This window comes from Diospyros lotus, chromosome 15, assembly GCF_014633365.1.
Source record: "Diospyros lotus cultivar Yz01 chromosome 15, ASM1463336v1, whole genome shotgun sequence".
Classification (NCBI taxonomy): domain Eukaryota; kingdom Viridiplantae; phylum Streptophyta; class Magnoliopsida; order Ericales; family Ebenaceae; genus Diospyros; species Diospyros lotus.
This window is the reverse complement of record NC_068352.1, coordinates 18,412,244-18,484,332: the sequence shown is the minus strand read 5'-3', so window position 1 is coordinate 18,484,332 and position 72,089 is coordinate 18,412,244. Positions and strand designations below refer to the sequence as shown.

Below are 72,089 nucleotides of genomic sequence, written 5' to 3'. Positions count from 1 at the left end.
GCATTTATTTACTCATACTTATAGAAATGCCCAACCAATATTTATAGTATATTTTCACCCCAATAAAAACCATAAGGAACCAAAATTTATACATGCAAGAAACACCAAATCTTGCATGACACTAGACCCTAATCGAGAAATGTCATTTCTAAAGAAATGTAGGGTGACACCAAACCCTATTTAGATTTTAGCAATGTTCAGCAAGAAAACCAATTAATATTGCAAGATTTATCGAAATAAGGAGAATAAAACCCTTTTATCCAAAAATGAGGGTTATCAATAATAATTCAAAAAATGGAAGAAACTAGACAAAAATTATAATTTTAAACATAGGAAGGATAGACTACATAGGAAGAATTGAATAACAACATTTTTTCAGAAATTTCCATATTTCAAGCATATTTTCAAAAAAATCCAATCCGGGCTCAATATCTGGTCAAATACCACAAACGATATACAAAATCAAAGCTTAATGAGTTTAGTTTCTGGAACAACAACTGGATTTGAAATTGGAAATAACCACAAGGAGATACTCCACAAAAACCGAAACAAGGCAGAATTCGTAACAATAATTTACAGAGTTCTAGATAGAATTCAACAATGTTGTTATGGGTCCAAATCATAACCAAAAATTTCAAATCTTATACCAAATCGAAGCCTATGATGTCTAGTTTATATAAAAATAATCGGATCACAATTTGGATATAACCACAGAACGTTATACCCCAAAAACCTAAGCAATAACAGATTATTCAAAAACAGAGTAGAAATTTCCAGATTCTGGGCAAGAATTAACAAAGCTACTGTAGGCTCAAAACTCAGCCAAAAATTCTAAAAAATTTACCAAACAAATACTATTGAGTTTATTTTACATAGAAATAAACGGATCATGAATCGGATATAACCAGAGAGAGTTATGCCCTAAAGAGTGAAACAAGTCAGTTTACTCGAAAGCAGTAAAATTTCCAAATCTTAGTAGGGATTTACAAGGCTATCACGGGCTCAAATTTTAGTCAAAAAATTCTATTCTTGAGTCTAAAATGAATCTTAAAATGTCTTATTTACAACCCAATAAACAGATCTCAATTTGGATATAACCACAAGGAGTTATGGGTCAAAGAACATAGCATGGTCAGTGAATCCGAAAATAAGAATTTAAGAGCAACAACTTAAAATTGAAGGAACCAAGCCTTCTAAGACGGAAATGAGGTTGAAAACTTGCATTAAAAGATAAACAAGAGAAGAAAATCTTACACAATCATAAGGAGGAGAAAAAGAAGAAGAAGATCTTGCATATGAAACGAGAAGGAAGAGAACTTGCCTTAGATGGTTGCAAATCCAAAGAGATGAAGACACCCCTCCAAATTGGAAATTCTCCACTTGAAGCTCCAATGAAGAAGAACAATGGAGGAAGAAGAGACAACCAGGAGAGGGAGAAGGGAGCAATAAAGTAAGAAGGAAAAAAATGAGGGGGAAATGGGGGAGAATTGTCTCCCAACTCCCTCCAATCCATCTCCTTTTTGGTTTTCCCTAATTTACCCCTCATACTAACACACACAATTCAAATATCTCTTACCCCTTTTGATCATTTTTCCATTTTCTTAATCTTTTTTCTTTTTAATTAAGATACCATTCTCTATGCCCATGGCCCAAGCCCAAGTCAAAATATATGGCCCAATCCAACTAAGGCCCAATGGACTTTTCTTGAGATTTGGATTCAACCCAATTCATTTACACTTAAAATTTAATTATTTATTAATGGCCTAATTCAAATAAGGCCCAAACCCATTTAGCCCACAACTTTGAGGCTTTTTCACACACTTTATTTATACTCACAAAGACATTGATCCACCTACATTTATCTTCTCACAAAAATATTATTTTCATTAATTTGCCCCATTACCAATGCATATAATATTTTCAACAATTAATTAATAAAGGCAACAACTCTAATGTGCAAACTAAAATACCCATAACACCTAGACCCACTAATGGGTCGTTACACATTATTGGGTCTATGCCATTATTGATATTTATTTCATTTTGTGTATATATATATAATGCATTATTTTAAAATTAAATAAAATGGATGAGGGTTTAATGAAACTAGATTTGGGCCAATGTGAGAAAGCCCATGGCAAATGGTAGTTAGAATTTAAATGAAACAATTTTTAATGGATTGGACCTAACTATGTATAGATTGAGTCCATAGTTGATTTTAAATGAAGTGGGTTGGACCAAGTGAAAAATAGAACTTTGGGGCCTTAAGTGTTGGGACAAGTTGAAAATAAGCTTTTTGGGCTTTATGAGATATTGGACATAATTAAATGAGTTGGGCTTGAGCTTGAGCCCATTTACAAAAGGATGATTTAAATTTAAAAGGAAAATTAAATGAGTGGCAAATGCCATAAAAGGGCATGAAAATATGTGTGTGTGTGTGTGCAAGTGGGAGGGGCAAAATTGAGAAAGCACAAATGGGGGTGGGGTGGCAGACATTGTGGTTATTTCCAATTCTAATTCTAGAGATTTGAGGCTTCGATTTGATATATGATTCATGATATTTAACTGAGATATGAGCCAAAATAGGTCCTTGAAGTTAGACTTCAAAATCTGGAAATTTTCTAAAATTTTGCCTAATTAAATCCTTTTATGTTGGCTATTCTTTATATAATTGAGTGATGTTTACCCTTGATCATTCTTCTTAAATACTTGAACTATTTTATTCAAAAGCCTCGATAGGGTTTTGTATCACCCTATATTTCTTAAGGAATGACACATTTATTGATTAAGGTCTAGAGTCATGCAAGATTTGGTGTTCCTTGCATGTATAAATTTTGGTTTCTTGTGGCTGTTGTTGGGGTAAAAACATATGTCGTAAATATTGGTTGGGCATTTCTATAAGTATGAGTAAATAAATTTATTGAAATTTACCATGTGATCATGAGATAGTGCACACTTTAATTTATGTAATTGCGCATGATAAGCATGATAAGCATGATTTGAGATTTTCTTAATCATCAAGGATTGATATGAAATTGGGATATGCATATGTGATGCATGATTATTATCTTTACGCACCTATTATTTTGCTTGGCGGCCTCGTCTGTGGTGAGAAAATGATATCCTATGAGCGCTTGACGCAGGTGAGATGGCCATCAACCCGATAGACGAGACTCAAATTGTTATTGCTTGTTGATGTATTTTCATGATACATGGATATATTGGTTGTGGGAGCCTTGGGAATTATGTGGACAATTCCTTACTATTGGTGCATGTGCATAAGCATGAAAATGACTACATGATATGTATAATAATCATAGCATGGGAAATTGATGTAAATGAAAAACTTATGAGTTGTGTTATACTGATATCTTCTCATAGAGTTGTTGTTTACTCTATCTTGATTATCCATGCCTTTGATTCTATATCTCTATGCTTTATAAATATACTTGTTGAGCCTTGTGGCTCACCTTGTTGTACTCTCGTGTCATTCCAAGTAAAGGTAAAGTAGTGGTTCAAGGCGAGTCTAATGGGACTAGAGCCCAGGGTTAGAGGTGTACAAAGATCTCCCAGATTAGATCGTCCATGTTAGTGTGTGTGAAGAGGGCATGTGTGAGGAAATTTTATGTTGTAAAATTTGTTAATGCCCTTATATTTCATTTTGTGTAGGCCATGGCGCCAAGATGTTGTAAACCTTTATGTTAGTTTCCACTGAATTTATCCAAGGATTGTAATGTGGTGTTATATATTATTGTTCTATATCATCCTTATGATGACCTCCTTTTGGATATCCTATGCTAGCGAGACTATCCGGGAGTAGGCTGTTGAGTGTAGATTTTGATGATTGATGATTGGCATGTGTGAATGTGAATGTTCATTTATATTTTATGTACTAACAAAGCATGAAGCCTTCATAAGGCTTACAAAGCTATTCTCTAGTGATTTCTTGACACAGGTTATATATGGAAACTTCTTATATTGATATAGAGATTTCATTATATATGGAAACAAGTTTTTAGAAAGCTTTCTAGAAATTTGAGTATTTGAGCCATGTATGGAAAGTTCTTCTTGGAATGGAAAGTCTAGAATATATATATATGGAATCCTTGTTGGGAAGTTCAAAAGATCTATATGGAAGTTTTTGAGGAAATTGGAGTAGTCCACTATATGGAGTTGCCATATATGTAACTTGGCGACATGGCATTGTTAACATGGCATTTTGATGACATGGCAACCACATGGAGCACACTCATCAAGGCTACATCATCTCGTTGGTCTAGATATGGTAAGAGAATCATGGAGTAAATTTAAAGGTTCCTAAAAGCTCCTCTACCCAGTTAAATATGGAAGATTTCTTTTTGAATTGCATTTAAATGGAGAAGTTAAAGATTCAGCATTATTATTCAACATTAATGGAGGAAATTAAGGTTTGAAAATTAAACCTTGATTGATATTACTTTCCTTTATTGCTGATTCTCTCTCATTAAAGGGATATGGAGGCTCAAATCATGGAATCAAGTATCCTACTAATTATGGCTAATTGATATCTTCATTATGGGAGAATATTCAAATGATATCTTGCATATATTCAGCTACACAAATTGATTCTCTACTTGTCAACATTTTTTAGTATGGAAACTTGATCAATTAAGGGCTTTTGAAGTTATAATTGATATATTCATTGTTGGACAAATTTGCTTCATTATTTGGTTGGATTTTACACCATTTGGAGGTTTAAATTCAAATTTCAAATTAGCTATGCTTGTTATGGGAGCTAAGGGGCCAATTGCACAATCAAAGGAGTTTGAAGATCAACTAGAAGTCAGAATTGATCATTTGTTATTTAATTTCGATTTTGCAAGAATTATGAAGGGTTTGGATGATATTTTTAATCCTTGAAATCAGCCATGCATTATTGGAATTGATTTGCTCATTCAAGGCTGATTGGAGATCTATAAAAGTCAAAGGTCTTGAAGATCAATCAAGTTAGCTGATTATGGAAGGTAAATCAAAAATTCAAAACGAAGGGCTAAGATTGGCTTGAAGACTTGACACATGGAGGGCTGAGATTGATTAAGGAAAGCCTACTCTAACACTATATAAAAGGATCTCTTGAAGGCTTTGGAACAACTTTTGGAAGCCCTATTATTTTCTACATCATTAACTAAGATTTTCATTCTCTCTAAGTCTTTCTTTTCCTCTATCTTCTTGAGAGAAAACTAAGAGAGTTCTCTACACTTCATTGTATTATTTTTGAGAGAACCCTATTTCTCAATCTCTACTATTCTTGTATCTTGTAAAGAGAGTACAAAATCAAAACTAGTGAGTGTGAGACTCCAGAAATAGTTTGGTGGTGGTGAAGCCAAGTGAAGGCTTCGGTGGTTGTATCAAAAGTTTCATATAGTGGATTTGGTTGAAAATCCTAAGGAAGGAAATCCTTAGGTAGTGGATGTAAGCCATAAGGGCCGAACCACTATACATTGCTGTGTTCTTCTTCTCTTCACTCTTTACTTATTCTTGCTTGATTATACTTGTTTGTTTTTGGTATTATATTCTGTTTTGCTTTAACTGATCATTCTTTATTTAAAGTCTTGTTATTGTGTGTATTCAAATCACATGTTTTCACCAAGTTGTAATTTGAAGAGTATATTGGATCTAAGCACATACTAACACAACTGGCGGATATCATATTATCCATCTAGTATTTAAGTGCTCCCGTACTCTCAACTACAATTTTGGTTTGTATTAAATTTGTTTTCTCATATATATACGTGCATAAGTTTTGCATTAGAATTTTTAAAAGGTGTCAATTCACCCCCCCTCTTGACTAGGTTAGAACTCAACATAGGCCATTACACGTAACTTTCGCATACAATGTCCGTTTTGGGCCCACAAACCCATTCGCTTCGCCGTGACGTATGATGGATTTTGGCCATTTGAGATCGTTTACAGTGTTAAAAATGCATTTTTGTGTTTTTAGTTCATTATTTTAAATATTTCTTTATTTTGTTTTGAAAAGCCCAGCCCGTTAGGGGATTGTTGACCCAATAGGTTTTCAGTTTTCACCTATTTAAGACATTTAGTCGCATTGTAGGGTTTTTTGGTTGCTTATGAAATAAGAACAATATTTATTTTCTTAGTGCAATCCGTACTCGAACGTGTACGTTGTAGGTGAGCCTACATCAATTTGTCAATATGCTTCTTAGTAAGTTGCTCTAAGATTTCAAGGGATATCTTAAGTATCCTAATGCATTAGTGTCATGGATAAAAGTCATTTATCCTTTTGACACTTAGAGTAAACTTAAGAATGGAAAATATCTTAAGTACTCAAATTATGTGAAAACATTTCTCAAGTGTAAAGGTAACAAGCTTTAATTAATGCCTTAATATCAATCATCTTTGCTCTCGTGTTAATGCATATATATATATATATATATATATACTCTTAGGCAAGTGGTCCTAAGTTCTATTTTTCGAAACCTAAGTTTTATTTAAGGCTGTCAATGTTCTTTAATTTAATAGAAGAACATTTGAGTAGTTGAATGCTTTGATTCAAGTATTTATAACATTATTGATTTCATACAGCATCTGGTAAAGTTGTTGAAATTTCATCTTTTCAAGCTTATAGTCGAGTGATGTATTAATCACTCGGATAAGAATGAATATGTAATTAAGTGATTTTATTTTAAAGCATCTAGTTCTTGAAAGAATTTATATGTTGAAGGTGTTCCAAGCAATACTCTCTAGTGTTGCTTATGTTTAGGATAAATGCATTTGAGCGGAGTTCTAACGCTTATATTCTTCAAGAATTACTCATAGTATGCATTATTAGTATATGTGTATGATGGTTTAGAGATTATAGAATAGATGCCATATATGCTTTAATAAGCTTATGTGTGTTCTCATTCTTAAGACATCATGATAAATGATGTGCCTCGTTTTGCGTTCATCTCATTTATAAGACTCTCTATGTTTCTATTCAACTTATATGTGTTCTTGTTTATTAAATATGAATGAGTTATCACAATGCTCAAGCTAGAGCATCTTTGTGATATATGTTAGGTTATTTTGTGCTCAACATATTTATTATGCTCTATGTGATTTATGTTAGTCAAGTAATAGTGAGATGCTTGACTTATGAATATTTCATGTGAGCATGATTCACAAAGTGAATGTGACTATTCATGCTATATCTTTTGCATGCTATGATTAATGAGCCTAGTAGAGTGATTCTTATTTGATTCTATATAAAAGAAGTCATTTAGTTGAGTAACATATATTGTTTTCAACTTGTTATTAAAACCATGTGCCTTAAGAATATCTCTCTTATCTTCTAAGGCTTTTTAGGTAACCAAGTGAATGTGATTGGAAAGTTAATTTTATCTAACTTTCACAAACAACACTTGTGTTTATTTGAGCTATGAAAAAACTGTGTCCTATATTTTTCAAGCTCAATGTTTATGATATCTATGAAAGTAAAGCAAGATAGCAACGGGGAAAACAGCGTAGTTCAAAAATTTTGAATCTTACCCCGATCCTGGCAATTGGATCAACGTAGAAATCAAATCATTCCAATACAAATAAAATAAATCTAACCTTTAGATTATCGAGTCGTTTGCGGATTCGAGCCTTCCAAGCGTTCAGCCTCTAACTCGTGATACGCGACACGCGTCCATTGGCAAGGAGAGTGGAATATGAGTACTAGCTCCTTCTCCTTTTCGCGGCTTATGTATGGACGAAAAAAGAATGTCCTCATTTCGTATTGATGCCAAAAGAAACGATGAAGAGTGAACAGCAATACGTTTTTCAACTCTTGAAAAACTATACCAAAAACTCTCATCTATTTTGGGCAACCCATAAAAGGATATTTACAGAGAAATATCCTAGGGTTTCTCAAACCCTAATGGATTGGGCTAGCCCATTAATTCTAATTCAATTAGAATCTTAAGTGACCTTATTCTAGTCCAACTAAAAATATAATTAAATGGCCCAAATCCTTTTATAGGTTTAAACAAAATATTTTGGCCCAAATCTAATTCAAGCCCAAATATAATATTTAATATTTGGACCAAATCTAATTTGGTCCAAATATAATATTTAATATTTGGCCCAAATCCAATTTAGTCCAAATATAATATTTAATTTAATATTTTGCCCAAATCCTATTTAGTCCAAATATTAACTTAAACCCAAAAAATAGAAAATTATTAAATTAGAAACTCCTTCCTAATTTAATTAATTGACATTTTAAGAAACTCTTTCCATTATGACGACTCCCCGTCATATCGATATCATTACGTCTATTTTTTTTTTCATGAGAACTTACGACGGCATAACTTCTTGCCGAAGTGTCCCACTTAACCATACGTCCACTCTCTTGATTTAAGCCAGGGACTGTGCCTATTGCGTATGACTCATTAGGCTTCCGAATATGTTGGTAATGTGTCAGTACAAACACATAAGACAAGATTGGCCTCTAGCAAGGCATCATGCCAACCCAATTATTCAGAAGAATTCATAATCTGCAAATAACCTTTCGCGAGCATGGTTACCATGTAATTCGATCATCTCGTCAATGTATCTTATGTGATCTCAAGTCTGGAAATGTTTTGCTTGATTATGATCACATGAGTTTTTCTTTGGTCATTCGGATATCTTCACTTAATAGAAAGTGAATCAATAACTCCTTATTGATCTCTTTCACCATGGCCATGGATTTAAAGTGAATATCCACTGAAGGCGCCCTAGATACATCATCCTCTATCAAGGGATAGACGAGTCCCATCTTGGTTGTGCACCCATCTCTATAAGCCTCACGATATACCCAACGATCGCCCATATGCAGCCTTTATCTAGGTGAAAGTAAAGCAAGATCGCTACGGGATAAACAGCGTAGTTCAAAACATTTTGAACTTACCCCGATCCCGACGATTGGTTCAACGTCGAAATTAAATCATTCACAAACAAATAAATAAATCTAACATTTAAATTATCGAGTCGTTCGCGGATTCGAGCCGTCCAACCGTCCGGCCTCTAACTCGTGATACACAGCACGCATCTGTTGGCAAGGAGAGCGGAATAGGAGTGCTAGCTCCTTCTCCTTTGCACAGCTTGTGTATGGACAGTAAAAGAACGCCCTCGTTTCGTATTGATGCCAAAAGAAACAGGAAAGAGTGAGCGGCAATATGTTTTTTCAACTCTTGAAAAATGACACCAAAAACTCCTTAATTTTAGGCAACCCATAAAGGGATATTTATAATGAAATATCCTAGGGTTTCTAAAACCCTAATGGATTGGGCTAGCCTATTAATTCTAATTTAATTAGAATATTAAGTGGGCTTATTCTAGTCTAACTAGAAATATAATTAAATGGCCCAAATCCTTTTATAGGTTTAAATAAAATATTTTGGCCCAAATCTAATTCAAGCCCAAATATAATATTTAATATTTAGCCCAAATCTAATTTGGTCCAAATATAATATTTAATATTTGGCCCAAATCTAATTTAGTCCAAATATAATATTTATTTTAATATTTGGCCCAAATCCAATTTAGTCCAAATATAATATTTAATTTAATATTTGGCCCAAATCTAATTTAGTCCAAATATTAACTTAATCCCAAAAATATTTTATTTTCTATTTGCCACTCCAACAAATAGAAAATTATTAAATTAGAAACTCCTTCCTAATTTAATCAATTGTCATTTTAGAAAGCTTTTTCCATTATGACGACTGTTCGTCATATCGACGTCATTACGTCTATTTGTTCTTTTTCCGTGAGAACCTACGACGGCAAAACTTCTTGCCGAAGTGTCCCACTTAACCATACGTCCACTCTCCTGGTTTAAGCCAAGGACCGTGCCTATTGCGTATGACTCATTAGGCTTCCAAATATGTTGGTAATGTGTCGATACAAACACATAAGACAAGATTGGCCTCTAGCAAGGCATCATGCCTACCCAATTATTCAGAATGATTCATAATCCGCAAATAACCTTTCACGAGGATGGTTATCGTGTAATTCGATCCTCTTGTCAATGTATCTTATGTGATCTCAAGTATGGCGATATGTTGCTTGATAACGATCACATGAGTTTTCTTCGGTCTTTCGGATATCTTCACTTAATTAGAAAGTAAATCAATAACTCTTTATTGATCTCTTTCACCATGGCCATGGATTTAAAGTGAATATCCACCGAAGGCGCCTTAGATACATCATCCTCTATCAAGGAATAGACGAGTCCCATCTTGGTTATACACCCATCTCCATAAGCCTCACAATATACCCAATGATTGCCCACGTGCAACCTTTATCTAGGCTCATCGAAACGATGTCAAAGCATACCGGTCTTCTTATGAGATAACCGTGACAACCTCAGGTCCAAGGATTAGTTACACCCATCTTGTATGAGAATTCCATCAACATATAACCAAAATGGATTCTCATGGCGAGTCATGTCTAGTGACATGTTCTCCAACATTGGTCACCTATGTACTTGTCTAGGCATCCCCATCCGCCCGCGCCCACCTGCTGACCTGCCTACCCGCCTGCCCGCTTGGACCACCCGTCTGTGCCGCGCGCCACGTGACGAGGCTGGAAATTAAAATTTCCAGCCTCCCCTTCCCCAGAGTTTCGATCCCGCGACCTCCACTGTGCACATGTGTGCGCGCGACCGTCTGATCTGCCAAGCCACCTTGTTATATAACCGCATATATAAATTATATACCAAAACAACCACTACTTTCCATAATTATATTTTATATTTTTTAATATAAATTAAAAAACATTAATTAATTTATTATTTTTTAAAAGAGTAAAGGAATAAATTAAAAATAAATTAATTGAATTAAATTAACTAAATTAATTAATTAAAAATAAAAATATATATATATTTTTAAAATTATTAATATTTTGTTAAATTTATTTTTATTTTGATTTTTTAAATTAAATTTTTAATTAACTAGTGGTGAACCCATGTGATATATGGGAGAGTTTAATTTAAAAATAAAAAAAATAAATTTATTATTTTAAATAATTTTAACATAATTGATAATTATAATTTTTTTTTAATCTTTAATCATGTTGAAAAAATTTAAGTTTACTTAATTATTTACTATTCATTGTACTAATGGAGAACACTTTTAATTCAATATACTGTCATTCAATTAATGTATTAAAGAATAATTAACATATTAAATAGGTCACTTGAGAAAATACTTATAAATTTTTTTTATTATATTATATTTATTTATAAATAAATATTTTCACTTAAATAAATATTTTCAATATAAGTTTTTTCAATAATAACAAAATTTTAAAAAAAATAATTTTGATTTCTTCCATAATTTTAAAAATGTGATACCTTAAATATAAATTAGCATTGAAAAACCCTAGCGTTTGACAACCTTAAATACTTTTTTATGAATTTGTTAAGACATTACATTTTCAAGACTATAATATAATTATTAAAGTAATTAATAATTAATTAATCACTACCTTTGATTTAATGCAAGTTTTTGAGGGAAAAAATTCACCATTGATTGACACTTGGCAAAATACTTTATTTGACTATCATATTTTAATATTATATAAATATACATAGAATAAAGATATAAAAATAATATTTTAAATAAATGGATAATTTTCTATAACTTAATTAATAGTTTAAGTTGTCTATTAATATTTCTCATAAAACTCATGCAAATTTAATACAAAACAATTAGCATTGAAAAACTCGTATATTTAATGTAAATTATAAAATACAAATTATTAATGTAATAAGTATTAATTGTAAATCATTAATGCAAGTTTTGGAGGAAAATTTATTTTTTTAAGACTATCCTACTTATTATATATATAAAGTTGCAAATTATAAAATCTAAATTATTAATGCAATAAGTACTAAATGCAAATCATTAATGCAAGTTTTGAGGGAAAATTTTATTACTATTTATTATTTCAAAGCAATTGAAAATTTTAAATTATTAATGCGAATTACAAAATGTAAATTATTAATACAATAAGTATTAATTACAAATCATTAATGCAAGTTTTGGGGGGAAATTTTTTTTTTCAAAACTATCATACTTTTATATATATAAATATGTAAATTACAAAATATAAATTATTAATGCAATAAGTACTAAATGCAAATCATTAATGCAAGTTTTGGGGGGAAATTTTATTACTACTTATTATTTCAAAGCAATTGAAAATTTTAAATTATTAATGCGAATTACAAAATGTAAATTATTAATACAATAAGTATTAATTACAAATCATTAATGCAAGTTTTGGGGGAAATTTTTTTTTTCAAAACTATCATACTTTTATATATATAAATATGCAAATTACAAAATGTAAATTATTAATGCAATAAGTACTAAATGCAAATCATTAATGCAAGTTTTGGGAGAAAATTTTATTACTACTTATTATTTCAAAGCAATTGAAAATTTTAAATTATTAATGCAAATTACAAAATGCAAATTATTAATGCAATAAGTATTAATTACAAATCATTAATGCAAGTTTTGGAGGAAAATTTATTTTTTCAAGACTATCCTCCTTTTATATATATAAAGATGCAAATTATAAAATCTAAATTATTAATGCAATAAGTACTAAATGCAAATCATTAATGCAAGTTTTGGGGGAAAATTTTATTACTACTTATTATTTCAAAGAAATTGAAAATTTTAAATTATTAATGCGAATTACAAAATGTAAATTATTAATACAATAAGTATTAATTACAAATCATTAATGCAAGTTTTGGGGGGAAATTTATTTTTTCAAAACTATCCTACTTTTATTATATAAATATGCAAATTACAAAATGTAAATTATTAATGCAATAAATACTAAATGCAAATCATTAATGCAAGTTTTGGGGGAAAATTTTATTACTACTTATTATTTCAAAGCAATTGAAAATTTTAAATTATTAATGCGAATTACAAAATGTAAATTATTAATACAATAAGTATTAATTACAAATCATTAATGCAAGTTTTGGGTGGAAATTTCATTTTTCAAAACTATCCTACTTTTATATATATAAATGTGCAAATTACAAAATATAAATTATTAATGCAATAAATACTAAATGTAAATCATTAATGCAAGTTTTGGGGAAAAATTTTATTGCTACTTATTATTTCAAAACAATTAAAATTTTAAATTATTAATGCAAATTACAAAATGTAAATTATTAATACAATAAGTGTTAATTGCAAATCATTAATTAATGCAAGTTTTGGGAGGAAATTTCTTTTTTCAAGAGTATCCTACTTTTATATATATAAAGATTTTGTAATTAATTTAAATTAAATTTTCAATTTCTTTTTAAGATTTTATATTTCTTTTTATTAATTTAATTCAATTTAACTTTAATTTTGAATTATTTAATTATTTTTAAATTTAGTGACGGTTAATAACCGCCGCTAAATTAAAATTTTTAATGAATTTTGCGGCGGTTTCTAAAAATCATCGCAAATGTTAATTTAAATTTAATTATAAATTATTTAATTATTTTTTTAATTTAGCGGCGATTTTTCAAAACCGCCGCTAAATTAAATTTTTTAATGAATTTTGCAGCGGTTTCTAAAAATCGCTGCAAATGTTAATTTAAATTTAATTATAAATTATTTAATTATTTTTTTAATTTAGCGGCGGTTTTTGAAAACCGTCGCTAAATGAAATCTTTCATGAATTTTGCGACGGTTTTTCAAAACCGCCGCAAAATGTATTTTAATTTTAATTTTAATTTATTTAATTATTTTTTAATTTAGCGGCGGTTTCTCAAAAACCGCTGCTAAATTCAATTTTATTTTTTAATTATTTAATTATTTTCTAAAATTAGCGACGATTTCTTGAAAACCGCCGCAAAATTTAATGTTTTAATGAATTTTGTGGCAATTAACAAACCGCCGCAAAAAAACCGCCGCTAAAAATGAATTTTTTTATAGTGAATTTTGATTCCTTGTGGTTATTATTGGGGTAAAAATATACCGTAAATATTGGTTGGGCATTTCTATAAGTATGAGTAAATAAATGCATTAAAATTTGTCGTATGATCATAAGATAGTGCACACCTTAATTTATGTAGTGCATGATAAGCATGATTTGAGATTTTTCTTAATCATTAAGGATTGATATGAAATTGGAATATGCATATGTGATGCATGATTATACTGATTTGCGCACCTATTATTTTGCGCTACGGTTATGTCCGTGGGTGAGAAAGGATATCCTATGAGCACTTGACACGAGTGAGGTGGCCATCAACCCGGTAGGCGTGGCTCAAATTATTATTACTTGGTGATGTATATATATATTCATGTATGGATATATATTGGTTGTGAGAGCCTTGGGAATTATGTGGAAAAAAATTCCTTACTGTTAGTGCATGTGCATAAACATGGAAATGACTACATCATATGTATAATAATCATAGCATGGGAAATTGATGTAAATGGAAAACTTATGAGTTGTGTTATGCGAATATCTTCTCATAGAGTTGTTGTTTACTCTATCTTGATTATCCATACATGTGATTCTATATCTCCATGCTTTATAAATATACTTGCTGAGCCTTATGGCTCACCTTGTTTACTCTCGTGTCATTCCAGGTAAATGTAAAGTAGTGGTTGAGGGAGAGCTCAACGGGGCTAAAGCCCAGGGTTAGAGGTGTACAGAGACCTTCCAAACTAGATGGTCCATGTTAGTGTTTGTGATGAGGGTAAGTGTGAGGAAATTTTATGTTATAAAATTTGTTAGTGCCCTTGTATTTCATTTTGTGTAGACCATGGTCCAAGATGTTGTAAACCTTTATGTTAGCTTCCGCTGAATTTATTTAAGGATAGTATTATGATGTTGTATGTTATTGTTCTATATCACACTTGTTATGGCCTCCTTTCGAATATCCTATGCTAGCGAGACTATCCGAGAGTGTGCCACTACAGTTTTGGTATTAGAGCAAATCGGGCCGTGTTGCGACCGTGTACTAGCCAAAAGATGGGGGTACTGGACTGGTGATCGGGTACTAGCCAAAGGCAGGTACTGGACCAAGGACCGTGTACTAGCCACAGGCTTGGGGTATTGGACCGGGGACACTGGATGGGGGATTACTGATAGGTTATAAGAGCAAAAGTTGGGATGAGAGGAGTCTCTGTACACATAAGAATGACGAGTAGAGTTAAGGGTGTGTTTAGTGGTTTAAATGAGGTTAAGCTAAGATAGCGTTCAAAAGGTAATTTGATTGTATTGAAAAATGAGGGGTTAAGTCCTTTATAGCAGTGAAGCGGTGATGAAATGGTTCGCCAAATGTTAAGACCATGTAGTGTCTCGAGATGTCCATGGAGAGTGGAACCCACAGAATGAGGAATGGCTCTAGCATGGAATAATGCTACAGGTAATGCCTATCAGTGATGGGTCTAATGATAGGGACCACTGAATGCAGGTGGGAGGTGGCCACTAGGTTAGTTCATGTTGAGGGACCGCAACCCTCTATGTGGGGTAACTAGTCTGCTGTAGAGACGATTAAATGCCGAAGACCTGGAGTGAACTATAAATTATGTCTGAACTAAGCCTGATTTTTGTGGGGATTGTAGTGTCGTGGTAGTGCCGCTAGCATGGCGCGACAGTTTGGAAGTTGTGTAGCCTGACTTAGGATGTAAATTTCAAAGCTTTGAATGAGATGACAATTAAGATTTGGTATCTTTTACCTCAACTTGATGAATTATTAAATAGTTGGAAGAGGCTGAGGTATTTTATGATCATTATACAATCGAGGGTAAGACAAGGGAATGAAATGTTAAAGTACCCAAAACATAATATTCATTCCATATGTTCAATACAATTACAAGAGATCAAGCCATATAGTCAAAAAAAAAAAAAAAAAAAGAAGTCAAACCATAAAACTGATAATGATTGCCGATGCTTAGTGGCGATGATGGTTTCCAAACACGATGGGTCCCAGCTCATTGATATCATCTGGGAGTGGCATATGACTATTTCTAGTTTCGCCAGGGTGAGATAGAAGAGTAGCCTTTTGGAAACTAAGATGATGGACGTCCTTCGGGATGATGGGAAAATCAGAGCTCCAGTTTGGGTTTTGATCAGGTTGAGGAACAGAATGTGGATGTGAATAATAGTGTTCGAATAATGAATCTTGCAATAGAGCTCGATAAGCTTGCAAATCACTAACCTGTTGCTGAAGAGCAAGGATGTGAGATACACATCCATAGACAAGATCCTGAAGTCGGGCTTAAGCTTCAAATAAGACTGTCATAGCAGCTCCAAGCCAGTCATTTACTGGAAGATGGGCTAGGAGGATGGAGGTATTTCTGTCACAAAAAATGCAATGGATGGAAGCAAAATAAGTGGATCCTTCCTCATGATAGAAATAAGGAGCAAAGGTGCAATGTGGATCACACTGTCTCCTTAAAACTCGGCAGGCACCGCATTGAAACAGGTCAAACCTTGGCATGATAGATGTGACACCTGTAACGTTACTTACATGCTTAACAATAATAATATTCATATGAACTTCGAATGAACTTTAAGGTTTAGCACAGAAAAACTGGAGAAACCAGACTTTTATAAACTTAAGTAATGTTTCGAACATAATAAAATTCAAAGCATGTTTTGTATAAATATAAAGTTTGACGTGGAAACATGGTTTCAACAGAAGAAAGGAAGACTTCGCAAAGATGCTTTATAGTAATAGCATATATAAAAATATACAGAGCTTAAAGCCAAATTCATACTTCCTTTAAATTAGATAAAAATCCAAGACATGCTTTATGGAATGCATATGGGAAAAGGTCAGGGTTCAACCCCAAGAACTTTCTTTCAAAAGGAAACTAAAACTTAAATTCTTGAAAATTCTTTATCAATAAGCCACCACGCTCTACGTCCACGTCCCGATCTCCTTATTCATGATCACCTAGGGGGGGAAACATAAAGGGTGAGATTACGTAAATCTCAGTAAGTACAAGAGAACTATCAAACATATTTAAACATGAACTTGCAAAATGAACATATAACATAAGGGGACACAATAGGTTCTACCAACTTGCAGGGGTAAGAACCTCCATGCGTAGCGCTACTAAACCCCGGTCCCATAACTTGCTTGAGAACATAAAACTTGCTTAAAACATAACATGAGGGACCACATAAACATGATTCATGAGCATGCTTAAACATCGTAGATAGTTCATAGTGTACTTACCTTAACTTGGTTGGAAAGGATCCAAATTTTTCGGCAAGGCTGTTTTGCTCTTGTTTCTACACCAAATTTGCTCCTTCTTTCTTCAGAATTTTTCCCTCGCTCTCTATCACAAAATCCTCTCTTCTGATTCTCTCAACCTTACCCAAATTCTTATAAAACTTGTGAACTACCTTAAGGCCTATTTATAGACATTTTCTGCCAATCATGTTTTGCCACATGTCCCACTATCATGGGGCCTCATTATTACCTTTCATGTGTGGCCAATAAATGCTTACCACATGTCCTTAAGATAAGGTTTGGAGACTTTTGCAAATTTGGAGGCTAAGTAAGCTTTTTCTTGGCCAATCACGCGATGCCACCTCAGGAGGGTCATTATGAGTCATCATGTGATCTTATCTTATCTTCCTAATAACCAATGGAAGTTTGCCATGTGTCCTTGATATTTTGAGCCTCACATGCTTAATTACATTTTCAACACTTCCATCATTACATCTCACATGGTTTAATTCATTTTTCTATATTTCCCATCATTACTCCCACATAGTTAATTGATTTTCTACATTTCCCATCATTACACCTTTTACTAGTTAGTTATATTTGATTACTTTAACTACTTAATTTGAGATATTTTGATGAGATATTTTAAGGTTTCAAGAACTACACATTGGCCCAAACTTTTTAGATAATTTGCGCTTAGGCCCTTGTAACTTAGTCCCCAGGCTATTTTTAATTGCACATTTTGGGCCCTAGAAAATAGATAAATTACACTAATACCCCAAGATTTTAGGTAAATTACACTTTTACACAAACTACCATATTTACAATTTTGCCCCTGGCTCAAAAACTAAATTTTTACCTCAAGACTTTCATAATCCTTTGAAATATCCTATTTCTTCAAGTATTTGAATATAAAAATCTCAAGTATTACATCATATTTGAGTCTAAAAATCTTGGGTATTACAATAGATCTAGGTTTTGGCTAAATCTAAGCAAATCAGATATGGGTCGATCTAATTGAATAGGTTAAATCATATATGGGTTAGATCTAATGGATCAAATCAGAGATGGGCCAAACATGAAGCGGGTCAGGTCAAGCCAATCGGATCGGATCGACCCAAATCTGGTAGCAGCTGCAGAGGCAACAATGGCCGCTGTGATGGCAGGGGGAAGCCAGACTGTGGTCGGTGGCTGCGTGAGGGAGTAGGCAGCGGCATGGCCGGATCTGGCCGACACGAGGGCCGATTGGGCCAGCGATAATGGTTGGGAAGAGATGGTGATTGGCGACTGGGGTGCGAGGAAGCCACGCGGTGGCTCGTGACCGATGGCAGTGCAGGTGTTGGAGGCGGTTATCGAGCGGGCGGTGGCGGTCGTTAGAGGTGGTGGCGACGTTTGCGGCCGATGGCTGTTTGCTCGGTCAGTGCATTACAGAGGAAGAAGGAAGAAAAAGATGTGAGAGAAGAAAGAGAAAGAAAGGAAAAGGAAGAAATGGGGAAAAAGAAAAAATATATATATATTTATATATTTGAAAAAAAAATCAAAAAATACCAGAAAATCCCAAAAAATATGGGAAAAATCCTAGAAAAATAGGAAATGGATATTTATTAATATTTCGGAGGTTTTGGCAAAAACAAAAATGGTTAAGGCATGTGTTTCGAGGCAGTGCACGAAAATTAAGATAATGCACGGGAATTGAGGTGATGCCTGAGAATCGAGGATTTGTATGTGTTTTGAGGTCAAGGCACACATATCGAGAAAATCTGAGAGGCTAAGTTAAGAGTGTTTTGAGGCTTAAGGTAAAGTGACTTGTGCGAATTTTGAAGTTCACACGCAAATATAGATGATGCACATATTTCAAGACAAGACACAAATATCGAGGTAGCCCGATAAGCTTGAGAATATGAAGATTGTCGCAGAAAAAAAGATGAATGAGGCTAGGTTGGTAATCTTGGCTAAAAGGTTGTTACAAGGATGTTGGTGTAACCATGAAAGCTTGAGATGGTAGGTATGGGACCAAAAACCAGAGTCGTGTTGCAGGTGTGATGTAAGTAGTGACAGACCCAAGCCATGATGTTGGGAACTAATGTTGGGACCAAATGTGTCCTTGTTAGGACAACCCAGCCATGAGATTAGGTGTCGATCCACTGGGTGCACAAGGACAACACAGTGATTGTGCAGGCAGGCAGGGACCGAAGACCTGTGGTAAGCACAGTAGGCGTGACGAGGGCTATGGTTAAAGATTCCACAACCAGATGGCGAAATGGTAGGACCACTCACTCATTATAGGGTTTGACAACCAAGAGAAAGCCAAGCGAAGTAGAAATTGAGGACCGGGTGCAACCTATTCAAGAGGGGTTACCCAATGAAAATTCTTAGGTAGGGGTAAGTGACCCTAGTTGGCAAGTGACATCGTCTAGTAAGGAAAGCCTCATTATCTTTGTTGAACATGGAAAGAATTCCTAGTTAGGAGAGTGGTGTGGTGAATGCTTCGTTAAGCTCGAGGTATGGACTAGGGTAATGCCCATGATAGGCGTGCGCCAATTTGGAGTCTTGGGGAAACTCAGCCCTCGCTATATCGGGCCGTTTAAGATTTTGGAGAGAGTGGATCCATAGCTTACAAGTTAGTGTTACTTCCTTAGTTGTTGGGGGTGCACAATGTGTTTCATGTATCTATGTTGAGGAAGTATGTGTCAAACCCCCAACATGTGATAGATTATCGAGCTTTCAAGGTTAGAGAGGATGCTTCATATGAAGAGATGCCTGTGAGCATTTTGGAGTGAAAGGAAAAAGTGTTGCGAAACTGGTCGATTCCGCTTGTTAAAGTCCAGTGGCAGTGTCATTCTCCAGACAAGGCTACTTGGGAGCTCAAGGATGAGATGATGCATCTCCTTCCCCAACTATTTGACTAACCAAGTACGAATTTGGGGGACCAAATTCCCTTAAGGGGGGAGAAACTGTAACGACCCATTAGTGGGTCTAGGTGTTATGGGTATTTTAGTTTGCACATTAGAGTTGTTGTATTTATTAATTAATTATTGAAAATATTATATGCATTGGTAATGGGACAAATTAATGAAAATAATATATTTGTGGGAAGATAAATGTAGGTGGATCAATGTCTTTGTGAGTATAAATAAAGTGTGTGGAAAAGCCTCAAAGTTGTGGGCTAAATGGGTTTGGGCCTTATTTGAATTAGACCATTGATAAATAATTAAATTTTAAGTGTAAATGAATTGGGTTGAATCCAAATCTCAAGAAAAGTTTATTGGGCCTTAGTTGGATTGGGCCATATATTTTGACTTGGGCTTGGGCCATGGGCATAGGGAATTGTATCTTAATTAAAAAGAAAAAAGATTAAGAAAATGACAAAATGACCAAAATGGGTAAGAGATATTTGAATTGTGTGTGTTAGTATAAGGGGTAAATTAGGGAAAACTAAAAGAGAGATGGATTGGAGGGAGTTGGGAGACAAGTCTCCCCCATTTCCCCCTTCTTTTCTTCCTTCTTACTTTCTTGTTCCCTTCTCTTTCTCCCTCTCCTGATTCTCTCTTCTTACTGCATTGTTCTTCTTCATTGGAGCTTCAAGTGGAGAATTTCCAATTTGAAATGGTGTCTTCATCTCTTTGGATTTGTAACCATCTACAGCAAGTTTTCTTCCTTTTTGTTTCATATACAAGATCTTCTTCTTATTCTCCTTATGATTGTGTAACCTCTTCTTCTCTTGTTTATCTTTTAATGCAAGTTCTTCAATCTTGTTGTTCAATTCTTCCTATGTAGTCTGTCCTTCCTATGTTTAAAATTATGATTTTTGTATAATTCTTCCATTTTTTTTTTTTTTGAATTATTATTGATAACCCTCATTTTTTGATAAAAGGGTTTTATTCTCCTTATTTCAATAAATCTTGCAATATTAATTGGTTTATTGATGAACATTGCTAAAACCTAAATAGGGTTTTGTGTCACCTTACATTTCTTAGAGAATGACATTTCTTGATTAGGGTCTAGTGTCATGCATGTTTCTTGCATGTATAAATTTTGATTCCTTGTAGTTATTATTGGGATAAAAATATACCGTAAATATTGGTTGGACATTTCTATAAGTATGAGTAAATAAATGCATTAAAATTTTCCATGTGATCATAAAATAGTGCATACCTTAATTTATGTAATTGTGCATGATAAGCATGATTTGAGATTTTTCTTAATCATTGAGAATTGATATGAAATTGGAATATGCATATGTGATGCATGATTATACTAATTTGCACACCTATTATTTTGCACGGTGACTATGTCCATGGGTGAGAAAGGATATCCTATGAGCGCTTGACGCGGGTAAGGTGGCCATCAACCCGGTAGGCGTGGCTCAAATTATTATTACTTGTTGATGTATTTTCATGATATATATATATATATTCATGTATGGATATAAATTGGTTATGAGAGCCTTGGGAATTATGTGGAAAAAAATTCCTTACTGTTGGTGCATGTGCATAAGCATGGAAATGACTACATGATATGTATAATAATCATAGCATGGGAAATTGATGTAAATGAAAAACTTATGAGTTGTGTTATCCCGATATCTTCTCATAGAGTTGTTATTTACTTTATCTTGATTATCCATACCTTTGATTCTATATCTCCATACTTTATAAATACACTTGGTGAGCCTTGTGGCTCACCTTATTTACTCTCGTGTCATTTTAGGTAAATGTAAAGCAGTGGTAGAGGGCGAGCCCAATGGAGTTAAAGCTCAGGGTTAGAGGTGTACAGAGACTTTCCAATCTAGATGGTCCACGTGAGTGTTTGTGATGAGGGCAGGTGTGAGGAAATTTTATGTTGTAAAATTTGTTAGTGCCCTTGTATTTCATTTTGTGTAGATTATGGTCCAAGATGTTGTAAACTTTTATGTTAGGTTTCGCTGAATTTATCTAAGAACAGTATTATGGTGTTATATGTTATTGTTCTATATCACACTTGTGATGTCCTCCTTTCGGATATTATATGTTAGCGGGACTATTCGGGAGTAGGCCACTACAACTTTACTCGATTATTTTGGACATGACAGATAATTGCATTATATACTCCATTATAAAGACTAAGTTAGGCGAGTATATTTTATCTTTACTTGATTATTATTAGATTTGTAATTGATTATTTTTAAAATAGATTGAGTATTACTCGATTACAAAAAAAGATTTACTCAATTAACTTACACTTGAAAAAATTCACTTAAACCTATTTGATCAATGAGATACTCGATTATTTTGAACTCATTACTCAATAAAAAAAAAAAAAAACTTTTGACTTTAGTGAATTACTCGATTAAAACTCGACTTTATTTAAAATTCTTTAAATATAATTTATAATTATTTTAGTTATCATCTTTATCCAAATTTACTAATTTTCTTTCTCATTAAATCAAAACACCAAATTTCTCAACAATCTCCCTTTTTTTATTTATGAGCATATTTGATGATGACAACATTTATTATTATAAGAACTATTCTTTAAACATATAGAGAGGCTCCCCCGAATAATTGAGAAGCTCCCCCTACAAATATTAACCTTCTTTTATTTTTTAACTTTTTCTCTCCATTTTTGTCATTAACAAAAGAGAATCAATAAAGAGGTTGCAGAACAATGCTCCCCCTGACATATTTTGGATATTAGCAATAGATTTTCTTTCCCACTGCTGGACAATTTTAAATTTGGAGAGGTAATCAACTCCTGGCAGATATCTTCTTTCATGCCTTCCTCATCTGATTTTTCCAGGGAATTTCTTTCCCCCGACAGACTATATTTACTGAGGGAATTTCTTCTGACCCATTAACTTTTGCAATAATCTCAAAATGGCTATTCACTGAGTTGGATGACCCTTTCCGATCTGAAGATGATAAACTTGACTTTGGAGAAAACATCTTGTGTACAGAATCTACATATAAAGTTTTCTCAATCACAGGAGTTGCTGTAAGCATTTCCCTTGTGGTGCCCCGATCAGCCAACAATTCATGAGAATCATTAGAGCTTCTTTTTTCACCTTCGTTTACCTGGGGAATACCAGAAAATCTGTTTTCTTCACAAAAGCTAGATTGAGGTAACTCATTCTGCTGTAGAGTTACGCCACTACCACGTAAACGACTGTAAAGTAATGTAGGTTGGAATTTCTGAAAGTTGCTCTGATTGGGAACTTGGTCAGACTTTTTCCTTGGTGCATACTTTTCTTCCTGGTCAACGTTTTGGGTTCCCACCTAGTGATCTTTTTGCTCATGAGAACTTCCAATAATATGCTGTGAGGATGTAAAAATCAACCAACTGGTCAATAAGAACTTTTGACACAAGATGAACGAAGACGGGGGACAAACCACAAGCCACTTAAACTACAGTCACCGCAAGAGTTTCGTTTTTTTCCCGCGGCGAAAAAATCCTCGGAAAAAGTTAAAAAACAGTTGGTAAAAATTTTACCGGCGATATTAATAACTGCCGGAAATACTTCCGTCGGAAAAGCTTGCCGGCGGTTTTAAAAAATCACTGGCAAATTAATAACTTTGTCGGCGAATTTCAAAAACCGCCGGCAAAGGTCAACCGTGGGCAAAACTCCAAAAAAACCGTCGAGAATTTGAGAAACAAGATTTTAAAAATTATATAACAACAATCAATAACCTGTATAACAACCATCAAACTACCAAGTGCAACACACTATTATCAGAAAATGGATTGCAAAGTTGCCTAAAGTAACAGTACACATAGGACATAATCAAAATACAGAAGTAAAGTTACAACTTAAAAGGTAACTTGTTCACACAAGCAAGCATGGTCAAATGTAGGTTGGCGACCAAGCAATATGATCCTTCACATTTTTGCTTATGGAATGCTTTTCCTTTTATATTTGCAGCAAAAGGCTATTTGATCCATCTTGCAATCTATAAATTGGAATGACCATTGAACCTAGTGGGATAAAAATATGATAACTAAATTTCCAACTAAAAATTTACATTCTCCAGCTTCTTTCTAGTTTTTGCTTATTCTTTTCCACTGTGTTAGCGTTAAACAGATATAAAAATTTGTATCAACTATCATAGAAAAATCTGGACAAGCATAAAGAAGGACCATAGAATCAGGGACAAAAAGATTTAACATGGTTCCATAAGATGCCTTCTTCACGGGCGAACAAAGATAAAATTCACCATGTGAAAAAAAGGTTTACAACGGAAAAAAAAATTCAACCCCAAAGCCCTAATATATATACCCAACCTCACACAACACCCTGATGATCCCATTATGCACCCAGTGCAAACCAGAGAGTATAACATGTATACATATATATATATATGTATATTACATGTATAAGCAGAGATGATACAGAAAGTCCAAATCACCTAATAATTGGATTGGGTTAATAATTGGGGTCGGTATACAAATTCAAAACAAACTCAACACATCCTGTATTAGATATCAGTCACATAAAAACATCACGAGACTCTTTAACTTTCTGCTTCTAGTCACAACATGAACCTAGTTTAGCAAATGAAAATCAAGCTGATTACTTGGTTCCATGAGCACCATTGCCAATACGTGCAGTAGATTGAGGCCTTCAGTAAGCATTCACCTGCCAAAGTACCTGCTTCACACAATCAAACGAGTGGTTTTTAGCTTTATCACCCGGGCTATTTTTCAGATCAGAATTCGGATGCTACACTTCCTCTCCATGGAAAAAATTAAAATAAAATAGTACTAATCTTTTGTCTATCAACTAAAATATTGCAGCTTTACCCGTGGGCTACACAATTTTAAAAACAAGATAAATTCATTGATAGTAGATCAGTGACATGATTGCTACAAAGATACAATATTTTTGCAGTGAGCTGCCTAACTGTGTTGTCTCTTCAGTCAATGCCATCATTTGATTTGTCAAATTTCATCGCAGAATTACATGAAAATGCAGGAAAGATAAATTAAACTAGAAGTCTAGAAATTATCTAGGCACAAAGTACAGCAAGATTTGTATTGAAACTCACCCAATAAACAATCAACAGAGACATCAAAGAGGGATAACTCAACTCGACATCAATTTCATGTAAAATTAACTAATTCAGGGCAAAAATACTGCATAAATTGCGACAGAAAATTCCCAATTGAACCTCTTTGGAGAAGGAGGTGAGAGAGAGGGCATAAATCGCGACAGAAAATTCCCAATTGAACCTCTTTGGAGAAGGAGGTGAGAGAGAGGGAGTACCTGAAAATGTCGAAAGAGAAGGAATTGCAGAAGAGATGCGAAGCCTTCCGTCTAGCCAAGCTCGCCATCACCATACTCGCTCCGATTTCGAATTCGATTCGTCCAGAACTCAAAAAAATAATCAAAAATCAAAAAACCACAGAAAACGAAGCATAATTGACATTGACGAGGAGGATCTCATTGGTGTGAGGGTCGAAGCTCTTGGAGGTGTCAAGGAGCGTGACACCGGTATCGACGTCGCGCTTAAACTTACAGTCACTATTATGGAGTAGTAGGCAGAAGCGATAAAGCGAGACGAGAGCGAGGGTGAGCGAGGGCGAGGCGAGCAAATGAGGGTGAGCGAGGGCGAGGGAGGCAGCGACTCAGCGACGAGAGCGAGGGACAGAGACACGGTGAGGCGCGAGCGAGAAAGGGTTAGGGTTTGTGCGTAAGGGGGATTTTGGAAGAGAATGAGATGAGGGGAAGATTTGGGCGGGGGCGGGGGGAATTTTGGGGGTGTTATATAAATCATATTCCCAGCGGTTTCAAAACCACCGGGGATGGGTCAACATAACCGGCGGTTTTTTAAAACCGCCGGATATGTATATGCCATAGCCGGCGATTTTTTAAAACTGTCTGGGATTGTGTTAAATCACCGACGATTTTCAAAACTGTCGGGGATTATGGTGTTTTCCCGATAGTTATTTAAACCGTTAGGAAAATTTCGCCGGCAATATTCATTTTTCTTGTAGTGAGTCTAAGAAGCATGACTCAATCCTAGAAAGTGTATCAAGCGCATCTAGGTATCCTTCCTCACTGTGCCCTGAATCAGAACTCTCTTTCTCTTCCACTGCATCTTTGGTGCTCTCAATTTTCATTGTGTTTTCCTCTATGGAACACTTTGTGAGCTAGAAGCGACTTTTCCTGCTTCACTACCAGTGACAATTGAATTTTTACTAATGTTAACATGAGCTTGTTCAACTTTCTTACTTCTTCCAGGTGGAAAAGCTTGGGGGCAATAGGAGGGCGTTCAAGACCCTTAGTTTAGTGTTCGCTTTCATTCTTAGGTCTCCCTGGAGACTGCTCCCATATAAAAGGAACGGTACCCGCGTTCCTCACCGGACCTGTCTTCAATTCTGATTTGTAATAAGGCAAGGTCGGTACACTAGGGAGGGAATTGTAAGTCGTCTTCTTGTCATCTTTCTCTAAGGCCAGTGTTGGTGAGAACAGCCTAACAGATAGAAGGGGTTGATTAAAGCCCAATTGCCTGTCCTCCATCAAGGTCCTCAACAACATTAAACCAAGTGGTCCCTGCAAAGCATAAGCATGCATCTTACTGAATTGCAAGCTACAACTTAGAAAAAACTCCAATACATAGGCCGATAAGCTACAACTTAGAAAAAACTCCAATACATAGGCCGACACGGGAAGAAAATGGAGGTGGTAGTATCCCGCTTTTGCTCTCTTATATATTACTAGCGTTCACCCGTGCATTCATTCGGGAGATATAATCACAATAAATTTAAAAGTTAAATTTTAATTAATATTAAAAAATGTATATATTAGTCTTAAAAATATAATATCTTAAATCTTAATTAGTATTGAAAAACTCATGCATTGATTTTGCATTAAATTAAAGATAGAGATTGATTAATTATTAAAATAAAATTATTTATTATATTATATATTTATTTATAAATTATAAATATAAATACAAATTTATAAATGTGAGGAAATATGGATTTTTCAATGCTAATTAAAAATTCATTTGAAATTTTTAATTTCTATCTGATTTTGAAATTTAATTTTTGCAGTAATAACAAAACTTTGAAAATATAAATTTTGACTTATTTTTCTTTCATTATATGTTAATTTTCTTGCATAATCTTATAAATGTGATTTGTTAAATCTTAATTAACATTGAAAAACTCATACATTTTTATTTATTTTTTAATAATTGAGGAATTAATTAAAAATAATATTATAAATATTTTTTATTAATAATATTTATTTTTAATTCATTGAGAAATTATATATCTATACATGACTTAATTAATAATTTAAATTGTCTATTCAAATTTTCTATTAATAATATTTATTTAATTGATAATGAAAAGTTTCAAAATACTTTATAGGAGATCTACAATTACTTTGGAATAATAAGTACTAAATGCAAATTATTTTTATTTTATACAAATGAACAATTTTTTATGATTTAATTAATAGTTTAAGTTGTCTATTCATATTCTTCAGAAATAATATTTATTTTTGATTGATTGAGAGATTAATTGAGGAATTAATAAAAAATAATACTTATTTTTAATTAATTGATGAGAAGATTAATTGAATTTAAAATTAAGTTATAAATAAATATTATAAATAGTATTCAAAACCCATGCTTAATTTTTTAATTTAATTACTATCTTTAATTTATTGAAAAACACAAGCATTTAATTACTGTTACTTTTAGTAATTACTTTTAGCATTTAATTAGTTCTGTGACTTAATTAATACTTTAAGTGTCTATTAATATTCTTCATAAATAGTATTTGTAATACCCCATATCCGTGTGAGATTACCCCGTAATTTGGATGAATTTAAAATACCGAAAATGGGGTTTAAAAGTAAATAAATCGTCGAATCGACGGAAGGGAGTACCTCGGACCCTAGATAATTAAGAAAAACAGTATAGCATCATCAAGTAAAATAAGTTATGATTTTTGGTAATGAAAGAAAATGGATCGAGAACAGTTTTCGGTACAGTTGTCGATCGGGCTGAGAAAACTGAATCGACGTAAGAGGCATCTGAAAAGTCATCAGAGTGTGTCAATGACTAATATTTGATATATAGAACAACCCTTAAGTGATTTCAGGTTGAATCGAGTGGATTTAAGGTCAAAATGATCAGTCGGGCCTAAGTGTAATTTTCTGAATTTGCCCGAGGGAGGTCAAAACGGTAATTTTTTGAAAGTTTCAAGAGAGAAAAGAGAAGTACTAATATTGATGGTCTTAGTGATGATGTTGGGAAGATCAAGGGCTTGAGGATAAGGGCCAAAATGTAAAAGAAAGTTCAATGGGGGCCAAACTGTAATTTTTGAAAAACTACCAAAGCATGGCAGATCTGGCCGTGATTTTGGCCTGAAAATCCAGAGATTTGGGCAGCAAATCTCGTCAGGGCATGGCCAAGGACGGTCTAGGAGGCGTGTGGGAGGAGTTTTGGCTAGAAATTGGCCACGTGGGGGTCGGTTTTGGCCTATAAATAGCCAAGGGTTTTGACCAAATTTGGAGCATCAAATTGCTCGGTTTTGAGGGTGAATCGAGGGAAGCCAATAAGGGGCTTTTGATCCTTGAGGCGAGGGGAGAATTTCTAGTAAGTTTGGTGAATTTTCAAGGTGTTTTGAGGGTATTTCGAGGGCTGATCGGAAAAGTAAGACAGACCGTCGCGTCGTGCCTGTAAATGCTCAATCGGAGACTTTTCGGTTGGAGGTTGGTACCATCATGATCGACTAGAGATGGGCTTTCGATCGGTGTAGGAAAATCAGGCATCGGAGCATCGCCGGCGACCGAAAAAAGGAAGAAGATGACCGGCGTGTGATTGTCACACGCTAGCCAAATCCTCCAGCCCACTCGCCCGCGTGTGGGGGCACGTGCCACATAGGTAATTTCTAATTTTTTTTCAAAATTCTTGGAAAATTATTTTATGTATATTTATGTAAAAATATTTGAGAAAATGGTTGTGTAAATAATTATTTTGGATTATTAGTGATAAAAAAATGAGAAAAATGAGAAAATGTGAGAAAAATTGAGAAAATTATATTTTGATGGTTATTGGATGATTAGGGTACCTTGCGGTTTAAGGTGAAGTGACTCGTGCGAAGTTCGAGGTGAGCATGCAAATCGAGGCATATCACGCTTTTCGAGAAAATCAAGTTGCGTCTAAAGGTGAGTGGTTCTACCTGAAAAGACTTATAGTAGCATGTGAATGGTTTACTGTGGGTGTCCATCCCTATGGCTGGGTTTGTTGTGATGATTTGTCCAAACGGTTATTTACACATCCATTAAATTTCGTACGATAAATTGCATATATCGAAATGTTAATTTTAAGTTATGCATGTTATGATTTTTCGACATTGGCATGTTATGTGTTGTCCATGTGGGACGTGGGTGGTTAACCTGCGACGTAGCCTTGAGTGACAGCACTCGGGATGCGTACCAAGGATTAATGATAGGTGACCCATTTGGGACAGGGCTGAGACGGACTTCACCCTACGATACTCAAGTGGCAGGGCTGATAGTGGACACCACCTCGGTTGTTGGCTCAAGTGGTAGGGCTGAGAGTGGACACCACCCTAGGTTCCTTTGAGCAATAGCATTAATACCGAGATGACGTTGATTTCGAGGATAGTGCTGATGTGATACTCTTGGGGGCTAGGGTTGCGTTGGATTTTGGGAATGCTTCTGAGTAGGAGTATAATGCCTAACAATGACAATGGGGTGATTTTCGAATTCATATGCCAAGGTTGTCCCTCTTAAGTAGGATTGTGTTTGTCAATGGGTCGATGTGGTCGTGTTGTCTTTAGAGAGATTTCATTTTCCCCAGTTTGCGCTAAGTGCTTCGTGGGATTCTCTTAGGCTGGTGCATGTCGGGACTTGTTGGTTTTATATATGATTTTGCATATATTCATGAAAATGTTTTTAAACTCTCACTTAGATGATTCAACATCTAATTTGAACTATGTCGGTAGAATATTCAAACGTTCCAGGTGAAAGCAGTGGCGCTAAGGGAAAGAATGTCATCGAGATGTAGCTGCTATGTTTAGCTTTCGTAGCAATGTTCAGAGGTTATGTAATATTTTGATATTTTCATGTGAAACATCGATTCGGTTATTTTTTGTAAAACAAAAGTGTCAGTTATATGTCATTGAGGTTTCGATCTTGCTTCTGCTGATGTGATTGATAATACTTGTCTTAGTCTATTAATTTTTGATATGTTGAGAATGTATAAATGGGATTGTCGGGAAATAATTATAATGAGGGTATGTATATCGGGAGACTTACGTTATGTGTATGATGTTGAAAAAAAAAAAAATTCCGAAATCTCGAGGTAATGCGCGTTTTGGGAAAACAGAGGCGTTACAATATTTATTTTTGATTGATTGACAGATTAATTAAATATTTAATATTCACATAATAATGTATTGAAAAATCTATTATTAGTATTGAAAAACTAATATATTTAAAATTCATTATTAATTTTACAGTAATTAGTACTTATTATTTTAAAAAAAATAGAAAATTTAAATTATTAATGCAATAACTACTAAATGCAAATTATTAATGCAAGTTTTGGAGGAAATATTTTTTTTCAAACTATCATACTTTTATACATATAAAGATATTATATATTATTATATTATATAAAGATAAGATTTTATTTAATAGATAATTTTTTTTCCTTAATTAATACTTTAAGTGTCTATTCATATTCTTCATAAATAATATTTATTTTTGATTGATTGATAAATTAATTAAATATTTAATATTCACATAATAATATATTAAAAAACCCATGATTAATATTAAAAAATTCATGTATTTAAAATTTATTATTAATTTTATAGTAATTAATATTTATTATTTCAAAATAATTATAAAATTTTAATTATTAATGCAATAACTACTAAATACAAATTATTAATGTAAGTTTTGGGGAGAATTTTTTTTTTTTAAACTATTCTATTTTTATATATATATATATATAAAGATCTTTCTTATTTCCTGTTCTTTTCTCTCTTCTTATTTACTATCTACTAAAATTATGATGAACTGCCAAAACGGGGAAAAAATGATGCCAACTTAACGAGGGACCATTCCGGCGACTTTTGATTGAAGCATTAGAGGACAATTCCTATTATGGGTGCAAATTTTTAAACCACCCAAATGTTCCCCAAAGTTTTGGCTATTTTGTCATTGAGGTAGGTCAATTTACATTCGCTGTTAGTGACACATTACACCATCACTAGCATAGTTACAAGCTTTTATAGGTTAAAGAATTTAGTTAAGATGTATCCAATAGATAGTAGTTTAGTGACAAACATACGTCGCCTTGCTATCATTTATCAAATTACTTTAAGGACGCGTTTGATAGAGGTGAAAAATGAAAGTGAAATTTCAATTTTCACTCCGATCTTTAAAAATTTCAATTCCTTGATTTGAAGAAAAATTTTCACTTTTTAAATTAAAATTGATATCAAATTTTATGAAATTGAGAAATTATTTGATAAATTTTTTTAAAATTTAAATAAAATTCGAATCTCATACTCATTTGTCACACGCATGCCACCAAATTATAACAGAAGTACACAATTAGTTAAAGGCTCTCCAACTCGAAGTATAATTAATACCTTTTAGTCTCTTGAAATTTTTAAACAGCTAAAAAGGGGAAGGTGAGTACACGAAGAATAAATGAGCTGGTCAGCGAGGTCATCGCTGTAATATAATCTGTGTCTGTGACATACAGAAGTATGAATAAATGTGCTGCAGGTGGGAAGGGAAACTATTCAATGACTTCACGCTGAATGTACAACTGGCAATGCGTGTGACAGTGACCTTTCCTCGCTTTTCATTTAAAGTCGCCACATGATACAAAATGAGTGATGTACGTACAAATAAAGTCCATTTATCACTAAGTAAACTAACGGGTCTCTTTCTTTATCCTTATCTCTATAATATAATATAATATAATGCTGCCCGGATAATAATCTTGTACCAATGGATTGTTTATACGGAATTGTATCAATTATTGCCATTTATAGGTTGGTAAATGAATACGTTTTATTAGGTTGATTCTTACTCGTCAGTGGTTGTGTCATTCAAATGAGAAAATTAATCACTATTAATAAAAATCAAATCCTGTGGAGTTGGTCCACTGCCCCCGAAACCACTGATTTTTGTTAACAAAGAAATCTCCCCTTACTTTATAAAACAATATTATTAGGATGATCGCTTATACACGATATTTTTATTTTTGATTATGTTAAGAAAAATAAATTATAAATTAAATTTTTAATCCTTTAAATAAGATGAGAATCAAATTTATAACTTACTGAATTAACATTAACGTATTATTTATCTAATTGCTCGATCTATATTTTAAAGATAAAAAAAATAATATTACTAATCTTTAATAAATATGATAGTTCATTTAAACTATATAATTGGTATTATATATTTATTTAAATTATAAAAAATAAAATTTATGAAGTACACTTTTATCCTTTTCAACAACTATACACTTCACATGAATTTCTACGCCCTTCATCTCAATTAAGAATTAATAATATTATTTTTTTAATAAAAAATAATAGATATAAACATTATTTAAAAAAGAAAATCAGTAAGAAATCGAGTTTCCATTGACGGAACGGAAGTCGATGGGAAAGTTCGAATCCAGCCAAAACATCCATGCACAATCTTTCAGAGTGCTTTATTCTAAAAGTCTCTCTCTCTCTCTCTCTCTCTTCATTATTCTGGTGATTTACAGCTCTAGATGCTTGTTTATTCAAGAAAACCAGATCGGTGCAGTTCGAGATCCTCCGTTTCTCAGAGTTTCCCTCTGTGTCGTCGACACGCACCGACACCTTACTCAACTCCATTATACTACTAGTAAGCTACTCTTTGCTTGTTATATCTGTATCGGCGGTTTCTTTGACCGTCTTGATGGTATTTTCGGAAACACCCTTTCTTTGCCCACTGTTTGATCCTTTTGGAGTGCTAATTTAGCGGAAATAATTTGAGTTCATTTCTTTGTTTGGTACTCTTTCGGATTTTAAGTTGAATTGGAAGTGATGGCTCCAGATCAATCTTGAAGTGTTCTTGGTGCAAAGCGTAATCGTAGTTTCAGCCTTGAATAATAGGATTCGGATTTAGGGCATTTGTATGTGCGTGTATGTGTACATGCATATATGTATTGGGTGAGGTTTTGATTTGGGATGCAAATATAAATTTTACTGGAGTTAAATTCAGTAGAAATTGATGGATTCAGATTGATGCTGGATTGGGTTTGTTCAATTTGATAATTGTTTGTTCCCCCCCTTCCCAATTTATACGCATGTATTATTTGGATAAATCAGTCACAGGATGTGCTAGCACACATATTAAAAGCATTTAATTGGGGAAACCTGAAACAGAGACTTGGAAAGATGAATTTTCTTTGCAGTTAGAGGGGACGTCTTTGATTTCTTGAACATATTAAGCTAATAAAATCTGTTAAATAAAATAAATTGGGTCTGTTAAGGAATTCGTGAAATGCCATTTGTTTTTGGATGCATCAATGCATAAAGAAGGAAACGTACAAAGACAGAAATTTTCTATTTCCATGGCATGCTTTCGGAAATCCCAGTTTCAAGTTCAAGCAAATTTTAAGAATAGTGTACAGTATATGTCAAAGCCCTACCAACCCCATGCCTTGGCATGGGTCTTTTTCTCCTATATTTCACTGGGATGGCCCCTCATGAAATTGGAAATCAAGATTTATTAATCCATCATATGTTCTTTGCTTTTTTATTTGCTCTTGGAGAAAAGTTGGCATAATTTTTCTGCTTTTTTTTTTTTCCTTTTTGGAGTTCATCATAAGCAAAGAGGAATGATATATATATATATATATTCCAAAAAACAGAACACAAGAAAGAGAATATATAAGAGAGCAAAAGTGGGATACTACCTTCTCCATTTTCTTCCTGTATTGGCCTAATGTATTGGAGTTTTTTTCTAAGTTGTAGCTTGCATTCAGTCAGATGCTTATGCTTTGCAGGGACCACTTGGTTTAATGTTGTTGAGGACTTTGATGGAGGACAAGCAATTGGACTTTAATCAACCCCTTCTATCTGTTAGGCGGTTCTCACCAACCGTGGCCTTAGAGAAAGATAACAAGAAGAAGACTGATAATTCCCTCCCTAGTGTACCGCCCTTGCCTTATTACAAATCAGAACTGAAGTCAGGTCCAGTGAGGAACGCGGGTACCGTTCCTTTTATATGGGAGCAGTCTCCAGGGAGACCTAAGAATGAAAGCAAACACCAAACTAAGGGTCTTGAACGCCCTCCTATTGCCCCCAAGCTTCCACCTGGGAGAAGTAAGAAAGTTGAACAAGCTCATGCCAACATTAGTGAAAATTCAATTGTCACTGGTAGTGAAGCAGGAAAAGTCGATTCTAGCTCACTAAGTCTTCCATCCATAGAGGAAAACACAATGAAAATTGAGAGCTCCAAAAATGCAGTGGAAGAGAAAGAGAGTTCTGATTCAGGGGACAGTGAGGAAGCATACCTAGATGCGCTTGATACACTTTCTAGGACTGAGTCATACTTCTTAAACTGTAGTTTAAGTGGCTTGAGTGGATTAGATGAACAGGTGGCCAAACCATCTGGAGCCTTCTCAGCAGATCCAGTAACTCGGGATTTCATGATGGATCGGTTTCTACCTGCAGCTAAGGCAATGGCTTATGAAACACCCCAACATACTTCAAGGAAGCAACCCACGGTTCAAGAGCAACCAAGAGAGGTGAAGAAGTTAATAGGTGGGCATACACGACCGCCCCTCCTTCGCCCTAGGCCAAATATTTTGCCAAATTATCCCGAAGATAACACTGAAGAACAAAGTGATGATTCTGAGGATGACTACAATGAACCTGGAAATTTATCAACCACAGTTTGTGGGTTGTTACCTAAGTTTTGCCTTTTGAATCCAGTACCAGCAATGAGTGTGCGAACACGGGTATCCAGGCATCCTGTTGATAAGGCACAGGCTAGATCTACATCTGATGTTTCTAGCCAAAAAACCAAGAAGGTACATAAGTTTTCTTTTATCTGTTTTCGGTTTGTCCCTTGTCTTTGTTCATCTTGTGTCAAAAGTTCTTATTGACCAGGTGGTTGATTTTTACATCCTCGCAGCATATTGGAAGTTCTCATGAGCAAAGATCACTAGGTGGAACCCAAAAGGTTGACCTGGAAGGAAAGTATGCACCAAGGAAAAAGTCTGACCAAGTCCCCAATCAGAGCAACTTTCAGAAATTCCAAGCTACGTCACTCTACAGTCGTTTACAGGGTAGTGGCATAACACTGCAGCAGAATGAGTTACCTCAATCTAGCTTTTGTGAAGAAAACAGATTTTCTGGTATTCCCCAGGTAAAAGAAGGTGAAAAAAGAAGCTCTAATGATTCTCATGAATTGTTGGCTGATCGGGGCACCATAAGGGATTTCACAGCAACTCCTGCGATTGAGAAAACTTTATATGTAGATTCTGTACACAAGTTGTTTTCTCCAAAGTCAAGTTTATCATCTTCAGATCGGAAAGGGTCATCTAACTCAGTGAATAGCCATTTTGAGATTATTGCAGAAGTTAGTGGGTCAGAAGAAATTCCCTCGGTAAATTCTTCCTGCAGAGACTTTGAGAACTCAAATGTCATGGACAAAGATGTTGTATTGCAACTGAAAAGTTTAGACCCTGTTGATTCTGTTCTACTATCCTTAACTGGAAAATCAGATGAGGAAGGCATGAATGAAGATATCTGCCAGGACTCGATTACCTCTGCAAATTTAAAATTGTCCAGCAGTGGACACACAGATATTGAAGATCAGCAACACCTCACTAAAGTGGAAAATGTTGATGACTCTCCAGAATTGAACTCGCAATTTCCTCTTCCCCCACCTTTACCGAAATCTCCATCAGAGTCATGGCTCTGGCGTACTTTGCCTTCCATGTCTTCTAGAAAATCATCTTCACATTCTTACCTAGGGACCAGAATAAAGTCTCCTCACCTGGCTTCCAAAATGCCAAGATCAATTCTTAAAACTAAGTTCCAACACCAGCCCTAGTCGTTTTCCGAGGTAAACTTACTCACTCTTTTGTCACCTTTTTGTTTTTCATCCTTGGTTTTATGCAGTTAAAAACTGAGACACGGTCAACTCATCTTCTTTCAGGAATTAATAAAGCTTGCATCAGAAGCTAAAATGTACAGGTCTAAGCTGTAAATCCATTATTTTGGTGGGTTCAAAGGCAATTATGGTGTACAGTTTTTTCTTGCACATGGTTATTCTACTGGATTTCATTCCATTTGTTGTGTTAAAAGGGTTGGCAATTGTAATCTTCGAATGCCCATTTCTACTGCAAACAGAAGTACTTGTCTATAGTGTTCTAAAACATATTAGGCACTAGTCGGACGCCAGGTTGGGGCCTAGGAAAATTGTTATTTTTTTTTTTTAACTTTATAATGTAATTTGATATTATTTTCAATTAAATCAAAATTGAAAAGCATCAATAATGCAATATAAATCAATAATGCAACAATAATGGAATGACAAGTGAAATATGAAATTAAGCATGAGAAAATAAATTATTGTAGATCAGTTCTAGATTCAATAAAAGTTCTAGATTCAATAAAACAAAAGTAACAATAATACAATATAAATCATACCTGAAAAATCTAAGTATATAACTATCTAATTGGACTTTTTCCTCTCCATATTTTTCTAAAATACAATCTTCATTAGGCTCAAAAACAAATTCATTGAGCTCTTGTTCATCTTCTTCTTCTGATTGAAAATCATCTTCACGAAGCTTTCTTATCCTAGAACTTCTTAGAGGTTAAAGCATCCCATTTGTTCTAGATGCTTCACCAACTATTTCCTAAGTGAGCCCTCGTATCAGGCTCAACTTCTTCGCCATCTCCTCTTTCAACAATCCATCCTTATGCATTAATAACAAATAGCACATCAACATTTGTTTTCTTCTCCCTTTTTTCTTGTTCATCAATTTTGCATTAAGTTGGACAAACACTAAATTGTTCAATCGATTCATATCTAGTCTATTTTTTTTCTTTGTATGTATCTACATAAATAAAATAAAAGTAATATCAATATAAATGATAGGGATAATGAAATTAAAATATTAAAAATATTTTAAAATATACACTTAACCCTTTCAAAAGTGTTCCAATTTCTTTCACAACCAAATGAACTACTAGTTAACGAGATGATCATTCTCGTCATTCATTGTAAGTTTGGAGTTTGATTTTCATAAGTCATCCATCATGTAACTTCATATATGGGTTAAACAAGTATAAAGCAAATAAATTTATACACAATAGAAACTAAGAAAATGATTAAAGAAATTTTATGTCTAGATTACAATTGTCATCATTTTTTGCACACTCTTGACTTGCCCACAATTTTTCAAAAGCTTTCTCTTTACGAGTATATTTTGTCAACTCAATATTTACAACATGACCTTGCAATTCATAATCTGCATCATAAAACATCTTCACACAGTTAAAAAATCCATCCATGACTTCATGACCAAGTTGTTTATTCATATTCTTAAAAAAGTAGTAGGGATTCAAAAGCTAAGCCGCAAAATGTAGTGGACTATTTAACCTATCTTTCTCCCTTGCTTCAATAATGTTTATAATAGGCTGATAGTTCTTCTCAAGATTATTTAGAGCCTTCTTAATAGTTTTATTTGCATGCTTAATCTCTCTATATAAAAAGCTCGTAGAAAGCTTTTTATATGCGTCAACAATTTGAAGTACCTTCACTAAAGGTGCAAAAACCTTAAAGCATAAATTCACACCATTCTTAAAGGAAATGCTCGTCACAGTAGCATATGTTGTTTTCCCTTTAATAGTCTTTGACAATTTGCACTCTTCCTATTTAGAGCTGGTAAACATTGTCTTCATTTGAGCTTTTTTTCTATCAAACTTTGCAGAGTAAGGAAAAAAGAAGCGAATCTAGTGACTCCCAGTCTCACAATATCCCTCTTCTTTGTAAATGACCTCATTAAAGACAAGATCTTATGGTATGCATAAATGAAGATATTCAAACTCTTTGGCCTGATCAATGACTTTTTTAAACCTCAGTAGTTTTCTTATACTTTTAAGCATCAAATTGATGGTGTGAGTAGCACATGATGTCCAAAAGATATTTGGCCTCTTCAACTTCAATAATTTTGTTGTTCCCATATTGTTAACAATATTGTTTGTTAATTACTATTTGGATGACATTTTATGGCCCAACTTGCTCAATGCACTTGTCCACATACTAAAAAATGAGTTCACTTGTATGTGCTTTGTCTAAAGACTCTCTGAAAGACAAAAAAATAGTACTTACATTAGAATTAACACATAGGTTCATGATACTCCTCATTTTTTCTGTCTATCCAAGCATCTGTCATAATGGAACACCTATTTTGTGCCTACTTTTCTTCATACTTCCTTCAATAATTTTTTAATTCTATCAACTTCTCCCTTTAACAACGGTTCCCTCAACTGATATTGACTGGGAGGTTTGAAACCCGGACCAAATTGACCAACCGCTTGAACAAACAATTTGAATCTATCATGATCTATAGCATTGAAAGGTATACTAGCTTCGTACACCCATCTAACATAATACTCACGAACATTTTGTCATTCCCCCAGTTAAACAAGTTTCAGGATTGATGGAGGTTGCAAACTTATCCATAGGGCCAAGAGTATGGGTTGTTTTTTTGCTACTTAACTCTTACAATTCATCTTCATCATCCCCTCTTAAAAAATATTAACAGAAGACCTCATCAAATCTTACTCTTCTTATTCTTCTTCTTACTCTTTGCCTTAGCAATAGCATTCTTGCATTTGGCTTTATCATTTGGAGAAGATTTTGGACATGCATAAACATTTTTGGAAATGTAGCCTGTGTTCTTTTACTCTGTAAACTTCGCTAAACATAACTTTACCACACAATTTACATTTAACTTTATCCATATTCTTTGGATCAATTAGCATTCCACACTCCCATTCGATATCATTGGACTTCCTTTTAAGAACTGAAGCTGCATCGGACGATGCTCTTGTACTTCGAGTCCCATCCAATATTTTTAATTTAATTCAAAAAACTTGCAATAGATACTATAAAAAAATCAAAATTTAGCGACGGTTTCTTTTTGCATTTTGCGGTGGTTTTTTTTGTATTTTGTGGCGGTTAAAGTAATTTAGCAGCGGTTTTGAAAACTGCCGCTATATCAGGCGTCGCGAATCATTTAGTGGTAGTTTTCAACAACCGCTAGAGTAACCGTCGCTAAATACTACTTTTTGCGATGGTTTAGGAATCGCCGCAAATTAAGTGATTTAGCGGCGATTTTTAAAATATTTAGCAACAGTTTCAAAACTGCCGCAAAAAAATAGCAAAATATTAAATTTGCAAAAAAAAAAAATCAAAACTTTTCAATTTTAGCTGCGGTTCAAAACCGCCACAAAGTTTTTCAATTTTAGTTGCTGTTCAAAATTTTGAATTTTAGCGATAGGTAAACCATCGCTAGCTATTTATTACTCCAGTGCACAAGTAAGTGGCTAGGCCATGTGCGCCCACACGCTCGCGCTTGGCCCCGTGCCACGTGGCCATGCTAGAAATTTGATTTTTCAGCTTCTCCCTCTTCCTTGGATTCGAACTCGCAACCTCCCATACGCGTGCGCGCACGCAAAACCATCTGATCTATGAAGTCTCCTTATTATATATTCGCTCATATAAATTATATACTAAATCAATTCTATTTTCCAGAATTACATTCTATATTTTTTTAATATAAATTAAAAATAAATTAATGGATTATTTTTTAAAAGGATAATGGAAAAATTTAAAATAAATGAATTGGATTAAATTAAATAAATAAATTAATTAAATAATAAAAGAAGATTTTATATCTTTTTTTAAAATTTCATTTTAAAATTATTAAAATTTTATATATTAAAATGTTGCTCCATATTTTTTTTAAAATTAAATTTGTTAATGAATTTTTATTTTTAATTATTTTTTTGAATTTAGAATTTAATTTTTATTTTTAATTATTTTTTAAATTTAGCAACAATTTCTAAAAATCATCGCTAAATTGATTAAAAAATTATATTTTACGATGATTTTGAAAAACGTCATAAATATTAATTTATCTATTTTTAATTATATAATTTTATTTGAATTTAGCGACGATTTTTTCAAAATTTTCATAAAATTTAATTTAATTTTTTAATTATTTTTTTATTTTTTGAATTTAGCGGCAAAATCGTCACAAAATTAAGCTTTTTAATGAATTTTGTGACGATTTTGAAAAACCGTCGCTAAATGTTAAAAAAACTGTCACAAAATCTCTTGTTTTGCAACGGTTTTAGAAATTGCCGCAAAAAAATCACCGCAAAAAATTAATATTTTTTTTAGTGAGAAACCTATATATATATATATAGAATCATGCTACATGTATATCACTTTTATACATCTTAGACTACATAGAGGGGTATTATGACCAAAATACCCCTCACTTTCATGCGCCTCTATGCACCTTATGAGGGACTTTTTTGTCATTAATACACCTTTGTGTAACCCAAGATGTACACAAAGGTGTACTAATAACATTATTCATATATATAACCAATAACCTCACTTAATATTCAAAATAACAATAACATATCATGACATAATTGTAAAATAACTGCAAAATAATCAAATTAAAACAATGAAATAGCAAAATAACTTCTATTTTATAATATAATGAAAACAGAAGTTATTTTCTACAAAATAACCAATAACCTCATATAATTTTCTATTTTCAATCTTCTACGTCATGTAAAAACACATATATTATATATAATTAATAATAGAAACTAAATATATATCTAACATATAAATAAAAAAAATAAAATAAAAAGTAAAAAAAAAACATTGAAACAGCCATACCCAATAACCAGAGAAAAAAAGAGAGAGAAGGGGGGTTACGATGAAGATGGAGCTTGATAGCGGTGGAAATGGAGCTTGAAGATGAGGATGTGACGGTGACATTGAGGCAGCGAGGAGGACGTGAGGATGAAGCTTGGAGGCGAGGATGGAGCTGGAGGCAGTGACGATGGTGAGGTATCGACATGGCGATGGTGTTAAGAAAGCGGTGGTGGCTTTGGGATGAGAAGAGTATGGGAAGGGGAGACGGTTGAGAGACAAGCGATTAAGAAAGGAAAAATCCTAAAAAATGACTGATATTTAAAGTCAAAAATTGGGCGGCCCAGGTTGCATAGGCCACCTAAGCACCACCACCAACTGATTAATCGAGCCAGCGCCTAGAAGGCCAGACTAGGGCGTATTTGCGGCGGTCGCCTAGGCCGATTTTGCGAACACTGCTTGTTTATAAATTCATTAGACTCGAGGTTTCCCATAATGCATGTTTGAATTTGTTTAATGATTCAGTTCTTGAAATTTGGTAATGTACAATCGACTTCCAAGATAATAGGAGAATAGTTGAGATTTGGGTGGTTGTGACACAATTTTGATGTGGGGAGGTGGGTTTGATTTGCAGGAAATTAGAGTGTTCCAATTTCAGATCTTGATCATTTTCTTCTTCCTTGGACCCAATAACGCCAAAGAGATCTTTGATCTTTGTGTTGTTTAACCTGGAAATCTTTTGAATAAGATGCATCATATAAGATAATTTTGTTCACATACATTGTTGCTTCATATATAATGGTCCTTGCAATTGTGACTCATGTTTTGTTTGAGAGAGAGGTGGGTAGGAGATAGAACAATACATAACAAAATGAAACTCAAATGTAAGACAAGTATTGGTATGTTTGTTACTCTTCTATTGTTTGGCAAGAATGGAATTTAAAGAGAATAATGTCACTTCATGTTGTTAAAATTAGGGTCCCAACAACAGCTCCAGTGGTTTTTCGAGGTAAACTTATTCTTTGGTTACCTTTCTATAACAACTCGTTAGGGGGTCTAGGCGTTTTTGAGTATTTTATTATAGGTTCAAAATTTTTGCTTTAATTAATTGAGGATTGAAAATATTTTTTTTATTGAATAAAGTGTAAGTGGAAATAAGAATTTAGTAGCCCATCCAAATGAGATTAAAAAATGTGGGAAAAGTCCAAATGAATTGAGCTATTGAGATGTGTTTAGAATTTTAATTATATTATGAATGGGCTTAGTTTATTTGAGATAGATTAATGGGTTGGGCTTGAGCCCATTTATAATTAATGATTGAAATTTAATATGAATTTAAAATAAAATGTAAAATGTCTAAAATGTGTTAATGAATAGTTATGCATGGTAAAATGGTAAGGGCAAGTGTGTAATTCCAATTTGGTTGAATAAAGAATATTGGAAAAGAAAAAGATAAGATGGCAAATGTCAATAGTGCCATTGGGCCTTTGTTTGATAGTTATTAGGGTGAGGGGCAGTAAAGTAATTTGTCATAGGATGCAGGGCACAAACCTGCAGCCGTCTCTTTATCCCCTCTATACGCCGATGATTTCTTCCTTGGTGTATCACTTCCGACCACCAATGTTCTTCGCCTGCCTTCTTTCCTTCTTTGTCCTTGACTTTATCTTCAACTTTTTCTTCTTCGTCTTCTTATTATTTTTCTTCTTTCCTTGCTTTTTCTTCTCGGTGCTGCGTTTTGGGTTGATAGGAGCTTTAGTGGAAGTGAGGAAACGGGTGATTCTTCTTCACCCTTCATTATCAAGAAAGTTCTCTTTCTTACACCACTCTTTATTTTCGTGCAAGTTCTCTATTCCTGCAAAATTCTTCTGGAACCATTCATTATGTTGGATTTTTTCTGTCTGTTTCCTGCATTTTTGAGTTTCTGCTTAACCTATTTATCTATATATATATATATATATCCCAATGATTTGTGAGCCTCCCTGGTAATGTCATTGATACCTTGTTCTCCTTCTCGTGGGTCTCATTTGATGTTTCGAATGGGGTTTGTTTACTCCAGATTTATTTCTACGAATGGCATATTTCTATTTCAGTATAGATACAGAAACTTTGTTTATTTCTACATCAAGGATAGCATTTATGTGTGGGTGTAAGTAGCTCCCCATTCGAATGGAAGGTTCATCCATTCGAATGGAAGCTTAACCATTCGATTGGTGAGCTCTTTTTCTCGCTGCTGTGTAAGTAAGGCCATTCAAATATGTTGGGAACCTATTCGAATGGTGCTCTTTCTCTCCCTCACTGTTCATGTGAATAACCCTTTGATTCGAATAGCCCTCTCCTGATTCGAATGGCCTTTATGCATACCCTATTTCATTCGAATATCATTCCTATATCATAATACCATGATTCGAATAGCCCCTTGTATATAACCCCCTATTTCGAATAGCCACTGTTTGATTCGGATAGCTTATATATATATATATATATGCCAGATATATCCAAAAAAGAAAGAAATCCATTTTAGCAAACTTCAAGTCCAATTTTGACCTCTATTCATCTAGAATATCTAAAAGCTTAAAACATTAAAGTTGTATATCTTTTTTTTGGATTTTCATAACATCTTGAATCACCTAAATTGGAGCTCGGACTAGAGAGTTATGCCCGGAATATCAAATGCTATTGAAACTGTATAGTCACATTTGAATGCATCACAATAGCAGCAGCTTCAAACCAGATTTCGACCTTGATGAATCCCGAATTTCTTAAAACTCAAAACATGAAAGTTGTAGATATTTTTCTTGGTTTTCCATATAATCTTGAATAACCTCAATCGGACATCGGACGAGAGAGTTATTCTTGAATTACCAAATAATGTCAAAATTGCCCAGAATAACCTATTCGGATAAATACACCCCAATTCGAATCAACCTTACCAAAATTCAAAGAAAAGATTCAAATAAGCTACTGTAGAATCCAAATGGCCTTTAAAAAAGTTGCAAATTCAACCAAATTACTCCAATCAATTCAAATGCCTTTTGATCCATCTGAATAGCACCCATATAAATACATATACCCCATGTGAATCTGACCATGCTTCATTCTTTTAGGTATATTTCCTTGTGATGATATCCGATTTAAGATATGTTTGATGCGTTGGAAACTAAACTTCAGAGGATTTGATTCGATGTGTTATTTGAATGATTTGGTTACGTTTTGAGCCTATAACAACTTGATTAATTTTTGCCAAGAAATTCGTAGCTTCTGTTTTCGTGTAGTATTACCACCTGGTGTTCTTTGGCCTTTAACTTTCTATTCCCATCTCCGAATTGAAATCCGTTTGTTGGGATGTAATCTAGATATCCTAACCTTTGTTTTTGATATATTATCCGTGTTATTTGGCTTCATATTGAGTCCATAATGGCCTCGTCAATCCTGGCTAAAAATCTGGAATTTACTATTTTAAATTTCGCATTGTGGTAGTTTTTGTGGGATAACTTTTGGTGGATAATTCTAATTGTGAATCCGTTTAATGTTCTCGAAACTAGAGTTCTTGAACTTAAATTTCAAAATTTTGTTTGAGGCAATTGATCAAATATCGAATCTAAATCAATCCTTTGAAATTACCCCAAAACAAATCTAAAATTTAAGAAATCGTTGATATAAAATTCTTTTTGGATTTCCATTCTTTCTTATGATTGAGCTATGAGCATGAATGCAAGTAATTGTATACTGGCACCAATTAAATGAATTCAAAGAAATTATAAGATGGAAAAAATAACATATTAAATCTATAATACTCCTCAAATGTTGAATCAAGTTTAACCTTAAATAGCATCTCCCAAAATTATCTCTGTGTTATAATTTACATCTTTAACGTGGTAAATGTTATAAAGTAAGATATGCTGAATTATCTGATGATGTAAAATACTCAGTATGGGTAAATGGTATTGAAAGTATGAATATTGAGGAACAAGAATTTAAATGCATGTGGTTGGCAAATGTATACACGATGCATACATTTGCATGTTACATATATATGTATATATATCTTGTGCACCTATTATTTTGCGTAGAGGAAAAGGGTACCCTAGAGCACCTGGTCCGAAACGAGGTGGCCATAGCCCGACAGGTTGGCTCCATATTTATTTGTGAAATTCTATTTACATGATGACTTTTGCATATGTTGATTGATGACTTGAGAGCCTACGAGATTTGATATTGATATTGAAATGATGCACTTTTGCATGTGTTGATTGATGACTTGCGAGCCTGTGAGATTTGATACTGACATTGAAATTTTATATACATTTGCATAGTGATACATGGTGACATGATATATTTAAATTTGAATTGATAAGTTCATAAATTATGAATTTTATACATAACTATGGAGTCCTTGATTACTCTTTTTGGTGTCACTATATTCTTGGATTATGTTCATTGGTTATTGTTTCTCGAACTTGTTGAGATTTGTGGCTCATTTGATCTTCTTTGCCATTCCAGGTAAAGGAAAAGTTGTTATTGGGGGTGAGTCTAGTGGGACTGAGGCCCAGGGATAGTGGTATACGGAGACGCGTTCTAACTTGAAGATCCTAATTAGTATTTTGATGAGGCTTGAAATGAAATGATTTTTATTTGGATAGTTAATATTAGAGCCTCTTAATTATTTTATATGACTTTCGAGCCTAAACTTATAAGATATTGAAAGTGTAACTGAATCTTAATTTAGTTTCTGTTGCTAGTAATGAAATGAGTTATTTATTTTAATTTGATTTTGTTCTATATCATATCTGTGATAACCTCATTTCAAATATCCTACACTAACGAGAATATTTGAGAATAGGCTTTACACACACTTCCGTTCTCACCCTTTATCTATTTCTTTTTCTTTTTCTGGGTTTTTAATCTTGGTTTTATACAGTTAAAAACTGAGACGCAGTCTCAACTCCTCGTCTTCTTTCAGGAACTAATAAAGCTTGCGTCAGAAGCTAAAGTGTACAGGTCTGAGGTGCAAATCCGTTATTTCGGTGGGGTTCAAAGGCAATTATCATGTTCAGTTTTTGTCTTGCACATGGTTACTCTGCTGGATTTCATCCTATTTGTTGTTGGCAATGTTATCTTTGAATGCCCATTTCTACTGTGAACAGAATCAGGTGCCTATAAATTCATTGAACTAGAGGTTTCCTCGTAGTACATGTTTGAATTTGTTTAATGATTCAGTCCATGAAATTGATGGTATACAATTTAATTCAAAGGTGTGGGGGAATAGTCGACATTTGGGTGGCTGTGACTTAATTTTGATATGGGGATGTGGGATTGCTTTATTAACGTGAAATACAGAGTTCCAATTTCATATCTTTGATCTTTTTCTTCCTTGCTAGACCCCATAACACCACAGGGATCTTGATCTTGGTATTTATGCTACAAGAACAATGTCATACCTTCAATTATTGTACCAAGAACACAAATAGTTTAACGAGGAGACCTTCTGAATGAGATGCATCATGAAAGATAATTGTTTTCACATACGCTGTTGCTTCATATATATGGTGGTCCTTGCAATTGAGGCTCATGTTTTGTTTGAGAGAGGAGTGAGGTAGGGGACAGAATAATATAATGATAAAATGGAACGGAAAGGTAAGAGAAGTAGCTATTATTTGGCTAGAATGAAAAAATTGGAGGAGAATGATGAAATTTTGCTTTGTTTGAATAGAAAATGAAAGATAATAGTAAAATAATAAAGGTGACAATTATATATATTTTTTATTTTAAAATAATATTGGATTTTTAAAAAATTGATGAAGCAAAAATATAGTAAAACTAATAAAATATATATTAATACTTTTCTTTCTCTCTTATTGCACCCTAAATTAGGGTGTTAATAATAGCGGATTTTGTTATTTTGAATTATTTTGTTATATTTTCTCTTTTTTTTTCTCTAGTTTATGCAATTTGTCCCGTCATTTATAGGTCAAAATTAAATCAAAATGAAAACAAATCATATAGTTAGTATGATTCCAATCCAAATCTTAATTAAATCCTATAAACAAATCAAAATAACAATACAATAAAATAAATCATAACCTAAATCTAATCTTTTAAATCAAAATAGGAAACATATATATCCCTATCAATAAATCTTAATCCAAATCTGATCTTTTAAATCAAAATTGGGGACACATCCCTATCACAAGACAACTAACTAGACTTCTACTGAGTTAGTACGAAAAACTAGAATAGTATCATGTTCAACCATCATAACTAGTTGTTAGTTCATATAAATAGATAATAGAATCTAGAACTCTAAATGATCAGTAAAAGAAATCAGTCGAGTTGAAATCATCAAATAGAATTCAATAGTGTAGAACTACTGCGGACTAAGGAGGAGCTGGGGGTTGGGGGGGGGGGGGGGGGGGGGCTGGTGTCACCCTACAGAGAGAGTAACTTGTGTGTAGACAACTTTAACTTCAGTAATTTTTTAAGAGTTTAAGTTTGCCCTTAACGTCCTCTAGTACTCTCCTAAACAAAGAAAAATGATTTACATTCCATTCTTTCAATTTCCAATCCAGAATAATTACCAAGTCTTCTCCGAGCTGGTCCTTAATAAATTTGTTAATAAGATTTGACACCCCAACAAAAAGTGAAGGAAGTAGAGAATATTTAGTCACGAATGTAATCAAGAAAACACAATACATGTCAATGTTCTGTATGGCCCTAAAGGCAAGTACTTACAAGATCTGACTCCAATGGTGAACTCCACAACATGGTCAGATCCCTAATAAGTACTCAGCCCCAATTTGGCCTTTACACAATTTGTCTGTAGATCCCGATATCTTGACTGGCAAATTATTTCTTTATGCTGGTCCATGGGCCTAGCTACTTGTCTTGATGAAGAAGAAGAAGAAGGTGATAGAGAAAGAGAGAGCACTGTGTCGATGTCCTTTCTGCCCTCATGATGCTGACGCCCATTTTCAAAGCTCTGGCACAGACTCAACTGTAGATTTGGCTTTGCATCCTCTTTATAATTGGCATTCTCCCCTATTTGATTCACTACTACTTCATTTACACACACCGTCTGATCTGCTTTTAGTCCTTGGAGCTGCAAGCACACCACAACTTCAGTCTAACTTTCTTCCTAGCTATATAAATATGAATAATAATAGAAATATAAGAACTGATATTATAATATCTCATATTTTCAAAAAAACATATAGTTACTATTTTGGTGATTTTTTTTGTATAAAAATTCTCTAAGAAACACTGTATTCTTCTAAGGGTAAATAATGTTTTATAGTTTAGATGAAATTAAAACACATAAAACTTAAAAGAAGATGTGGGTTTTTGGGGCTGTTCATTCGGGGGTGAAAGTCATCTGTCTAATGATAGAGGGTTAGCAGGGTATCTGTTTGATGTAGTCAATATGCTGAAATGTTTTAATTATAAAAATTAATATCTGTCATCTCTATTAAAAAAAAAAAAAGTTTGTGTTATAGTTTCATAAATTAAAACGCATAAAATCCATATAATACATTGCTCTCTTTTAAAAAATAGACTAATTTTTTACAAGTAAAAAGAGTACTGAAATTTCATCCAAAACTGTGAGTTGAAATGGGGGTCAAGTGAGCAAAATTCCAATTTGCCCCTGCTAGGGTCAATTGTATTATCTCACCCAATACCGTGGTCATTTAACCCGCTCGGCTCTCATTTCAACTCACAGTTCTAAGCGAAAAATCACTATTCCACGGTCAAAACATATCGAAGTGGTGAAATTAGAACATGTATGCATTGTGTATATATAAATGTCTGTGAGTGACAAATATTTGTGTCTATATGAGAGAGAGAGAGAGAGAGTCTCACCTTAAGCTGAAATGGGGGCTGAAACCGAGCTTCAGATCTCTCGGGCAAGAAGATTGGACCGCCCGGCTTGGACTGAAATTGACTGTAACTGTTACCTGCTTCAAGGTTCCATCTTCCGGTCGACTGAGCTGCACAAACTGGGATTGTAGTCTTGGAACATAGTTGGTTTAATGAAGCCTCAAACTTACCAGCAGCACCTTCCCAAGAAGAAAATTTCAGATTCCCATTATTTCCATTATTATGATCAGTAGTTCCACCATTTCCAGGTATAAGACTGCGTGGAGGCCACTTTCTCTCTTCCAGAAATTGGGTCGGTCTCATCGGCCCGCTTTCTGTTCTTGCTGCATCTCTTGTGATCATGCAATAATGGTTGGAGCTGATCATAGACTTGTTCTCCTCATAATTCCAGAACATCACTGGATGATCAAACAAGCCCCTTCCCAGTTCTGATTCTTTGCACCATTGCAGGTTTCTATGATACAAGAGACAGACAGTGACCATGGGGTAAGCCTTAGAATGAGGTTATAATTATATGTAACAGTTCGTTTTCTTAGGGTTTTTATCTTCCTTGCTTGGCAAGAACCCTAATTCAGGTTGTGTGCTTGGACAGGGTTATTTGATTTGGAAAGGAATTTTAAATTTTAAATTCATTGCTTAAATATATTATTGTTGAAGCTATTTGTATTTGGGCAAGAACCCTAATTCAGGTTGTGTGCTTGGACAGGGTTATTTGATTTGGAAAGGAATTTTAAATTTTAAATTCATTGCTTAAATATATTATTGTTGAAGCTATTTGTATTTGGGTAAAAATCCATAATTGACTTGGACCCAAGAAATAGAAAGATTTGATGTCTGGAAAGGAGGTATTGTTTGGTCCAAAATAGTTTTCGCAAAAACATGCCCAAAAGCCGAAGACACACACAAGAGAAGGAGAAAATTTCAAATGACACTGTTTGAAATGCTCTATCCACATGCAACCTATAAGAATCTTGTTTCTTAGAGAGAGAGAGAGAGAGAGAGAGCTGAGATTCTTAGGGTTTTTGCCTTCCAGATTTGGCTAGCTATATAGGTTAATTACCTTGAAGAGCTTGCTTTGAAATCTAATTGCTCTTTCACAACTGATGAAGACAGCAAATGGTTTCTGTTCTCCATTCTGAAGTGTCCATAAGGATTAGCTCTTTGGTACATCCCCAGCTGGATCTGTTGTCTTCCTTGCACAAGCCTGTTTGTGTGTGATAATACTGTTGATGAAATCATAGACCAACTTCTCCATGGTTAGCTCACCCTAATCGTATATTACAGAATTATGTAGTCGACTATAATAGTGATACAATTGATGAAAAGAAAAGCCTAATTAATGGGGGATTGGGTTGGTCGTAATAGACTATAATTACTTCATCTGCTACTAGGGTTTGTACCTCTTTTGAGTCAAACTTATATGTATAAATTTTTGTATATTTATCTGAAGTGCATAACCGTAAAATTTTCTCAAATAACATCTCATTCTCCATTAGCCCGTTGTGATAGACATGTATATATATATATATATAAGTATTGTTTTCCTTGTGAAAAGAAGTCAAAAACCTCTGGTATATGGGCATATATGCAATCCTAATTAAACCTCCAATTCTGTAGCTCAGAGACAATATTGTTTGAATTCAAGAGGAATAAATAATGAGAAGAATTAAGGTTAAAGTTGAAGTTCATGAACTTTACCTTGCCCATACTCGTCGAGCTTCTTACTCCGATACATCTGAATTACAAAAATGCCTTTATATTAGACCGATAAATGCAATGATTTTCACTTTATCTGACCCAGAAAAGAAATTAACTGCATTATATATATGTATATATAGTTTGTTCAAAATGATCGATCTTTCATGTCTCACCTGCAAGTGACTCTTCACATGGGCAATGCTCAGTCCTCTTACATTCATCAACTGAAGAACTAATTTAGGTGTTGCTCCTGCAAACATCAATATCCAAACAGAGAATTAGAACTTTATTAAACTATTTCCCTCTTCATCATTCAACATGACAGCTGATATGGTTAAAGTTTGATTATGTTCGACAAGTGATATTTTTCATTTTGACTATTAAAAAAAAGTCTATTTTGAAAAAAGTCATCCCAGAATTAGAGAGTACTTCTTGCTTATAAGAGTCACAGCTCATTCTAACACCCAACGTGGGTTTGTCCCTTTTCAAAGATAGTCCGATCCCCACCTTCGAATAGGGCTCATGTTGAGTGAGCAAGAATGAACTATGACTTATTAAGTAATTAAAGAACCACTACCCCAACCTCAAAAAAACTATTTTGAGGACAAAACCCATGCATCCTACACTCGTATACATCTTTGGCTAAAATAGATAATATCTCATTAGTAGCCAAACTTTGACGACATCAACAGTACAAGTTGATCGTCAGTCCCAATCTGATCATACTCTATTAATTCTACTCTCATGCAATGCCATATTTTTCGAAACGAAAGAGAAATGAACTTACTTTCCTTCCCGCCAAGTCTTTCCACAGCATGCACAAAAGCCAAATGCAGATCGGGTGTCCAACGAAGTCTAGGCATTTTAGATCGAACATATTGCCTAACTGCAGTAGTGGTAGTGGTTGTTCTTCTTTCTTTGCCTTCTGAATTAGCCGTGTTGTTACTGCTCGAGTTACCGTGAGCCGATTCCCTATCATCAATGAGCTCGGCGCCATGAACGCCATTCGAACTATTCTCTGCTTCCTCCTCGTCAATGGCTATCTCGTTCAAGTCGAAGGGTGAACGTTTCTGAGATGACATAGGAGTTTCAGAACTGCCAATGCTCTTATCTTCATTAGAGATTCGTATCATGTCAGCCATAGTTCAGCTCGTAGTTTTGACCATTAAATCCCCATATTAATGCTCTCCTTTATTTTGCAGATTGTAGAGGGAGAGTTAGAAGATGGCTTATTGTTAATTAAGTTGAATTCAAAAGATAAAATCATATACTCTAGCAACGGGGTGGGGATATAATGTTGCTAAGGAGATTCCTAACAAGGGATCTCACTCAGTGATAATGAAAGTAGGCATGTAAGTCCTCTCTTTTGAACAGTCAACATATTTATCTTCTCCTATGAAAACTGAAGGTTTTGTCATATATATTATTCATATTCTTGAGATTTTTTTTTTCTTAAAAACGAAAGATAAAATGATTTACATGAAATTAATCTTCTTGACGCAAAATCTATTCATATAAAATGCATGATGTCTTATTGAGAATCATATATTAATGAGAAGAAAATTCACTTCTAATTACAAAGCTCAAGTTATATATTTTGTTAGAATTTCTTGCATAAAAATCCTTTATTTTTCAACTTATAATTAATATGAAAATACATCCATAGCATGAGACACCAAGTACATAAAATGAGAGTCTCCACCCTTGGGAGAATTGAATTTACCACTCACAATATTAGTAGTGGAATATTTTCGCTAAAAGATTTATTAGTTTCATATGCTTTGTGTTCCTGAGTGTTGCTAGTGAATTTTTTTCTTAATTCGTTTCAAAGTTGGATAAAGGAATCGAGAAGTGTGATATATAGATGAGGAGCAAAAACTTACCAAAGAGAATCTAGCCAAATTAATAAGATATTTGGTGATTTGGAATTTATTTGCCTTTTAACTCTCCTAATGGGATTAAGGCTTAGTGTTTATATATGCATTGTGTCTTCTTATTTCCATGTCTATTCTGTCTAGCTGAACGTGGGAGCTCATGCATAAGCCCTAAAAATTATTGAAAAGATTGTTAGAAATGTGGAGAATGATCATAAGAAAAGGATCGAAATGAGTTAAGATATATATATATATATATATATCACAGATAAACTAAAGGTAACTAATCTTAAATTTACCCCTAGTTATACTCTTGAGAATGCCCATTTCCAAGAATCCGATATAAATTAAAGAACAGCTAACATTGTATAAATTTTCAATAATCCAATATAAATTTAGGGCTAGTTTAAGAACAGCTAATATTATATATAAAACAAAAATTGTTTTAGCAGGTACAATTTCTTGGCCTTGTGCATAGAATTTGTCTGTGAAATTCAGATGTATGACCGAGAAAAAAAAAATCAGATGTACAAAATCTTACCCAGGAAAAAAAAAAAAACAGATATTTGACCCTTTATAACCCGCAAATAGAATCGAAGAGAAACTTAGACAAAGCTCCTACACATTTTCTTGAAATAATTCAGCTAAAAGAATGAATATATGTGAAGTAAAAGGATCTAATTAATTATGAGAGTAAGATGAACCATTTATTGCTGATATACGTTATGTGGAGGACTGAGATTAAGTTGCTTTGATTTAGCAAAAAAAGAAAAGAAGACCTAAGATTAAGTATATCATAGAAATAGTAGATGTAGAGGAAATCGAGTACCTTAATTTTTGCCTTTTCAATAAAGTTGAGGGATGAACAAATTTCATGTTCAGTACCAGTAAATTAATGGCCAAAGGGTTCGATTAGGCTAATGAAGATGATAAAAAGAAGCCAAGAAGAGGCAGAAGTAGTAATAGATCCATTGAGAAAGCAAAAGATGAACAACTGGCACAAATCTGAAAGTAAATATTCAAAGATCAAACAAACACCAGAGAGAGAGAGAGAGAGAGAGAGAGAGATGATACAAACCATTGACGATGAAGAAGAAAACTCATGCCACTGCCGTAAGGTCTTGATCACTTGGACAATTAAACTCCAGCATTAGGAGAGAGATGATACAAACCATTGATGATGAAGAAGAAAACTCATGCCGCTGCCGTAAGGTCTTGATCACTTGGACAATTAAACTCCAGCATTAGGTTGCTCCACATACAGCTACCATTTTCTCTTTTTGGGTTAAAACAAGATAATTAGAAGATCCAGATTCTTCTTTTCAGCCCTGAAAAATGAAAAAGATTTTTGATCAGAAACCCAGTAACAACAAGAGAAGGAATTAATTCAAACCTAACCTGTAAATCACAACATGAACATACCCATCATCAATTATATTTGAAGTAGTTTAATTACTACAATCCATCATCAATGGATCCATCCAGATTGTAGCATGCACAGAAAAATAATTGTATAGACTTGTTTGGCCGAGGGAACAGAATTTCCACAATATAACCTTATTATTTGTGTGTGTAGGAAGCAGTGGAAATTAAGAATTAATAAGCCATTAGTCATCACAATTCAGATATTCTTGGACCCCAGACATATATAATAATACACGATGGAGACTATGGTCGGGCGATCCACTACTAGGTCTCTTTACAATGCAATTATATTAGTAAAAATAATACAATTACAGATTCGGACACTCCCTCGGACTGCCTGAAAATCATGTGACTTCTTGAGACTTTGGTAAGTTAATTTGATCTCGGAAATGGATATCTTTTTGAATTTTATACCAGTTGGATGATACATTTATAGCCACATCAAATTATATAAAAAAATATCTTTCCTGTCTAAAATAATCTTATAATGTCAGCTTCTTGTTTTGAGTGGTTAGGTTGTGTTTTTTGTAATTAGATTCAGTAATATGTAACTTCTTTAAGTCCATATTTATTTTATAATGTTGTTAGTAAAATTACGTCTTTTCAATGTTTTACTAAAAAAAAAAACAGACCCTAAATTTTCTATTTGTATTCCTTTACATTTCTAAACTTTCCTTCAAGAAAAATGAGATATACCCATGTAGAATGTTTACAAATAGAATTCATCGAAAAGAATATGATAAAAAATTTCTACAATTATAATATTACCGATGCTCTCTCTCCCTCTCTCTCAATCTTTGATAGTTGACCTCTGCGAGGCAGTGTGATCTCTGATACCTCATCGACAATAAATAAATTCCATTGAGGTAGAATAGTACAAGATGGTTAATATACATGATACACATATAAATATATCATATAAAAGTTTGGAGTGAGAAGGGAAGAGAGCACCTAGTCGAATGAGCAGAATTGAACCATTTCCTGAAAGCATAAGACTTTGCTCTCATTTGTTTAGCATATGTTTCTTGTCAGCTTGTCATTGTTGTTCCCTATGATTTTAATTTTTCTATGGATGCATGTTGCATATATTCTTTTGATCGATCTCGATCCCATGTCTCCATCCAACATGTTCAAATCGTTGAATTCGCAGAGATCCTTTCATTAGTGTGCAGCTGCCATTTATGACCATTTCCTAATAATATTTTATGGGTAATCCACTCGCAGTGAGTCGCTTTCTGCTAAGACTCAACAGTAGTTTGAGATAGTGAGATCAGATTAAAATATAAATTTTGAACCATGTAAATTAAGGGGAAATTTTGCATAAGCTACAAAAATCGACAAGCTAGGTTTACTCTCTCTCTCTCTCATTTTTTCTTAGCAAGTAATTAAACATTAACTTTTAAACCAGGCACAACCTCCGTTTATAAATCTTAGACCCAAAATAAAATCCCTTTTGCCCCCAGATAACACTAGAAGTGTGGCAGAATATTGTGCTCCAATTGCCCTCTTTAGGCCGTAATACCTTTCCTTAGAACTCCTTTTTGAGAAGAGTCTTGCAAAGTTTCTTTTTTTCCCGGTTAAGTCAAATACATTAAAAGAAGCAGCTTAGCCCAACAGCAATGCAGGGGAAAGAGATCTAGAAAGCTACAATCCATGGTTACCACATTCAAAGCCACACAAACAAACCAGGAACAATAACGTATCCACACAATAGAAAAAAAGAAAAAGAAAAAACAAGTGGCATGGCCCTGAACAGACAAGAGAAATACCAATGAGTAACAAAGGCTGAAATAGATATTTTATAACAACTTAATTATCCCAAAGACAATTAGCACCAGAGTATAGACCATAAACAACAAGAAATGTTGGTTCTAGCCACCTCCAGGTAAGGAACGTCAATTTCAACACTAACAAACCAAACCTTCGGGTAAATTACACTAAAGGTCACAAAACTTTAGTATCTTTTGTAATTTGATCACTAAACTTTAATTCTTTGCAAAGTGATCACAAATCTTTAAAATGTTTTGCAATATGGTCACTAAAGTGATTTTTTGACAATTTCTTACCAAAAATGCTGATGTGGCAATGGCCACATCATCGCCACGTCAACAATTTGAACTAAGAACCATCAAAAAATCACTTTAGTGATCACATTGCAAAACGTTTTAAAGTTTTGTTATCACTTTGCAAGGAATTGAAGTTTAGTGATCAAATTGAAAAGAACACCAAAGTTTTGTGACCTTTAGTGTGATTTACCCCCAAACCTTCCAATCACAATCTCCAGCAACCATGGACGCACTATAACAAATTTGTCTTTGCAGGCATATAATTAGAGGCAAAAATTGATACGTCCCTCTAAATGTAATATTGTATATCTCTAAATCATTTAATATGTGACTAAAATAATAATAAATTGCCACTAAAGATATAATTAACCACACAAGCAATCAGGAGAATTATATCTATCCTCTTTGGGATGCCCTCTCTTACGGGGGTCCCCACCGTTTGGTCTTACGATTTTTGGCAGAAAAAGTAAATTTAAATCTGATCCACAATAATTGCGCAGGAAGTAGATTCGAATCTGGAAACCCAGACTGTCCATCACTCTCTGCTGATCACTGGGGCAACCCCAAAAAACTATATATGCACCTTGTTTGTTTGCATATCTAATTGTACCTTCAGTAGCAATTATTATTTTTAGAGACACATTGAAAGATTTAAAGAGACACAATAAAACATTTAGAGACATTTATTAATATTTGCCTTTATTTAACTCTTAAACCGATAAACTTCTTTATCTTACATGATCTAGTCCAAAAATCAAGGATCAACATCCATGACTTAGGGTGAAAGCAATCCACTCAATGAATCTTTCTAAAGGCTTAAAGGCTTGGTATCAACTTAATTGTCTGCGCTTTAGTTGTCCATTCTAAGCAAGCAAGCTAGGTAAGCAATGCCCTCCTAGACTTAGAGTTACTTCTCCCCCTAAACTTTCCTACCTTTTTGCTTGACTTTTCATTGAGTGGCAGAGCAAAAAGATTTTTAGTCCGGATCAACAAAATAGATTTACTAAATTATTGAAATATTTACTTGCAAATATACTAATTTATTAAATAAAAAATTATCATGAATTTTAACATACTTACCTAAATTATTTACTAACTAATATTATGTAACAATAGAAATTTAAATGAACAATAACCAATAAAGGTACTAACCTTTTCAGTAAGCATCTCAAACAAAAGAATTCCACTTTCTACCAGTAGCCCAATAAATAATGAACCAAACATCATTCTTAAGACACTTGATATAGATAAACATAATAATTACATGTATGACAAAATTTAATGATGATAATGTCAAATAAAATAAAAGAAGAAGTGCATACTTAAAATTTTAGACGACACTCTTTTAAATTAACAAAATCTTCAAGGATAGAATCTGTAGTAAAATTTTTAGCAATCTCTCTTTTAATATACACAACCAAATTATTTGCAAGAAATTCATCCTCCATCTTGTTTCAAAGTCTTGTTTTCACAATTTTTACTATTGAGAATGCACGTTCACAACTTGCTATTGAAACTGGAAGTGTTAAGACAAGACGAATTAGCCTATCAACCAAATGATAGGAATTTGCCTTTCTTGTCTTTGCTAATCCTTGACACAATTCAGAAATTTAAGACAAATTTTGTAGCTTTGGATGCCTTGGAATGTCCTTATGAAAATGCTTCAATTGATAATTCAAATTAATTCTTTCTTGCTCAGAAAAATCAAGAAAATAGTACTTCTCAGCAAGACTACAAATATCATCAACATTAAATGCTTTGTAACCATCCTTCGAATCTAATGAACAGCTAAGTGACAAAAGTTTCATTGTTTGCTCATTAAACTTGTTATCTAACTCTTGTAATTGGAAGTCAATGGTTGAATTGAAGATATCAAAATGATAATGATGCTCAATAGTTATTTGATTATGTTGTCGATGACCACGACCTTCAATATATTGAGCATCAAAATTCGAAACATCTATTTCATGAAGCCTAGAGAAATCAACAACATTTTCAAGCATTTTTTTCCAACCATCATCTTGCAATTCTTGAATAAGTTCCTTTGTACTTGAAACCAACTGCATAGGATTCAAAATATCTTGAGACTTTTGTTGTAATGCTTGACAAAGAATTTTAGTTATGCCCATGATCTCCTTCATCAAATGTAAATCAAAAGTAAACTCAAAAAAAGTTATCATCTTATAATTAAGTTGCAGTAGCATCTCCTCTTTGAGAATAATTTGAGCCTTCACTACAAATTTTTTCAAGCATTAAATAAGATTCATTATACCGTCATAGAAGACTGCATATAGAATAAAAATGAGAACCCCATCTAGTATCACTAGCTCGCTTTAGTGTGCCTACTTGGTTAGAACCTCTACCAGTTTCAAGCTCACCAATAGCTTGCAAGCATTCAAATTCAAATATTTGGGTAGCTTGGAATTGATCATAACGCTTAGAAGAAACAGTGATAATATTAATAATGAAATTCAAATTCTTAAAGAACTGATAAATAGAAGGAACTTCCTTAGAGGCAACAACCAAGGCTAATTGTAATCGATAAGAAAAACAATGTACATAATAAGCACAAGACATTCATTACAAAATAATGCTTGCAATCCATTACATTCACCACGCATGTTACTAGCACCATCATATCCTTGGCCACGGATATTTTGAATATCAAGGCAATGATGAGAAAGTATTTCACTAATAGCATCTTTAAGTGTCATAGATGATGGGTGTTGATTTGTATGATTCAAAATTGCTTAAATGATTTCTCATTTATAGTTTTGATGTATCAAATCTGATTGCATAATTTGTATATGAAATTGTTGAGCTGCATTTGTTTTCATTTAACTTGAATTTAAATGATGTTTATATATTCTGTGGATATGTAAATCATGTGGGCCATTGGTTATATGTGGGCTGAGTTTATTATGGGTCGAGCCCATGTCCGTATGACTTTCCGCATTGCATTTGCTGCTGGCCCAGTCCATCCATCAGTCTATTTCGCGATGCTATAAAAGGGCAATTCGTTGCCCTAATCTCTAGAATGTTCTCATTAACTCTTTTGCACTCTTTCCAAAACCCTAATCGGTGCCTCTTGAAGCGAGACACATCTTGTGAATCCTTCTCTCTCGTTCGATCAATTCGTCGTTTCTATGGTAATATCAGTTGGTAAGTAAGTATTGCTTTTAATTTCTATGTTGTTTTAAGCGCCTGAGGCATGAGAGATTGGTAGGATGAAAAGAACAGATCCTAGACCTTGATCTTGAGATCGATCTAAACAGATCTATGCTTGTTCTCGTTTTGAATTCTGTTTTCAGTTGCTGTATTTGCAATACTGTTTTACTTCCTTCTGAGATCTTGAAATCGGTTGTAAACTTGAGAAATTGGTGGATTGACTAGAGGTGAAGCCTCTACCGTGAGTAGGATTTATTGATCCGAACACATATCTCGTTGTGTCGCTATTTGTGTATGTGAGTTGTGATTGTACTTTTTCATTTCTGTGTTCTTATTTACTACGCTTGATCTGTGTTTGGCCAAGAAATTGGTTTAATTAAATTGTTTTCAAAATTAATTTTTTCAATCTTTGACCTTGTATATAAAATCTAAATAAGATTAATATCTTATTTGTTTTTCCAATTCCGTCTGTTCCTATTTCTACTTTAAATCTTTCTAATTAATCTCAGTTAATTCAAATATCACCTGTCATTACCATTCTGTTCTGTTGTTCATATAAAATAGCTCCATCTAAGTATGAATTAGATAAATTTGATGGTAGTAGTGATTTTTTGTTGTGGCAAAAGAAGATGACTGCCATATTGGTTCAAAACCAGTGCTCTGAGGCACTGGATGGACCTTCTATAACTAAGAAAGATAAAGTAGAACCCCTTCCTACCCCTGAAATGCATAAAATGGATAGATTAGCCTATAGTCTTATTATTTTAAATCTTTCTGATAAAGTCCTTAGGCAAGTAAATAAGGAGAATACTGCTTTAAAGGTTTGGAATAAGCTAGAATCTTTGTATATGACTAAATCCTTAACTAGTAAGATTTACTTAAAAGGATAATTATTTGGTTTTAAAATGAATACTTCTAAATCTCTAGAAGAAAACCTAGATGACTTTAATGTCATTGTAATAGGTTTAGAAAACATTGATGAGAGTATTTCTGAAGAAAACCAAGCTGTAATCCTTTTAAATGATTTGCTTGAGTCATATATAGACCTAAGGACTGCAATGCAGTATGGTAGAACCTCTCTATCCTTAGAGGTTGTAGTATCTGCCTTAAGATCAAGAGATCTTGAAGATGATAAGGAAGAGAAGAAAATAAATAATACTGAAGGCTTAAATGTAAAGGGAAATTGGGAACAAAAATCAAAGAATAAATACAGGCAAAGGAAATTCTAAGGGTAAAAGTAAAACGAGGTCTAACTCAAAATCTAAAGGAACAAGTAGGGGATCCTTTAAAACAAGAATATGTTAGTATTGTAAGAAAGAGGGTCACGTAAGAAAGAATTGTTACAAAAGAAAGAAAGACCTAGAAAATGAGAATTCTAGTAATCAAGATGCAACAAACTTATCTGATGGATATGATAGTGTAGCGGGCTTAATTCTGTCAGAACATGTCATAGGTGATTAGTGGATTTTAGATTCAGGTTGCACATTTCACATGACACCTGGGAAAGACTGGTTGCTTAACTTCTAGCATATAGAGGATCTGAAAGTCCTAATAGGAAATAATCAATCATGCAATATAACTGGTATAGGGTCAGTTAGGTTTAACATGCAGGATGGATCATATAGGACTTTAGATAATGTGAGGTTTGTGCCCAACCTTAGAAGAAATCTTATTTCCCTAGGCATGTTGGATTCAAATGGAGGGTCTTATAAGTCTGTAAATGGTATCCTTAAGGTTTTTAAAGGATCCATGGTAGTCCTTAAAGGAATCCTTAAGCAAGGATTGTATGTCCTGCAAGCAAAGACTATCTCTGGCAGTGCTGCAATTTCATCTTCTGAAAACAATGACATTGTTTTGTGGCATAGGAGGCTAGGTCGCATAGGAATGAAAGATTTACAAGAATTAAGTAAACAAGGCATCTTAGATCCTAAGAGGATTAATGATTTAAACTTTTGTGAGACATGTGCCTTGGGCAAGTCTCACAAGTTACAGTTTGTTCCTGCAACTCATAAGTCCAAAAATGTCCTAGTGTATATTCATTCCGATCTTTGGGGATCTCCCCAAGTTCCTAGTTCCCTTTCAGGCGTACAATATTTCCTTTCTTTTATAGATGACTATTCTAGGAAGGTTTGGGTCTATTTCCTTAAGTATAAGAATGAAGCTTTTGCTAAATTTAAGGAATGGAATACATATGTAGAACTACAATCAGGCAAGAAAATAAAGACTCTAAGGACAGATAATGGTTTAGAATGCTGTAATAATGAATTCTCTAATTTCTGCAAACAAATAGGCATTGCAAGGCATAAAACTTGCAGTGAAACACCTCAGCAAAATGGTATTGCTGAAAGCATGAATAAAACCATCCTAAATAAGGTTAGATGTTTTTTTTGAAAGACTCTAACTTGCCTAAGAAATTTTGGGCTAAAGTAGTGTCAACTGCTTGCTATCTCATAAATCGATCCCCTTTTTTTGTCATAAACTTTAGGACTCCTGAACAGTTGTGGAGTGGGAAAATCTCATCATTAAGCCACCGTAGACCATTTGGATGTATTGCTTATGTCCATAAGAAAGAAGGGAAGTTAGACCCTAGAGCCAAAAAGGTTGTATTCTTAGGATACCCTCAAGGGGTAAAAGGATACAAATTATTACTGATTGATGAAAAGAAGACAGTCATCAGCCGGGATGTAGTATTCAAAGAATCAGAATACTATACCCCAAATAAGGTGAAAAATGTCAAGTTAGACCAAATTGGAAAATTTTAGTTTGAGGTGGAAAGAGATAGCCTTAGTGATAAGGTAGTGGAGTTTAGCCTAGAGAGTCCTCAAGTGTTTAGTTCTCCAAAAATTGCTGAACCTAAAATAGAGTCTGAGGATAATGAGAATTTAGCTGAAATCATTCCTAAATTAGATGATTATATTCTACCTAGGGATAGGGTGAAGAGAGAGATTAAACCTCCTACTAGGTATGCCCATACTGATGTTATTGCCTATGCTCTTAATATTGGAGATTCAATTGAGCATGATGAACCAGTTAGTTATCAAGAAGTTTGCTCTAGCAAATATAAGACTAATTGGTTGAAGGCAATGAATGAAGAGATGGAATCTCTTCAAAAGAATCATACCTAGATACTTGTAAATAAATCTAAAGATCAAAAGGTTATAGACTGTAAATGGATATTTAAAAGGAAGCCAGGTATTCCAGGAGTAGAACCAGCCAGATTTAAGGCAAGTGTAGTAGCAAAGGGTTTTTCCCAAAGAGAGGGCATAGACTACCATGAAATGTTCTCCCTATAGTAAAACATACCTCTATAAGGTTAGTTTTAGCCTTAGTAGCCCTGCATGATCAAGAGCTTGAGAAATTAGATGTTAATATGGCCTTTCTTCATGGAAACCTAGAAGAGAAGATATATATGGACCAGCCTAAAGGTTTTATAGAAAAATGTAAGGAGAATAAGGTTTACTTGTTGCAAAGGTCCCTTTATGGTCTAAAGTAGTCTCCTAAACAATGGTATAGGAGATTTGATGAGTTTATGCTCAAAGAAAATTACACTAGGTGTAATTGTGACCATTGTGTCTACTTTAAATAGCTTAAAGGAAAGCTGTTCATATATCTCCTTATATATGTAGATGATATGCTTATAGCATGTAAGGAAAAGGGAGAAATAGATAAATTGACTCAAACCCTAAAATCAGAATTTGAAATGAAAACCCTAAGAGAAGCCAGGCATATTTTGGGCATAGATATCAATAGAGATAGAAAAATAGATATTTTGACCTTGTCACAATCTGGTTATTTAAAGAAAGTGACAAATCTCTTTGATATGGAAGGCTGTAAACCTGTCACAACCCCTATTCCCCCTCATTTTAAGCTTCAAGCTGCAAAAGAAAATTTACCTAAGGAAGAAGTTGAGTATATGAAGAAGGTTCCCTACTCTAATGTAGTAGGAAGCCTTATGTATGCCATGATAGGTACTAGACCTGACATAGCCTATGGATTCAGCTTAGTAAGTAGATTCATGTGCAATCCTTCTAAGGAGCATTGGTCAGCTGTTAAGTGGGTTCTTAGGTATTTAAAGAGGTCAATAGATAAGGGTTTAGTGTTTAGTTCAAATGCTGAAAATTCCAGCAGCATTCAGGGTTATTGTGATTCTAATTTTCTAGCTAATTTGGATAAAAGAAGGTCCTTATCAGGATATGTTTTCATTATAGTTGGAAATGTGATAAGTTAAAAATCAAATCTCCAACACATAGTGGCCTTATCAACCACTGAGGCAGAATATGTTGCCTTAACAGAAGCTATGAAAGAGGCTGTTTGGTTACAGGGAATAGTTAGAGAGTTAGGTCTAGGTGACTAGATCTCTAAGGTATTTTGTGATTCCCAAAGTGCCATTCATCTCTCAAAGAATCATTCCATGAGAGAACCAAGCACATAGATGTGCATCTTCATTTTGTTAGGGATATTATATCCAAAGGTCAGGTTAAGGTAGAAAAGATTTATACTCTAATAAATCCAATGGATATTCTAACTAAGTCTGTTCCTGTAGCTAAGTTTGAGCAAGACTTAGATTTGCTCAATGTTCTTCCAACGTAGCTGTGGAAGACTTGAAAGGGTCTTTAGTTATAAATCCACTATTTAATCCATTCTTGAATCAAGGTGGAATTTGTTGATTTGTATGATTCAAAATTGCTTAAATGATTTCTCATTTATATTTTTGATGTATCAAATTTGATTGCATAATTTGCAAATGAAATTGTTCAGCTGCATTTGTTGTTCATTTAACTTGAATTTAAATGATGTTTATATATTCTGTGGATATGTAAATCATGTGGGCCATTGGTTATATGTGGGTTGAGTTTATTATGGGCCGAGCCCATGTCCGTACGTCTTTCTGCGTTACATTTATTGCTGGCCCAGTCCATTCATCGGTCCATTTCACGATGCTATAAAAGGGCAATCTGATACCCTAATCTCTAGAATGTTCTCATTATCTCTCTTGCACTCTTTCTGAAACCCTAATCGGCACCTCTTGAATGGAGACACATCTTGTGAATCCTTCTCTCTCGTTCGATCGATTCGTCATTTCTATGGTAAGATCAGTTGGTAAGTAAGTGTCGCTTTTAATCTCTATGTTGTTTTAAGCGCCTGAGGCATGAGAGATTGGTAGGCTAAAAAGAACAGATCCTAGACCTTGATCTTGAGATCGGTCTAAACAGATCTATGCTTGTTCTTGTTTTGGATTATGTTTTCAGTTGCTGTATTTGTAATACTATTTTACTTCCTTCTGAGATCTTGTAATCGGTTTTAAACTTGAGAAATTAGTGGATTGACTAGAGGCGAAGCCTCTGCCATGAGTAGGATCTATTGATCCGAACACATATCTCCCTATGTCACAATTTGTGTGTGTGAGTTGTGATTGTACTTTTTCGTTTATGTGTTCTTGTTTACTGCGCTTGATCTGTGTTTGGCCGAGAAATAGGTTGATTCTAAAACCTACAATGGATCTTGAACATGATAAAGATAAAAAAATCTCTCTTTTATGAAACCATCTTTGTTAACAAATGTCAAGACAAGATCCATTTGTTCCCTTTTGGACTTATCACGTGCTTCATCCACAATAATACAAAACTTAGAGTCCCTAATATCTTTGTGAATTTGATTTCGCACTTTGGTTGCTAGAACATGTAAAATCTCCTTTTGTATTTGAGGTGAAGTATACTTGGCTGTCAATGGAGCATTTCTTAGAACAACATCTCCAACTTTTTCATTGTAAGATGCCAAAAGTTTAATCATTTCAAGAAAATTACTACTATTTCTTGAATCAATAGTTTCATCATGCCCTCTAAAAGCACATCCTTGAAAAGCAAGTCAACAAGAAACATCAATAGAAGTCTTAACACATAGGCTATTTTTTTCTATTTGTCGGGAGCTTTGTGCATGCATATATAACTTTATCAATATGGTAAGACTGGTTCATTAAGTCTGCACATGATTTTATTGCAATAGTATGTTGTGAACAAGGATCATCTCCCATGTGACCTAAAATCTCTTCCATGGGATGATGTAATACTCGAAATTTTTCTAGGCATTGTTGTTCAAGAAGAAAAACGTTTCCTTGGAAATCGAAGGATACGGTTGATGCATGTGAAGTTCCTAGGTAATCGTCGAGGAACAAATGAAGGATTTTCTGAAAGATCATGGAAACTACTGCGAGAGGGCATCATCTTAAGGTATTTTGGAGAAGTTTAAGTAGTTCTAGGTCCCAAGTAATATAAGTGCAAAGAAGTTTTGGGCTAAGGAGTTATTTGAAGAAGTTTAAAATATCTTATAACTATGGAGTTAAAGGAACCAAATGAGGTAACTTATGGTTAGAAACATAATCATGAGCAATTATGAGGAATCTTGAAAAACCTAATTAACATGTGGTGGCACATGTTTCAATGGACACATGTCGCAAGGGGGTGAAATGGCACAAATCACTAGGGACACGTGGCGCAATCCTACAAAATCAATGATTACAACCTTATCCAAGTGACATATGGAAAGCGACACATGGAACACTCGGATTGGCCATAGATGCCTATAAATACTAAGGCCTTAGAAGGGACAATCTCACCATTAATCAAGAGCAAAAAAGAAGTGAGTTTGAGAGAAAAAGTTCTGCCCAAAAATAGAGTGGAGAAACGCTTCATCAGAAAATTTGGACTGCCACTGTAAAAGGAGCCAAATAGCATCGAAATAGTAAGTTAATTCTAATTTCTTTCCATGGTTTGATAGAGAATTGAATAAGAAGGGCATGGGTTCAAACGGAGGTCAAATCAGAGTCCGAACGAGGGAGAACAGGCCGAAAAACCACAAGAGGTCAAAATGGGAGGAGCGGCGCGTGCAGCTCACACGCCACTTGACTACTGCGAGTGCAGCATGTGGGGGTCCTTCCCCTAGCGCTTGAGGGGTCCCCCTTGCCCCAAATTTTGTAGTCTTGGTCCTTAAATTTATCTCTAGGACTCCATGTAAAAATATTTTAGGTTTGAGTTACGAAAGTATGTTATTTTTGCAAAAAAGCATTCCCGAACCCTGTGAACGTACCTTAACGCTTTCGAACCATCAAGGTGAGTGTTTCTTGCATCCTTTTGCTACATCTCGATCATTTTGGCTTCAGTGGGTGTGGGTGTTGGCTTGCATATCATGCATTTGTGGCTTACATATCATTTTCCCCTTGGTTATGCATATTCCTTCTGCTTTGTCATATATCATGTTCGTTGTGGTGACTGTGGCTAGTTGTTGGGACATCATGGGTGATCTCGTGCTCTTACGGTGAGCCAAGGAGTGACTATGATGACCGCGGAGGTGATTGCAACACCTTGGCATTGCTACCATAGGGGCGGATTTCATAATGGCATTATTGCATCTGCACGCATGTACTTCATTGTTTGATTCACTCACCTAGATGTAATATCTAGCTTGGGTTGATGCCCCTGGAATGTTCAACGTTCCAAGTATGTTGGAAGTGCTAGGTGTTTCAGGTTCTAGTTCGAGCGTGAGCAAGGAGAAGATGCTTGTCTAGCTTTAGGGTTTTTTTGAGTTATTACGTACCTATGTAATTGAACCACAATGATGTATTGTAATAGCAGCTAGGGTACTCAAGATTGTAAGAGGTGTGCGTAAGTGGGTGTCCTACAATAGTACCTACGGTTTATGTGTTGAGTCATTTTTAGAGTATTGGATGTCGTGAGCTTTTCTTATACTTGTAAAGGAAATCTAGTAGAAACCCATTTATTTAGCTTTGGTTAAGCTTGTAGGTTCAATCCAATGCTTCCATTGGCAAGGGTTTCCATAACGCCCGTGGTGATGTTAGCTTATATTTTACGTCATTATGTATTTGGAAAAGTGGGGTGTTACTGGAAACTTCCAAAGAGTCAACAGAAGGTGCTGAGGACCAATATTTTACATATAGAACAACCTTTATTTCGGGTTGAAACGAAGGGATTTAGGGTCAAAACGATCATCCGGGCCTAAGTATAATTTTTTAAATTTGCCTGAGTAAGGTCAAAAAGGTAATTTTTCAGAAATTTCAAAGATGGAATGAAAAGTATAAGACTTGTGTGTCTTAGTGGTATTGTTAGAAAGATCAGGGGCTCAAGGAAAAGGGAAAAATTGAGATTGGAAGAAATCAGGGGGTAAAAGTGCAAATAAACAAAACCTATAGTGTGAACACAAAGGAGAAATCGGCCGCCGCACTGCCGCCGCACATGGAGGCCATTTCAGGCGATGGGACTGCCGAGGGAGGCTTGGGGGCCAAGCCTTGGCCGTTAATTGGCAGAGATCTGGCCAGATTTTGGCTATAAAAGGGGCCGAGGGTTTCGATGTTTTTGGCAACAAATTGGCCGCAATTTGGAGTGATTTTGAGATAGTGGATAAGGAGATTTTGATCTCGAGGCATCAACGATCAATTATGGAGCTTTTGGGAGATTTTTCATTGCATTTGGAGGCCATTCAAAGCTTGGCCAGAGACGAGAGGCAGACCACCTAGGGCCGCATGCAACTCGCGATTTGGGGCACCTTCCGGTGTCCTTTCAGCCGGTAATCGGTGCCACTAGGATCAACTTGCTGAGGGCTTTAAGGAGGTGCAATTAGATTGGCCATCGGAGCATTCGTCGACGGCTGAAAAATTGAGTAAGAAAGTGGCACGTGAGCTGCACATACCACACTCCACTCGCAGCTACGCGCTAGGCCCGTGTGATAGGGGCATTTCTGGTATTTTCTTCTAGTATTTTCCTTAAATTATTTTAGGATTTATTGTGTTGAAAAATTTGGAAAAAAGTTTGAGAAGATAATTATTTTTGAATTATCGAGCTAAAAATTGGGGGAAAAATAAAGAAAATTATGGAAATTTGAGGAAAAATAGATTTTAAGGCACCTTTAATTAAATATGATGTTTAGGGTGTATCGTGGCTTGAGGTTGAGTATAAGTTTGGGTGTTTGTGATTTGGTACGCAAATCAAGGTAGTACACGAGGATCGAGGCAATCCGAATACGTTCGAGCTGAGTGTTCTACCTAGAAACTTGGTTTTAAGTTGTGAGTGGTTCTCCCCCAAAATTTGATTTACTATGGGTATTTCTACCCTAAAACTTGGTATCTGTGTTACCTAAATGTGTTTTGGTTTTATGCAAAATGGTTTTATTGCATGCAAATGATAATCGGTGGCAGTTGGTTTTATGAGGGAGGTTCGTCCCTAAATATTTTATACTTGGGCATGGAATTTTATAAAATATTGTTTATATGATGCATGGAGTTTTGAAATGTGGCATAGTCTTACGATTTGTGTTATTCATATGGTATGTCAGCCTAAAATGTTGTCTGGATAATGTAGTCATAATTCTCCAAGGGCGTGACGGAATAATAGGGGTATCTTGTGCTGGTGTGCATGATGGGATAGCCGCCTTGGTTTCCATGCTGGGCTGTTTGGTTAGGGAAGTTGCACTAGGATGACTAGGTGGACCATATGGGTTTTGAGTTGAGATTGTGTAGTGGTTCCTAGATGCTTAAAGTGGGAATGTAATCTCCGACGTAAATGTGGTGAGCCTGGTTCCTGCATTGATGTGACCCTCCTAGGCTGGGAGTTGGTAACGATTGTTCCCGAGATGTTGGAGAGATGCGTTGATCTTTCCTCTTTTAAGCTAGAACCGCGTAATGTCGATGTGTCGGTATGGTGGCATAGCTTTTAAAGAGATTGCTCTTTCCCCGTGGTAGGGTTAAGCGCTGTGGGATTCTCTTGAGCTAGGGTTTGCCAGGTTGTGTTGATTTATTTCATCATCTAATATGGATTATGTCCTTGGAATATTCAAACGTTCCAGGTGAAGGTAGCGGTGCGAAAGGAAAGGGAATTGCCTAGGGGCGACAGCGATTAGTGTATAGTTTACTATATGTCGTTCCCAATTATGTTGTTAATTTGATGACGTCGTGTAAAAAAGCTGGTTTGGCTTTATGATATGAATAAAATGGTTTTGGTTTTGTTATATTGAGGTTTCGATCTAGCTTTCGCATTTGAGGTGATTTACCTATCTTAGTTTATTAACGGTTCAAAGTTGATATACTGAGAAGGTGTAACGAGATCTTTGGGAAACTGTTTTTGTGATGGGTTTCTATTTGGAAAAGAAAAATTATATCCCCGAAATCTTACGTTACGTAACACCTTGGGAAGGCGGGGTGTTACAATTGGTATCAGAGCCAGGTTTGAAATTTAAGGGACTCTGATTAGAGCGAAGGTTATTTGAGGATTATAGATTTTGTTGGAAATTTAGAAACTATTACTTTGAGGTCAATAGTTGAAATCCTTACGCTGAGAAATGGGATAACTGGTAGTTATCAGGAATGATCCAATTAGAAATAATTCGGTTTAGATTGAGGATCCTAGGGATATTGAACTTAGGATGTTTCGATAGGTGCTATAGAGAATCGAGTTTAAGGATTCTGAGGATTGATTTTGATGATAAAGATCTCGAAATAAATGTTGTGAGGATCGAGGTAGGGTTACCTCAAGGAAACGACTCATGGGAACGAGTCGAGTGGGTTAGTTCAAATGTTGACTTAGAGAATGAAAAGGCAGGGATGTTGTATTAAGTCCTGTCAAGGTTATTGGAGATTAGAAATTTTGACTATTCATGATTTGAGATTTGGACAGGGTACCCTTGATAGTTGTGGGACCCGAAAGAACTGCTAGCAAGATTAAGATTATCTTTAAGTGAGTTAGCAATGATTAAGAAAGTGTTTTTCCTTTTCAGATGGTGAAAATTCAGAGAGTTATGGATCTCAACGAGCGAGACAAGAGTGACAGTAGTAGTAGTCGTCGCAGCCATTCTGCGAATCGAGCCCGAGCAATAGACGACAAGAGGAGCGATCAGGTCCTAATAAGAATAGACTTGACCAAATAGAAAGAATCTTGTAAGGCATGCTAACACATGTAAAGAGGAACGAGCCACCGAGGCATACCACTCATGTGTTGGATCGGTATCGCCGACAAAGACCCCTGGTGTTCAGGGGAAAAACAGAAGATGACCCCTGCATGGTCGAGTTCTGGATGGAACAAACTAAGAAGCTGCTCCAACATTTGCAATGCAGCGATGAAGAGAAAGATAATTGCTTTACGTTCATGCTAGAGGAAGAGGTTGGACGATGGTGGCAATCAGCTCAGCGAGCTTTGCAGAGGACACCCAGACAAGTGGAGCAAGATCCAAGGCCAAGACAAGCTCAACCTGTGACGTGGGCTAGATTCAAGGAAGCATTTGACGCAAAGTATTTACCTCGAAGCTGGAGAGAAGAAAAGACTTGAGAGTTTATGAAGTCAAGGCAGACTGACGAGATGTCGGTGACTCAATATGACGTCAAGTTTACTCAACTAATCAGGTACATGCTTATGTATGAAGCTGATAAGTGGCAAAAGGCACAGAAATTTGTGGGTGGATTGAAAGTGGGATTGCAACAAGCTCTCAGCTCATGGACGATGGACACCTACAATGAGGCACTGGATAGAGCCCTATCCACTGAGACTAATCTTTTACGTGTGGGTTTGATTAGATTGGACGAAAAGAAGAAAGATCTGAAATGTGGGGAACATAAATCAGGTGGAAGGAACTCCAAAGACAGTGAGTCGTGTCCCAGATGTGACAAGGTACACTCAGGAAGACAATGTTTCCTAAGACATGTCCGCTATTTTACGTGCGGTGAAGGACACAAGGAAAATGACTGCTCTAAGAATAAAAAGGTACATCTGATCAGGAATTGAATGAAGATCACATGTTTTACGTGTTAACAACTCGGTCATTACTCGAGCGAATGTCCAAAGAGGCAGAAGGTGATTGGGAAAAGCAAATGAGGCACAAAAACCTCGCCCTAGACGAGTTTTCTACCTGTCAAAAGATGACGAAGATGTCTACCCGACAATGGAGAAAGGTACGTTGAGTTAGCTCAATTAGATGTTGATAATTTTTATGGTTATAACATATACATTAGCATTAGAGTGGGTTGGGAGAATTAGGAGTAAAATAAAATGAGTTTTGAGGACACGATTGTAAACGATATTAAGTATTATGAATTATTTTGGGATACGTGTAACCGTTGTTTAGAGCTACAATGGGATATTCTGAAAAATAAGAAGCATGTCTGGTAAGCATGGACCGTATAGAAATGTGAGTTAGGAATGATTGCCAAGGATTAGGAATGATATATTTAGGACATTTCAATTGGGAGTCAATAGCAATAGTAGTAATTCAATTATCACGGGTCAAATTTCGAGGACGAAATTTATTAAGGGGGGGAGAATGTAATACCTGGGAAATTATAAAGGTTATAAATGGTATTTGATGAAGGGTATAAGTGAAATTTTTGAAAGAAAAAAGCTGTAGGGTACACTATCACAGTTTTAAGTGACCAAATCGATTGAAGGGAGTACCCCAGACCCTAGATAGCTAAGGAAAATGTAATGGTATCGATGAGTAATACAAGTTATGATTTTAGGTGATAAAAAGAAATTGAATCGAAAATAGTTTTTAGTACAGTTGTCGACCAGGTTGAGAAAATCGAATCGACGTAGGAAACTTCCGAAGAGTTAACGGAAGGTGCTGAGGACCAATATTTTACATATAGAACAACCCTTATTTTGGGTTGAAACAAAGGGTTTTAGAGTCAAAACGATCAGCCGGGCCTAAGTATAATTTTCTAAATTTGCCCGAGTGAGGTCAAAAAGGTAATTTTTCAGAAATTTCAAAGATGGAATGAAGAGTATAAGACTTGTGGGTCTTAGTGGTAT

General features: G+C 34.5%; 2 protein-coding genes across 6 annotated transcripts; one reads left to right on the top strand and one right to left on the bottom strand.

Annotated features, from left to right (window-relative positions):
- The first annotated feature begins 32,879 nt into the window (after positions 1-32,879).
- Positions 32,880-36,800, top strand: LOC127792660 (uncharacterized). Its single transcript, XM_052323270.1, has 4 exons — positions 32,880-33,119; positions 34,267-35,295; positions 35,400-36,335; positions 36,429-36,800. The coding sequence occupies exons 2-3, from the start codon at positions 34,282-34,284 to the stop codon at positions 36,321-36,323; spliced, it is 1,938 nt and encodes a 645-aa protein (XP_052179230.1). The 5' UTR covers positions 32,880-33,119; positions 34,267-34,281; the 3' UTR covers positions 36,324-36,335; positions 36,429-36,800.
- A 10,974-nt stretch (positions 36,801-47,774) lies between these two features.
- LOC127791471 (two-component response regulator ARR10-like) lies at positions 47,775-54,212 on the bottom strand. 5 transcript variants are annotated; one of them, XM_052321370.1, is made up of 8 exons: positions 54,050-54,212; positions 53,706-53,955; positions 51,541-51,942; positions 50,927-51,003; positions 50,754-50,790; positions 50,116-50,278; positions 49,038-49,509; positions 47,775-48,279 (listed from the first exon to the last, which is right to left on the bottom strand). In XM_052321370.1, exons 3-8 carry the CDS (start codon positions 51,893-51,895, stop codon positions 47,956-47,958), a joined length of 1,428 nt encoding a protein of 475 aa, XP_052177330.1. In that variant the 5' UTR covers positions 51,896-51,942; positions 53,706-53,955; positions 54,050-54,212; the 3' UTR covers positions 47,775-47,955. The 5 variants fall into 5 exon arrangements, with proteins under 5 accessions (XP_052177330.1, XP_052177333.1, XP_052177332.1 ...); XM_052321373.1 differs by having other exon boundaries at positions 51,541-51,823; XM_052321372.1 differs by having other exon boundaries at positions 53,800-53,955.
- Between the last annotated feature and the right edge of the window lie 17,877 nt (positions 54,213-72,089).

Coding starts and splice junctions, on each gene's coding strand:
- LOC127792660 (XM_052323270.1), top strand. CDS start 34,282: ATGTTGTTGAGGACTTTGATGGAGGACAAGCAATTGGACTTTAATCAA. Junction 35,296..35,399: donor CTAGCCAAAAAACCAAGAAG/GTACATAAGTTT, acceptor ACATCCTCGCAG/CATATTGGAAGTTCTCATGA.
- LOC127791471 (XM_052321370.1), bottom strand. CDS start 51,895: ATGGCTGACATGATACGAATCTCTAATGAAGATAAGAGCATTGGCAGT. Junction 51,004..51,540: donor AAGACTTGGCGGGAAGGAAA/GTAAGTTCATTT, acceptor TGATGTTTGCAG/GAGCAACACCTAAATTAGTT. Junction 48,280..49,037: donor AGCCCCCATTTCAGCTTAAG/GTGAGACTCTCT, acceptor GTGTGCTTGCAG/CTCCAAGGACTAAAAGCAGA.